Raw genomic sequence first — 71,186 nt, forward strand, 5'->3', positions numbered from 1 at the left:
TGAACATTCTGTCTCCAATTGAGGTCAGTTTCTTGTACAAGTAACAAAAGCCAAGGTAGACCTTTCTGACACTCTTTCTTGTTTTCCCAGAGCTCAGGGGCTTACATCACTGCCTGTAAGAACAGTCGACAAAGTTACTCTTTTAATCCAAAAGTATAATGCTGTTTATCCAATATAATGTCAATTTGTGGCAAAGCGTTTTAAATTTCACTGGGCAAAACACGCTGCATATATTTAGGTCAAGACAACTTACAAGATATTATGGTTTATATTTTTTATTTCTCTTCCTTCCAATCATTGCTATCTTTGTTCATGATACTTACTCACAATGAAATGATTAAAAGAAGGTATAAGAAGAACAGATTATGTCCTGTTACGAGTTACCACCCCTGAATCTACATCAGTGGTTCTTTACGCCGGCTACATATCAGAATCACAATTTGCAAAAATACTGATGTTCAGGCCACATATCAGACCAAATACCAAATATATAAGAACTTCTGGGGTGGAGTCTGGACATCAGCATTTTATAAGAGCTTCTCAGGTGATTTTAATAACCAGCCAGGATTATAAACACTGTTCTTATAACAGCAACCTAGATATTACTTATTATAATGTCATTTTATTTCCTTAATTAACCCAAAATTTCCATTTCAGCTATTTGGGCATATCTGGTATCCTCACTAAAAATGGTGTTTTAAATCATTCCCTCAATGAGTATTTACCGAGTGCCTGCGATGGCGCTACATCATTTGGAAGTAAACAGTAGTAGGCAAGAGCCATGGCTCCTTCCGCTAGAGAGATTCTGGTCTAAGACATTAAATAAGTAAGCAGAGACTATTTTAAAAAGTAAATCAAACTATCAGAAATCATAGTAAGTACCATGAAGGGAAAGCCTGCCCCACAGCACTCCATATAAGCCAAGCCTTAAGTCATAAACAGACATTAACCAGCCAATGCACTGTCTCCTAAGCCCCATGCATACTAGCGGTAAATCAGTTCAATATACTTATACAAGCAGGTCAATAGTCAGCTGTGCTGTTTATCTTAATACAGTGTTTGCCATTCTGCAAAACTGATAAATGGTGTTTGTAATCACTCTCTTTCATTGGCAAACCTAACTGCTGGTTTTGTTACTATAGAAGCTAAGTTCCCTCTGAAAAAAATGAAATACTTCATTCATTTGCCCTGAAAAGGCAGTATCATTTTCAGCAAAAGTGGCTAATTTGATTTTTATTGATGAACATTAGCCAGTTGATAAATCTTCCAAGGGAAACTTCTATTTACGACGAGTACAATTGGATTTCTGAAATGCTAATAGGATGGATTCTCTGAACATTCTCAGCAAGATAAATATACTCCGGGAGAAAATAACTTTTTTCTAGATGACACATCAATGATTTTAATGACTTCTTCCAAGCCTGGTATGAACTTAGTGCCCCAAAATAAGTTATTGGGTCTGTGTCTCAATTATCATGATATGAGTTAGGTGAATCTCCTATTTGTTCAAAATAAGTGTTATCTTTTGTATTTCCTAGGGCTGCAATAATAAATACCACAAACTTGGTGGCTTAAAACAACAGAAATTTATTCTGTCAGTGTTCTGGAGGCCAAAAGTCCAAAATCACCCACGTCCACAGGCTCTAGAGAATTCTTTCCCGCCTCTCCCAGCTTCTGGTGGCCGTCAGCATTCCTTGGCTTGTGGCAGCATCACTCCCATCTATCCTCACATGGCTTTTTCCCCTGTGTCTCTCTGCGTCTCAAGTCTTCCTCTCCTTCCTCTTACAGGTACATGTTACTGGATTTAGGGCCCATTCTATATCCAATATGAGCTTGCCTAGAGATCCTTAACTTAATTTTGTCTACAAAGATCTTATTTTCAAATAAGGTCACATTTACAGGTACTGGGCATTAGGACATGGTTTCATCTTTCTAGGGAACACAATTCAACTTGTCACATACTTGTAAGCTTTATAGCTAATGTTATGATTATCTGCAAATAAGAAAAATTTCAAAATAATAGTGGATGACACAAGACAAGTTAATGTTTCTCTCAAGGTAAAGCTCAGGTAGGGAGAGCAATGCTGGCATAGCTCCCCTGTTGTCAAGAATCCCGGCACTTCCGTCCTGTTGTTTGTGTGAGGGTGGCCTCTATGCCTAAGTTCATCTTACAGACCAAGATGACTGCTCTATTTCTAGCCACCATTTCTGTATCCCAGCAACATAGAAGGTAAAAAGATAAAGATAAGAAGATATCTTCTTCCTTTAAGAATACTTCCTGGAAACTTTTCACATTATTACCACATATATCCCATTGGCCAGAATCAGTCATATGTTAAATATAGCTGCAAGGGAAGGAGGGAAATATAGTTTTTATTCTAGGGCAGATATTTTCTCAACTAAAATTCAAGAATTCTATTACTAAGAAGTAGAAAACAATGTTAAAGAACACCTAAACATCTCTGCCTAACAGCAAAATAATCTCTCAGGATTGTATTGAGAATTGAACATCCTGAATCACTATGTTTGGTAAAGAAACAATGCCTGTATGAAATATGAACTTGTTCTAATTTCTGAAATAACCACACTTTTACAAGAGTTCCCCTTTATTTTTTATTCTTTCCTTAGAACTATCTATTTGTGTGTTTGGTCTCCCTGGAATTCTGTGATGTCTCTACCAAATGCACCAGTTTAAAAGTTATGACATTTATTGGCTATTACAACAGTCTGACCAATTCCCTTGATTGCTACTCTATTAATGAGGTAATATTCTAGTATATCTTATAGCAGTTACTATCAAAAATGACATGAATGAAGGGTACCACACAAGCAAAAGAGCAAGATTCAAACAATGGGAAATTTCATCCAGAAGAAGGCAAGAAGTAGGCTGCGGGGAAAACCAGATGGAAGCAGCAGCTTTCCATTTTACCTCCAACTGTGGTAAAAGAACGACTATTGAACATCAGCAACTTAAGGCCAGTGTAGGTAGTGATCAGGGGTCAGCCAATCTAAGCTGATAGAAAAAATATATAAGAATGTTTCATGAGTTCCTGCAATGGTAATATTCCAAGTCCATTACAGACCATGGCATTGACTAGGGAAGTGAGTTTAATGTAATATAAAGGAGTCAGGGGAGGGCCAGGCGCGGTGGCTCATGCCTGTAATCCTAGCACTCTGGGAGGACGAGGCAGGCGGATAACTCAAGGTCAGGAGTTCAAAAGCAGCCTGAGCAAGAGTGAGACCCTGTCTCTACTAAAAATAAAAAGAAATTAATTGGTCAACTAAAAATATATAGAAAAAAATTAGCTGGGCATGGTGGATCATGCCTGTAGTCCCAGCCACTCAGGAGGCTGAGGCAGAAGGATCGCTTGAGCCCAGGAGTTTGAGGTTGCTGTGAGCTAGGCTGACACCATCACACTCTAGCCTGAGCAACAGAGTGAGACTCTGTCTCAAAAAAAAATAAAAAGTAAAAAAAAATAAAGGAGTCGGGAGAAAACCCAGCTCTAGGAAATAGAACTCATAGGAATAAGGCCAAGAACAAGCTCGGCTAAGCCAGCTAGAGGACTGGGCTGCCCCCAGCTCCCCACTAGAGACCAGAAAGCTAAAACAAAGAAACCCAGAAACAAAAAAAGACCTGCACAGTGGGTAGACTGTCAGGTGACTTTACCAAGAGTAGATTCAGAAGCCCTTTTCAGATACAGCCAACCACAGCTGCAGAATCCAGTCCCCTCCAGAACTTCTCCCTAAGCAGCAAGGGACCAGACAATATGTTCCAAATAGTAAGAGAGGAAAACACAACTTAATGCCGCCATAGGTGAAGTTCCAGTACAACCCATTGGAGGTATCCATTCACAAGCAGTGAAAACAAGTTTCAATGAGGTAAGAACTACTTTCTAAAATACATGTATATTGGTACTTAAAATGCCATGTCAATTATTTTATCAACCCACAAATGAGGGCTCTAGTGTAAATCCTAAAAACAAGACTGTTTTTATGATAAAACTCACAGCTAACTCGTGTTAGGCCTTCAATTGTTCTGTTCCTAGTCATACATCTTCAACCCTTACCAATGAAACTGTCCTTTTGAGTTTATTCAGAAAGATAATCCTCATATTCAGAATTACTGTTAAAATGAGCAAATCCAAATCTCACATTACCAAACCTATAAAGAAAAATCCTCCAAGTTCAGGCAGTAGTATAAGAACATATGTTTCCAAGATAATACAGAATAATTTTTTTTTTAGTGCTATAATTTAGAAGTCAGACTCACAGAACCCAAGACACTAAAAAAGAGAACGTAGTTTAAGTATCACTTCCACCATTGCCAAAAGGTGGTGATAAAAGATAAAGAACTTTCAGCTGGGTATGGTGGCATATTCCAGCTACTCAGGAGGTTGGGGGATCACCTAAGCCCAGGAATTGAGGCCAGCCTGGGCAACATAGCAAGACTCTGTTTCTATGCAAGAAAAAGAAAAGATAGAGAACTTTCATCTGTTACTGGATCAGACACCAGTCGTGTGACCAGCTATAGCTGTCAGAAATGTATATTACCCCTCAGAGAGGGCATCCTATTCTCACATCTATAATAAGGGGATCCCCAACAAACTCCATAGGGTTAGTATAAAAACCATATAATGACAATACAAAGTAATACATGGATGCAAGATGTTGGTATTTGTACAAGCATGAACACTTTCAAACTCTTTCCTCTAGGAGTATTTTGCTCACTCTGACTCACCACAGGACCAGGGTAATTGCCTGGGCATTGGGAGGATTTTGCTTTATGTTCATTGTTATGTAGTTTGTGTTCCCATTTCATCTTTCAGGTCTTTATCTTGATTCTTCTATTTGTTTGCAGAATTTTCATTTTGCTTGCTCAGGAATAAAAATCTTCTGTTCATGATCCCTCCACTGCACCATTTTACTCACTCTGTAGCATGGAATTGTTGGTATCTGCTTAAAGGTTTCTTTCGGGGCAGTACCTGGGCCTGAAAAAGAGTGTCTGCAGATGTCTTTCACTGCTGATTGACTGGAACGGTGAGAGGAGGGAACAGCTGGTTAAACTGGTGCAGTGGAAGAGAGGGGAACGCGGGTCTTCCGCCCTGCACTCCGCCTTCAAACCCAGGAAGAGCTGATGCACCTACTTAGACACAGCTTTTTTGCCTCACACGAGACTCCATCCACTCTGGCTGAATCTCTCCCTGACAATAATAATGATGTGGGTATTTTTGAGGGACCCTAATGTGAGCATTGAGCCAATAGGTGGGACAAAAGAGTCAGCGAATGAACAAAAATACCAACTTTATGATGGATCCAGACTAGGTTGGAGGACTTAGCTTCTCGTAAGAACCAACATGGCCTTGTTCACTCCCAACTGTCAGCCTAGTAGACTCAGAGAAGCCCACCTGAGGGAAAGTTTGAGACCATGGAACAGACACGTGCCCCGGGCACTGACTCCACTGCTCTGATTGGAGAGAGAGAGAGAGACCAGACTCTTCATGCTCAGGACTTTTAAGAGAATAGACCCTCGCAATCAAAGGAGTTAGAGTAGTAGCTGTCACTAGCTGGCCAGGTCACCAGGAGAAGGAGGAGTCAAAGGTTGGAAGCCCGTAGGGATGATCCCTCCTCACAGAAACCAGGAACCAGGAGAGCTGTTCCTCCCTAACAAACAGCAATAGCCGGCATTTATTGCGTTGTCATTATGTGCCAAGCACTGCTATAAAATCTTTAGCTGGATTCACTCATTTCATACTCACAGCAAGCCTATGAGGTAGGTACTATTATTACCCCATCTTACAGATGAAGAAACTGAGGCACAGAAATGTTGAGTAATTAAATGAGAGAAAAGAAAATCACATCCAAGTATAAGACTCACCAAGAAACAGGCGACATCACGTCACTTGCAGAGACTCATGAGGAACTCCAGGCTAGATGGAAGAGTTTCTTTTCTTTTCTTCCACATTTGGTGTTTCTGTTCCCAATACACCTAGGGGTACAAGAAAATACCCACACATAGCTCTGCTTGTGAATGGGCTGGCCTCGATGGGGTGTGGCAGGAAGGACAGGAGGAACATTCCTCTCTTTCCAAAATGCCTCTCCTGTAGGCCGGTGTGAAACCCGCACAAAATCCCCACTGACTTCCCCCCTCCTCAGGCTAACGGTCCAAGGCCAGGTGTAAGAGGCCAGTGCTGTTAACATGGGGAGGATGGGTTACGAGCAGCCTTTGTCTCCTCGCGACACATTACTGTGGGGGTGGGGTAAACACAGGAGCGAAGCCCAGGGGAAATGAGACGGAGGTTGCAGGAAGCTAGAAGATGGGGAGGACTCCCAGGGTATGTGGCCCGGTGACAAGTGCGCCCAGACGCCCAGGAAGCAGCGAGAGGACGTCGAGGACAGAAGGGCGGGAGCACACAGCAAGGAGCGGTCTGTCCCTCCTTCACTCCTTCACTTTGTTTGGTGAGATGCCCCCAAGCCTTTCTCTGAGGGATGTTCTTATAGAATCCCTGTCATTTGCCAGAAGGCCCCCATTCCCTGTCTCTGTCACAACAGAAACACTCTTCTGTCCCCGAAGCTCTTCGACTGTCCGCCCCCATCAGCAGCCACCCCCGTCCCTTGGAGTCCCTGACTTCAGAAAGGACGGACAGAACATCAGTGCTAGTCTGTCTCTAGTCCCCCGCGCACTAGTTTTCTGTGGCTGTCGTAACAAACTACTGCAGATGAGGGGGCTTAAGACAACAGAAACTTATACTTTCACAGTTTTCAAGACGCGATGTTACAAAGGAAGGTGTTGGCAGGGCCACACGCCCCCAAATCTCTGGGGGACAATCCTGCCCTGCCTTTGAGAGCTCCTTGGTGTGGCCACATAGATGCTGCATCTTCACGTCGCCTCCCCTCTTTCCTTGGCTTTGAGTCTCCCTCTGCCTTTCTGTTATAAAGACATTTATCACTGGCCTCAGGGCCCACCCCGATAATCCCGAATAATCTCCCCATTTCGAAATCGGAACTGAATTTCATCTACAAAGATCCTTTTTCCAAATAAGTTAATACTCACAGGTTCCAGGGATTAAGATGGGGACATATTTTGGGGGGACCACCATTCCACCCACTACGCATCACCAGGAAAACAAGTGAGAAAAATGGGACATTGTAAAGGGCTGCTATGGGGCTGTAGAATTCCACCCCCCTCACCTCACCAACAAAAATACTCACGCGAGAGGGTGTACAGGGATACCCCGAAGAGAAGGCCAGAGCAGAACACTAGGCTCCAGTCTCAACCACAGTGCCAATGACGCGTGTGATCTTGGATGATTCATTTATCCTCTCCGGGCTCCAGTTTTCTTATCTGTAAATGAGGGATTGCTCAGATGTTCTCTGACTACCCTATCAACTTCAGCATCTTATGATTCTACAGAAAATTCCAAGCATATTTGAAAGCCCAGCATGCACACAGTTAGGAAGCAGACAGAAGGAGCGTTACCACAGCTAGTCTTTCCTTCAGCAAGCGCCGCTGAATGCCTTCTTTTTCCTGGAAAAGTAGGAGTCCTCAGTACATTGACAAATAAGCCACTGCATTAAATAAAACAATAATACCCAGAATCTTTCAGAGATGCTAAAATCAACAAGCCCCTAAAACTTTAAACTGTCTTTTTTTGATAAAGTCTATTTTATCAAAAAAAAAAAAAAAGAAGAAGAAGAAGAAGAAGAGAAAGACCTGGCATAACTAATCTGAAGCAGAGCTGCCCGGTGAGTGTTCACAGCTGCTCAACACACACCTAATTGTGCTCTGTGCTAGGGAGACACTGTGTAAATAAATAAATAAATAAATCTAACTGTATGGGTTCTGGATTCAGTTCAATCTGAAATCAACCCCAACTCTATGAGATCTTGAACAAGTCACTTAAGTTTCTGGAACCTGTGTGATCAGGTGGAAAAAGAAAAGAAAAACCTGTAAGAATGGATATTCCATGGAGAAATGGTGAGGACTCCACTCGAGAAGGTATGGAAAGCACTTAGTAGCAGCTGCCTGGCATGTGTTGCTTCCTTCTGTTTGCCCTGCCCAGGGGAAAGCAAATATGTCTGACCTTAAACAAAGTTGTAAAGTGTTTGAAGTTCACTTTTCACCCACTTTCCCCCGTACTTTTCTTTTCCCTCTAGATGGTGACCCTTCCAGGCAAAGAATTTGTCATTTACAGTTAGTTGTTCATTGATTAAAATGATTCATACTAAGATGTTACATGAAGCAGCCTTCCAATCATTTTGTCTCTAATTGCAGAAGGTACGTCAAAGTATATCTGGATATGAACAAGGAGAGATGAAAGGATATTAGAGGCTGGGAGTGGAGAAGCTGATTCTGAAATCTCTTGATAGGAAAGTAGCCCCTGGGCTAACTCAGATGAGGACTCCTGTTCAGACATTTTAGAACTACACCTGAGGACCCAGTGCAAGACTCATGGGCTCCCCGGTTTCTTACCAAAGCCACACTGAAAACTAGAATCTCACTCCAATTTGCTACTGCAGGTGATTTAACACATTAACAGCCAAGACAGCTGTATTTAACTCACTCTAGTTTTGACCTCAGGGCCACGTGAAGCATATTTAAAATCTTAGTTGTTGATGTTCTTATTGTTACAATTAATATTGACAATTTAATTCTAAAAACGTGGATTAAGTGACGACAAAAGTCAATAAATTTGGTTTTTCTAGTTATGTTTACCTTTAAATTACACTCAAAGTTTTTATTCTATTTTCATAATAAAATATGTGGCCCCAAGGAAAAGTTTCTGATTTTTTTTGCGTGGCCTTCAATATGTTAAGATATGTTAAGATATCGATGTTAAGATAACGATGGGGAAATACATATTCTTGAGATGAAGAAGCCTATTCTATTGTCACAGTCACTTTCCCCAAATTTACATATTGTGACCACTTCTACTGCCCCCAAGATATCAAGATGTAAAGTGAAGGTATTCTGAAATAGATGTGTGTTTCATTAATATTTGGTGATTTTTTTTTCATGTCCAAGTCTTCTCCATAGTTGTTATCCAAGAAAACACCCCTATGGCTCCTACCTATTATTATGAAGTTCCCCAAAAGTGCATTTGCAAGAATTAAACTCTTCATCAGTAGAGGCAGTTAAAAGTGAGTGTGGAAGTTTGGGCTTTAGAGTCTGACAGGCCTAAATTTGCATCCCAGATTGTGATTATTTGCTTATGCTCTGTTTTTGTGATACCTTGGGAAAGTTACTATCCCTCTTTCAGTTTGTTTTCTCATCTGCAAAATGGGGACATAATAGTACCTATATAATAAATTGCTCAGCATGACACACTCATTATAAATGAGCTATGATTATCATCCACAGAATATATATATGAAAATGAAACTTTATTGCTTCAGTCTTGGGAATAGGAGAAGCATTAGTGTGAATAAATGAAATATTTAATTGCAAAATAATTTTAAAGAAGAGAACATAAAAGAATCCCCTATTGCATGGTAAAGAGCTGCCTGCCCAATTACCCAATAGATAAGACGTATTTGTGGACCTATATAAGAGGTGAAGGAAGGAAAGAGGGAAAGAAGGAAGAGAGGGAGGGAGAGGGAAGGGGCTGCCCACAGGTAAGTCCAATTGTTTTTATCACATGTGCCAGATAGGCCATTTTTAGTTCTGATTATTTTGATCACAAGGACAGTTTGTCAGTTGGATTCATTTATTTTTCCATTTAACAAACAGCAATTCAGTGATATCAAGAGACTGTGCTAGGAACACAAAGAGGAATAATATTGAGTCCGTGTCCTATAAAGCTTACTTATATGTACTGCACACACGCAAGTGCATGTAAAGCTTACATATATTTAAGTATCTAAATAATCATTTAGAAATATAGCTAGTTCCACGTTTTCCATATTTATAATGGAAATAATTACATTCATTCCTTACTTCTCAAGGTTATTGGCTGAAGAAAGTTCCAGGAGAGCTGCCAGCGGTTTGTCCCACTACTGAGGCCCAGTGGGACAAAGCCACACTGACCGGTCCCTGAACAAGGGGTTTGGGTACCACCCCGGCGACCACGGGCGACCACGGGCGCACACCCAGCCCCGGTGTTTCCGGGGCAGGAACTGAGCGACAGTCCAGGTTCTCCACCTGGAGACGTGGCCAGTGGACGTGATCTTGACCCAGAGGGAGCCATAATTCCACAAATGGAGTGAATCGAGAAGATGAACTTGACCTTGAAGAGATCTTGAAGCCCCGCGCATGAGGCCCCCGTGCTGCCCGGCCTCCTGTCACCAAAGCCAGCGCCAGTCCTGCCGGAGCTTCAGGAGAACGTTCGTGCTTCCGCTACGGAAGCTGAAGAGGAGCAAGTATCCTCACACCTCCGCGTGCCTTTTTCCTGTGCCTTGACGGATACCGGTTTATTTTGATGCAAGCATGAGTTTGTAGAACTATTCTGATAAAGAAATAGATGTCCTTGCTTTGTGTGTGTCCAGTGGCATGAAGATCTTTGCTCACTTAAAACAAAGCAGCCTGGTCTCAATGCAATGGTGTTTACAACTATAATAATTGATCACAACCAGGGCCAGATTTCTTTGTTCCGTCTCCACTCCCACTGCTTGACTTGACTAGCCTTAAGAAAACAATTTTTTTAAAATAAATCAAATGTATTCTTTAAAAAAAAAAAAAGATTATTGGTCATATTAAAGAACTTGATTGAGGTCTTTAAAATTTTGACTAAACAGTGTATGGAAGTATGTGGCTTATTTGATGATTTTTATTTTGACATTGCATTAATACTAAAACTATTTTTAAAAAATTAAAAACATAGACACTTGATTCAAAATTTTGACTGATTCAAGGGAGCTCTCAGAGTTGTCAATCCGATTCATGTATTTGTCTCTGTCTGCTTAGCTATATATATTTTTTTCTTCCCTATTGCAAAAATTAACCTGGAGCAACACAAATAGTTGAAGTAGGTAGCACTTAGGAGCCTGACCCAGGTTACCATATGTATACAGTACTTGAAAGAAAATAAAATTGCCTTTCTTTTAAAATGTTCTTTTTTTTTTTTTAGCATATTATGGGGGTACAAGTGTTAAGGTTACTTATATTGCCCATGCCCTCCTCCCCCCTCGAGTAAGAGCTTCAAGCATGTCCATCCCCCAAACGTTGCACATCTTACTTGTTGTGGTTGTATATACCCCTTCCCTAAAATATTCTTTAATTTAGACTTTCTCTACTGTTCCACTTTATTCCTCTGCATTGTATTTGCTTTTGCTTTTGTTTCTTATAAGACAGACTACTTAACAAGCTGTAGCCATCTCTCATTTAGGAGTGTAACAGTCTAGATTTCCAGTTTTTTTTAATATAAATAAGTTATAAAAGTAAGTAGCAAAGAAACTGAACGTAATCTAGAATAATGTTCATATGGAGCATTATATTCATAAGGAGAAATAAAATTTTCCACAAATTCTAGATTTGTTGTATTTTCAATATAAAATAATTAACCAACTCTTTTGACACAGAGTATGAAGGTGAACAAAAAGGGATTTTTAAAGGGGGGGATTTTACCTGCCTAGGGTCAAAACAATCCAGTGATTGGAATTGGTACATGATACATCATCTAAAAATATTTCAACCTATCATTTTATACTACCAAGACCATGTAACTTATTTTTTTTAATTGGCCTGAGACAAGGAGGTTTTCATTAACTCTCACCAACATTATTCCAAAGAAGAGTCAGCTTCAGATAAAGCCATAAACTTTTTTAATTATGTGTAACTATGCCAAGGTGTTCTTGGGGAGGAAAAATAAAAAGCTCCCTCATAACCCTTACTAAGAATCTTACCATGGGGACTTTACTCTTATTTAAATTAAGAGTCAATCCTTTATTAAATATACTCTAACTATTACTATTACTGTTATAGGAAAATCACTTCTATGAATGAAGAGATGAGGGATAGGAGAGGCAGGCAAAGTCTGAACCAGATTGCTTCATTCTTCTACAATTCATCAATATTTCAGACATTGTTTTATAAAAATATGAAGTCTTATTTTCTCATTTTATGCATGATTCTATACTGAATGAAGTGTGCAGTTGAAGTTTGTGCTAGATCTTCAACAAGGACTACATGAACTCACTAGAAAATGAGACATTTTTGCAAAATAAATTGGGAGTGTTTAAGGAATTTATATGAATTCTCTACATGAGTCAGAGAGTTTTCCCATTTTGATTATTATTTATCCTATTCTTTGTTTTTGTTGTCAAAATTATAAGCAGATAGGACTTACAGGAAATGTTGATATACAGTGTATGTATATATGTGCATAAATATTTATGCAAACATTTATACAGGGTGGCCTATTTAAAATCATGATGCTTTACATGAACTTCCTATTGTGAATATTTAAACATATATTCATTTCTATGTATACAGAATATAGGGTATAGACAGAGAGAACATATTTATAATTATGTAACTATTTTAAACTGTCATTTTGCATGAAAATGGGCTGAAATTGAATAAAATAAAACACTATCATAAAGTTTAATCATTTTACTTCTAAGTAGGCTAGAAACATCTGATTTAGCTTTCTTAAATGTTTCATGACAGCTTATTTGTCTTTTGTCTTTTTTTTACAGGTATGAACTCAAATATAAAGAAAAAATTCTGATAAGAATAAAAAAAAATCCATTGTTACAATAATAGTGAAAAACACAGTCAAAAACCACCATCAAAAACAGTGAGATATTTTTCAGCTCACTAGTAATGTTTATTAACTGAAACCTAATATTAGCAAAGAATATGTATTATATCACAATCCCCTTGGTCATCAGTTACTTTGAAGGTCTATATCTATATTGATTTCACAATTTTTCAGGAATCTGCTTATAACCTGAAAATTATAAAATTGATATAAAACCAGAGGTAGAAAATCAGACATGATAATCAATTCAAATCAGTGAATTTTATCCAGATCAGTAATTCATTCTATTTTAGAGTCAATTAACGTTTTTTATTTCACAAAGAAATACTGATTTTTATTTTCTCCCCACTCTTCAACCTCACTCTTTGTCTTTCACTATCTGTACTGCATACATAGCCAGACAGGCACAGTCCAGTGACCCAGTAGTAAACAGAATACAGACATAGGTTCCTACGGGGCAACAAGGACTTCTGTACATGGTAACAGAGGGGAATCTTGGGGCCACCAGGCTTCTACCCCAGCCTTCAGAATCAAGCTCCTCTGTCCTGGCAGACTTCTCCTTCCCCGTAGCCCTTATGATCACCAAACTTGGCCCTTCTGTGACATACCCTATTTCGAGGAACTCTCATAAATACGCTCACCTGTGAGATATGTAGTTTGCTGGTTTGGCAGTAAAGCAAGAGTGAGTAGCCTTGAACCTGGTCCTCATCCTTGTCTTCTTCTAAACCCCGAGAGCCCTTTGAGGTCTGGATTAGCTCACTGGTTGGGTTATAGCTTTTCAGTGAAATAATCCTTGGAAGGGCCTAGAAAAAATGTGCTTCCATAGTTTCTTCAAATCTTGCAAAACACATATTTAAAAGGAAAAGCTTAACTACCAACATTTTTTTTTTTTTGAGACAGAGTGTCGCTTTGTTGCCCAGGCTAGAGTGAGTGCCATGGCGTCAGCCTAGCTCACAGCAACCTCAAACTCCTGGGCTCAAGCGATCCTTCTGCCTCAGCCTCCCAAGTAGCTGGGACTACAGACATGCACCACCACGCCCAGCTAATTTTTTCTATATATATTAGTTGGCCAATTAATTTCTTTCTATTTATAGTAGAGACGGGGTCTCGCTCTTGCTCAGGCTGGTTTCAAACTCCTGACCTCGAGCGATCCACCTGCCTCGGCCTCCCAGAGTGCTAGGATTACAGGCGTGAGCCACTGCGCCCGGCCATTAATTACCAACATTTAAACTAAGTCACTAAATTCTTTACAATATTATACAAAAGCTTGTAACAAAATGGTTGGAAAGGTAAGGAGTTAACTTCACCTATAATTAGAAGTAAATTTTCAATTTAAAATGTAATACTATTTACATTCAATCTGGGGAACAAAAGACTCAAAAAACAGTCTTCTAAATTCAATCTAGTTCAGGTGCAGTGGCTGACACCTGTAATCCTAGCACTTTAGGAGGCTCAGGCAGGAGGATTGCTTGAGATCAGGAGTTCGAAACCAGCCTGAGCAACATAGTGAGACCTCCTTTCTCTACAAAATATTTTTTAAAAATGAGCCGGGCATGGTGGCGCATGCCTGTAGTCCCAGCTACTCAGGAGGCTGAGGCAGAAGGATTACTTGAGCCCAAGAGTTTGAGGTTGCAGTGAGCTATGATGACACCATTGCACTCTAGCCCAGGCAACAGAGTGAGCCCCTGTCTCACAAAAATAAAATAAAAAATAAAATAAAGTCAATCTGCAAACCATCCCACTCCCTATTATCCTGTCTTCTTCCCTGAATCCTGAACCCTACTATGTCAGTTTAACCATCTCTTTTTTCTTTCCTTTTTCGATGATTATTATCATATAATTAAAAGATTCCATCTTTTTCCCTTTTAATTCAGTGTATTTCCCTTTTAACTCAGTGTAGGCCCATTACAGATCTAAAAATATTATTTCCATCATCCAGAACTCACCCTAAAAAATTATCACAAAATAAATCTGCCAGGTTAACTGAATCATCTCGCTGAGCCACACTCCTAGACCTTGCCTCTGCTTTTTTCTCATTTTAGGTCAGCCATTCCTTCACCTTTCTTGATTTTCTTTTCCTCTCTGTTCAATAGCACATTCTCGTGGGTTTAGAAAGGCTGGGGTATGAGAAAAGGGAATATGATATGTGTACCCTAAAAAAAAATAAATATTTCCAGATGGAAAGCATTGTTTTTGTTTTTATTGACATTTGTAGATCCTAGCTGTTGTTGGTATATCAGAAACCAGCAGAATGACATTAATGCTTTGGGAAAAGAGGGATGAGTTGTCAATTGTGGCAAAAGGAATAGAGAATTGTGAGACTGAAGCTGCAGCCATTCACAGCTACTCTCCTGTGGGGACAGGAAAATAATACAAAATGCTCTCTGTGAACATAACTCCAAGAGAAAAGACGAGACACTTCAGGAGAGGATAAGGAGAAGAAATATCAAAAAGGAAAATGAGTAAGAATCCTATTGCTTTTTTAATTGATATATTAAAATTGTATATATTTATCACAGACAACAGGATGTTTTAAGGAATCCCATTGCTTTTGAGTCACAAATCACATCCAGGAAAAGGAACTTCTCAAAAACTTTTATAGATATATGACTTTGAAAGAAGAAAGAACATTTATACTCAAATGAGGACAGTGCATCGAAAATTATACTTGTTCCAGGATTACTCCATCATTTTCTCTCAGGAAATGTAAGTATTTCTAGCGAAGCACCAGCTTCTTGAAGTCAGGCTTGGGAAACAATCTAAATTCACCTGTGAGGCGAAAAAACACATCTAAACAAAAACGCAGTTGTTGTAACCTCAAGAGCCACATGAACAAAGTGGCCAACACCCTGCAGAGAGAGACAGCACAAATATCAAAAGTCTTAATAAGTGGAGACGGTCCTCTTATGACAGAAGGTGTGATATGTGTACAATTTCCAGATAAGAACAAAATCATGACACTAAAACAGTAGCTGCACCGTTAGTTACATGTGAGATTTGAAAAATATGACAACCATCTCAATCCACTCAAGTAGCACTCATGGCGAGGGTAAAATTTTATCAACATTGGTTAACTTATGGTGTATTAGAAAACTAGCAAGGAGATAAATTGACGGATTAGAAGATAAACCACTCACAGGCAGACAAACAGAAGGACGGATAGAGTTACAATCAAACACGTACTTTACTCAGACAGAAAGATGATAACCAACCTTCAAGAAGCAATGTGTCTGCTAGGAGGGCCCTGAACTTAGAATTTTCCAACTTTTGTTTTTAATTTAGTTCTTCCAGCATCATGCTGCAAATCTCTCAAAATCTCTATGAAACCATTTTCCACCTGCTAAATGAAGCCAATGATATTTTCATAGGTTTTTTTTAGGGTAAAAGACATGAAATATTTGGAGAACTGCAGAAAATATACCCCTTATTAATTAGAGCTATTTGATGTGACATCATTTTCTTCAGTAATCGGGGATTGGTCCATAGATATGTGTGTGGGTGTGAAATTGTGAAGCATGAGAATGCATTACCAAGGGACCTCTGGAGAACAGAATCCGGCTATCTTTCTGGAAGTAACTTAAACATAGGCTGGGGGAGAGGGGCACACTCTAGACCCTTTCCAGACCTTACTCACTCGCTATGGATTCTAATTCTTCTATCCACTTAGAAGAGTACTAACTATGAGATCCACAAGATAGAAACAGAAAATAAGGCTCCATGTGCCCTCAAACCTTACTTTCTAAATTACCATCGCATTCAGAGGAGTTAGTCTTGGAGTCCTGTGACAGCACAAGTCGAGATCCCCCTTGAAAGGAATCCACCTCCCCCTTTTTTTTGTATGACCCCACTCTCCAAGTCACCTCATTCTACACAAAGCACGAAGGAATAACACAATTTTTGCCAGAAAGCAGGAAACTGGATTGATTCTTTCATTCTCCTCTTATGTTTCCTCAAACTGAGAGGCCAAACATACACTTATATGTATCTACCCCTCTGGAAAAGACCAAAAGGAAGCCAATTTTGGATCATTTTCTTTCTTTTTCTTTCTTTTTTTTTTTTTTTTTTTTGAGACAGAGTCTCACTTTGTTGCCCAGACTACTAGAGTGAGTGCTGTGGCATCAGCCTAGCTCACAGCAACCTCAAACTCCTGGGCTCAAGCGATCCTCCTGCCTCAGCCTCCCAAGTAGCTGGGACTACAGGCATGCGCCACCATGCCCTGCTAATTTTTTTTCTATATATATTAGTTGTCCAATTAATTTCTTTCTATTTATAGTAGAGACGGGGTCTCACTCTTGTTCAGGCTGGTTTTGAACTCCTGACCTCAAGCAATCCGCCCACCTCGGCCTCCCAGAGTGCTAGGATTACAGGCGGATCATTTTCAATAATGGGACAAATTTGAATTGGGAATAAACTTTGGGATCAGTCACTGTCCTGTTGTGATAAAATGGACCCTGTGGAAGGCTACTTGGCATTCTCCCCTGGCTAACGTTCTACCACCAACAAATAGCACATCGTCCAATATTGCTCGCCACAGACTATGTCCTTGAAATTATTCTCTTTCCCCTGCATTTGTCTCCCGACACCTCTCCACCCGAGATTTCTTCTTTGGCACAGAAATCATTTCACTTAAAACTTCAAATGAATTTACTACAGTAATAGAGTTAAAAACTAGACAGAGTTTGAAAGAGACTATCATAAAAAAAAAAAAAAAAACTAGACAGAGGTAGGTCATGATAGTAAAAATTTCATTTCTCTTTTGAGGTTGGCATGGTTTAACACAACAACCAGATTCCTAACAGGTTTTTCTAGATTTCACTCCCCATCCAACCTGCATGTTCCTGCAATATAGATGTCTCACTACTCAGTCCTTACTTCCACCTCTCTTTGGTTCTAGGAGGAAACTACTCAAACCTAATTCAGAGACTCGATTCTCCCTGGAATCTCTGGGAAAGAGTTCTAATAAACTGGATTCCTGAAATCTTATATTAAGTTAAGGCCAACCTGACAATCTGAGCAATAATTTTCCTGTGGCTCAGAATATCACTGAACTTATCTTTCTCCTTCTAGAAATGAAGTGTCCAGGATAAATATTAGAGATTGGCTTTTCTGCTCTATCCAATCATTTTTCCTTTCTTCCTCTTTAGCACTTAAAACATTTCTGACTTTCTCCATCCCCAGCTAATACCTGTCTATGTATGCATTTTCCTTTTGTTTTTTGAAATGTTCCACATGGAAGTTCTATGTGTCCTTCCCCCGGAGGACTCTGACCTTGCAGTTCTGGGCACTGTCAGTTCAGTATACTAATTAACATTCGGGACTTTGGAGTTAGACGAATCTAGATTCAAATGCCCACAGTGCCACGTACCAACGACATGACTTGAAGCAATTTCCTACACGCTCTGGACTCCAGTGGTCATAAGCATGTGCTCTTCCCACTGAGTGACTTGGCCCAGTGACACAATCACTCCAAACCTCACTGTCTTCATTTGTGAAGTGACAAGTACCCACTTTGTCATGTTGGTATATGGAGTAAATGTGATGCTCACTACAAAAGTGCTTAGTACAATGACTAAACAAAGCACCCTATAAATACTAGTTACCATTATTATCAATCAAATTACCAGGTCCATTTTGTATATACTAGGATTCCTGACTTCACTTTCTTCTCAACAAATACTATTATTTCTAACCCAGGCTATATCATGCCTCATTAGCCAGAGCATGTCTCAGGGCACACAGAAAATGTAAAGTAGGAAGCTGGGGGAGCAGAAAGCATTGCCACATTTTACACAGTTGAAGCCATTCAAACGTGTCTGAATTTGAGTTCTGCTGAGTCCTCACTTGCCCCATCTGTCCTACATACTCTGGCTCGCTAATAGAGCAGCTTTCACCTAAATGCATCAAAGCCCAAACGTTGAGATTATAATCATGAACATGAGAGCTGGGACCACAAAACATCATCGAAGCAGAACCCTTCTAGGAAACCATGTGCTGCAGACCTTGAGAAGAGAATGACATGCATACCCAGTGCTTTGGGGTTCCACGGTGGGAAAGTCAATGCCCTGTTAAAGAGAAACTCAGGGCGGTGAATCTGAATCTGACGACGGCAGCAGTCACCTCACTGAACCCAGGTCTCTTCCAGCTGAAGTAGCTGCCAACTTCCTCCTTCCTCCTCCTCCCTCATTGCTCTCAGTCCATCCCTCCAGAAACTGAAAGTTCATCAGGGAGGCTATCTCCCCAGAGAGAAGTTGCTCCAGTTGCTACCAACTCTTGCTAGAAATTACAAGCAAGTTTACAAGGCACATTTGTCAGATGACATTGAGTGAGTCAGAAGAATTCCAAGTGCCAATTGGCATACAGGAGAGAGCATAGTTTTAGATTTTGTTGTTGTTGGTGGTGGTAATGGTGCTGTTCTCTCTAGAATCCAACCCACTCTCCAAAAAAGTAAAAGGAATACAAATAGTAATACAAATTATTATCACTTGCGTCAAATAAAATGGAAGTTTTGAAGCAGGTTAATATTGGGGACTTTGTATATTAAACTAAAGATTTTTGTTATTTGAAAACTAAGATTATACTGGCAGGATGGGCTATTTTAAAATTAGCATAGTAATCAAAATTGCCTGTAATGAATGTGGACCCAAAAAATGATATCAGGCCTGGAAAGGACTGGCAAACCCTAGAGCTGTGGTCCCCAACCCCAGGCTGCAGACCAGCACAGCACCATGGCGTGTTAGGAACCCGGCCCTACAACAGGCCATGAGCAGAGAGCAAGAGAACCTTCATCTGTATTTACAGCCGCTCCTCCTCCCTTGCTTCACTGCATAAGCTCCGCCTCCCATCAGATGAGCGGCAGCATTAGATTCTCATAGGAGCGCAAACCCTACTGTAAATTGTGCACGCCAGGGATCTAGGTTGCCCCCTCCACTGAGGGGGTCAGCACCCGGGAGCGGCTGCAAATACAGATTATCATTAGCAGAGAGGTTTGACTGCACAATAAATGTCATGTGCTTGAATCATCCCAAAGCTGTCCCCCACCGTGGAAAAATTGTCTTCCATGAAACTGGTCCCTGATGCCAAAAAGGTTGGGGACCACTGCCCTAGAGGATAAGCCAAAAAGGCCATAGAAGAACAATATTATATTCCTGAGTTTACAGGAATAGTGACCTCGAGGGATTTGCCCAGTTCAGGGTGTCAGACACTATGGCTTCATTTTCTGAGATTGCTACCAGAAGTTAGCAGAAATTTTATATAACTGCTTTTGATGGAAACTCAAATGGGTTGATGTAAATTAAATATGCAAGCAGTTGGTGTCTTATTCATTCCCACAATTATAAATGAAGTCAAAACACTGAAAGTTATAGATTTGGGGAGGGGGTCTTCTTTTCACTGGTGAGTCCAAGGAATTTGTCTTTTCTGATGCTAATAACCATGTGTACATATTTTTTCTGTCTAATTCTGCATATACTATAACTAGGTGGTTACAAACAAAACCCAGAATACAATTTGCATTCTAATGAAATGATCCTAAAATTATTCTGCTTTTTACTGTGGCTTTACTTGTTGCCCCACAATGTAGGTTCCTGTGGGCCTCTGGCTTGGAATGCCTCTCGCTATGGAGATGATAGCCAGGGTTGATTGAGGAATCCAGAAATTGTGGACTCGGGTGCTCGAAGCTATCTATACACCAATCCACTGCATTAGGTCCTCTGTATTTACTTTATTAAAGAATGTGGGTGGAGATGTTTTGGGGGCACTTGCACACATGTTCAAACTGCTTTGAAAAAGGCAAGGCAAGAGAAAGTGGCATCCTAGTTGAAACCAGGCAGACATTTCAGATTTCCAGAGATGAACTGAAAAGGGAACATCTGTTAGAGTCCCAGGGTGTGAGGGCAATCTTCATATCTCTGAGTGTGTGCACAGAGAGGAGAGGGTGGCGCTTTCCATCCGCAAATCTGAAAAGATTGAGAGATTTGGAAAAGCCCAGATGTGCCAAGGGTCAGGGTGATCAATATACAGGCCCTACTACGAAAGGGGGGAAGGTTTGAATAGAAAACCGCTGCAGAAGAGAAGCCACTGCGAGGTAAGGGAGTTTCTGAATAATTAAAAAGTTAAGAATAAGCAAACTCAGTTGCCATGGGGGAAGGAGGTGGGGTGGGGGATAAAAAAGCAGTTGATGTGGTAATTAAGAATTTGGTGGGAGCCTGGGCAGGTCACCTCCTTTCTCAGATCAGAGCCCCATCAGAAATTCTTTCAAGTGTCCTTCTGCGTCGCCAAAGATGACAACAGCAAATCAATAAGTGCTTGAAATGAAAGGGGATGTTGGCTAGCCCCCAGGCTACAGATTTCCCGCCGCCAGCCTTTTCTGAACTCCTATAGCGTGCCTCTGCACCGCCTCTCTTAAGAAGAGCTACCTTTTATTCCTATTCTCAGGACGAAGGTAAGTGCTCAGTTAGCATATCCACTAAACGTCGGCTCCCGTTCCAGCTCTCAGATCGCGGGGAAAGCTCCAGCCACCGCTCGCCGGCCAGCCGGCCGGGTCAGGCGCAGAGTGGCGGCTCGGCCTGGCGGCTGCCGGCCGGCACCTCCGGGACTGGCCCGAGTCGCCCAGAGTTTAATGCTCAAAGGTTAGAAACGTAAGGTCCCTGCCAGAGCGAAGGGCCTGAGCCTCTGCGGCCACCACCGGCGCGCTCCTTCAACTTCAATTTATTCACAGACAAGGACAAAATTATTAACAACACAGGAGAAAGATCCGTGCCCCAAAATAAAAGCTTGGAATTACCGCAAACCCCGTTCTGAGTTCCAGATATTGGGCTGATACCTTTCCAATATTCATCCCTTCTCTAATGTGTCTTGATTTAACCATCTTCCCAGTGCCCCGCATCCTTCGGACGTTTTAATTAGGTAATTCATTAGTGAGTCAATACAGACATTTATATATTCTTTTAGCTCAAGTGGTTAAGTACTAATTTTGAAATGATTATAAAACACTGGAATAAGCAACGAATAGTAATTTTAATTTATATGCAAATCAATTGGTTCATCTTAAATGCCTTTAAAAAAAAAACAATTATTGTATTGTAGCATCGGAGGCACAGAACAGACCCCCAGAATAGACAACTCGGAAACAAGACCTGGACTGGGAAGACAATTTAGAACAGCCAACAAATCAATAATGTTTGAGGCAGTCAAACATTGCTAGCCATTGGAATTTACATACTAGCTTGTTGTCAGATAAGGAGCTGGGGAAATTGCTTGCCAGGGTTGAGATCATAATCCACAGTGCAGAAAGTAAATGGTAGCAGCAGCCTGTCACAGCCCGCTCTAAAATAACACTGTACCTTTCCCAAATCTTGACTCTTGGGGGAGAGGGAGTTGGTGGAGATCACCCCATATTTGTCCTCGGTTTTGCCCCATTTTTGATCGCAACATTTTTGTCCTGCCTGAGCTTCCCAATTTGATTCTTGTTCTAACAGTTCTGTCACTTGCTGCAAAATATTAGAGAGGAGTCTCATTGAGAATCTCACTAAAAATTTTCTGAACCCACCCAGCCAGTACTGCTTCTCCTTGTGCTTAGTTTTTGCAGCTATGTTTAATTCTGTGCTCCCCCCCCCATAAAATTAGATCATCGAGAAGTCAGTGGGAAAGGCTGAAGGAAATGATCGAATTCTTTGGTTTACTGAAAGGCTATTATCTTCAGACATAGTTCAAATTTTGAGTAAGTAAAAAGGATATAGGCTTTGGAATTTTTTTTAATATTCTAGAACAGTGGGTTTTGCCAGAGATTAGCAGGGGACCCCCACTGGAGTTGTTTATGTAAAAGTGTAACATCCTTGAAATTCACAGATACATAAGGTCAGTGCCTCCCCAGCCCAGGCGATCTAGCCCTTCAGGAGCTTGTACCTTTGATGCTACAATCTTGTTTACATCTGCAGGGCGGGAATTGCTTGCTTTGCTTGGACTCCCTCCACCCCCTTCTAATTTGAAGTAATCGGAATCTAAATACAATCGCCACGGCCCACTCTGCCATTACTGCTTTGCCGAGGGAAAAACCTGCAATCCACGTCTTCAATCAGCTCGGTGGTTTGCAGCCCTCCAGCACCCTGCCTCTCCACCGCATGCCTAATGTATTCCCTGGTGATTCCGGGCATTAATTAGTTGTTTAATAGGAGTATGACTAAAAATGTAAAAGAAGGATTAGGAGCGTGAAACGTATGTCCAGCTCCTTCCACACACTCGAGGAGGGAATGAGAATCATTCTGTATCTTCTATTTCTCCAGGAGCCATTTGCATTTCCCACCAGCTGCTCACTTCAGCTGCGCTGGCGCTGGGCGACGCGAGGACAGCTCCGCGCGGCGTCTGCGGCGGCGGACGGGTGGCCAGCCCGCGGGCGAGACTCCAGACGGAAGGGGCGAGGGCAACTGCAGCCTCCCGGGCCTGCAGCGCAGCCCTAGTGTGCAAACCTCTGACTCCCGAAAGGGGGCCATGCCGGGCGGCTCTGCGCGCTCTCCCGGCCGCCGCGGTCCCTGTCCCCGGCTCTCCGCGCGTCGCAGTCTCCTGCCCTCCGTTTGCCCACTCTCTTCCCACTTCTCACTGAGGTCCCCCATCCTCGCCACCGGCTGAAGGCGAGGCCGTTCTGCTCTGAGCGTCTCTTAATCTCTATTAAATGAAAAGGAAGAAAAAAAAAAAAAAAGACGGAGGACGTTAACCCATTACTCAGAGGAGTGGGAGGCAGCAGCAATCTTCGATGGGCAGAGATGAAAATGTCTTGCTGTCACTAGAGTTCAATGGTGAGACTTGGTGAAGAAATTTGATTTTCTTGCCTCGGCAAGATCTCAAAAACCATAAATAAAAAATTCTCAGAGACAAGAGAGGAAATAAAATTAAAAACAGCACGTGGGCATTTTCTCCCCTCATTTCTCTCCCCTTAAATAGCACTGCTTTGAGTTTCCATTGGGTAAAAAGAGAAAGTTTGCGTTTTCACGGATGTTACATGGAGGTTAGAAATGGCTTAAAATGTAGATCTCTCATCAGTTTTCTTCGTGGCTGAAGAGGCCAACCCTTTCCATAAAATGAGTCCATCTGTCGACTGTTAGCTATTTCAAAGTGAAGGGATTTAGCACTCAAAACAAATTGAGCAAGTTTGTTTGCCTGTTTTTACTGCTAACTCAGATGAATTCAAAACACGGAGTAATTCAAGAAAACACATAACATGTTCCAGACAGCCCCCAAATGCAGGCACAGCGCAGCACCTATGTGGTGACGGGGTTAGTTTCAGACACAGGCTTTTAAAATATATATGTATATATTTCCTGCACGTTATCCCAACGAGTTATTATATATGCTTAAAATTGCGTGTATTGGTGTATCGATTTAGGAAGGACAATGTAACTTTCAGAGGGAACTTTATTGTCTACTGGAAACCAAAGCAAAGGACTTTTAATGGCGGGCCTGAGCTTGATCCCACACGGGAATTAGTATTGGGGGGAAACGCGACCCCCCAGCTCTGGCTGTGATCCGTCACTTGCAAAAACAGCAACAGGACGCCTTGAGGTTGAAAGAACTCGGTTCCGCACGCCTGGCCGAAGCCCTCACACCTGGTCCTCCAGGCCAATCATACTTACAGCCCTTCCACCCAAAGGCAGGACAGAGCCACAGCCTCCTGCTCCTTCCCAAAACGCACCTCCTTGCTCGAGTCAAGAAATGGGGAAATCAGGGTTCAGAAATCGGGCACCATTTTCGGGAGAGAATGGCCCTTCGAACCTCACATACTTTTCGCGATTTGGGAGCAAATGTGGATGTGACGGAAGCTTGCTGCCCCACCCCCACTTCCATTCCCTGCAACTCAATACCATCCTCGCCAGGAACCTTAACCTCGTCATTTTAAAAAATGAGATATCCGTGACCCGGGCTGAACTTGTTGAGTGTAGGTACAGCAGAGGAAATTCTAGACTCATGCGCGTCCGAGCCTTGCCGGCGGGCGCCTTCGCGAACACTGCCCAGCGCGTGGCCGCGGCCCACCTGCGCGGGGACAGCGCCTTGACCTCGGGCGCCGCGCCCGGTCGCGCTGGGCCAAGCGTCCTGGCCTTGCCCTGCTGACTCGCCTAGCTCCCTGGCTTGGGGCTGTGGCCTTCCCACCCACTCCCCCTCGCTCTCGCCATTCTTCCAGATCTCCCTTCAGCCGTCCCTCAGCCCACCCCGCCCACCTCCACTCCCGCCCACAGTCGGTCCCTCACTTCCCTTCCCTTCCCCCGAAATCCCTTCGCTGTGACCTCTTGCCTCCAGCCCTGCAGGCCTGAAGGAAGGTCACACACGCACATGCACATTCACACCCCCACGCCACACGCCTCGGCCCGCGGAAACCCAGGCACACGGCCCTTTGTTCCATTTCCCGGGCCACTTTCCCTGTCCCTTCCTCCCAACCCGCCCCATTTGCTCCCCGGGAGCACATTTCGTCTCCCTAAGGCCCTGGCCCTCCCTTCTGATTTATCGGGGCTCCTGGTTTGGCGCAGATTCCCTTTCCTTCTCCCCCACCCCATCCTCCCTTCGTGTCCTCCCTCGCGCCGTGGGGGTGCGTGCTCCCGCCGCTCGCCCGGGCCTGTCGAAGGGCCTGCCCGGCCCCCTCTGCTGCGCTCCCCCGCGCGGTTCTCCGGCCGCCCGCCGCCTCCCGGGCTGCGGCCCCGCGCCCTCCCGGCCCCGCTGCCCGGCGCCCTGCGCTCCCCCCGCCGCCCGCCCGCCGCGCTCGCTCCCGGGCCGCCCGCCGCGCAGCCCGGCCCGCCGCCCGCCCGCCGCGCCTCCGCGCAGAGTTTGGTGGAATCTCTGCTGACGTCACGGCGCTCCCCACTCGGAGCAGGAGCCGGGGCAGAGAGCGGCGAGGGAGGGAGGGGAGAGTGCGAGAGCCAGCGAGCGAGCTGCAGAGCAGCAGAGAAACTGCCAGTGCCCGCTAGATTTTGGAGGCCCCGCGCGCCCTCGGACTCCCTCGGAACCTGGCACCCTCAGGAGCCCTGCGGTCCTCTCAGGCCCGGTTTGCGGGCGTCTGCGGCGCAGCCCGAGCTTCGGCTCGCTGGGAATCGCCCCGGGAAGCAGTGGGACGCGAGACAGCAGCTCTCTCCCGGTAGCCGGTAAGTGCAGGCCATCGCTCCCGCGGGGATGTGAGATAATGCGAGTCGGGGAATTGGTTCCACTTTGGAGAATCTTCACCGTAGGTGATTTGTAGCTCTCCGGGCTGCGTTTGCCCGGAGGTAGCAGCGCAGTTGGCTAACAGACCTTGCAGAGCCGGGTCCCTTTCGTCCCCCGGCGCAGACACCACCAATCTACAGGGTGCTGAAGTCTAGTGGGAAGCCAGACCCTGGCTGGCATTTACAACGAGGTATCTCGCCTTAAATCTTGGTGCCAACACTGCAGGGACAAATCCTTAGGCCGAGGATTAGCATTCTCAAGATAAAGGGCTGGGTACAAAGTTTCAGCTCCCGGAAGATAAGCCCCCTACCCATTGTTACCCACTGAAAAAAAAAAAAAAAAGCTTCCATTTTAACTGGCAGTTAGCGACCTCTCAGGCCCAAGCGAATTACCTGGGACCCGGGCCTGGATGCCAAGGTCCCTCCATTGCTTTGGATTATAACTCCTTTAAACTGATCCCGGTCAACTCCAGTCCTGCAGTTCAGGAGAGACACATTTTACATGGATATAGAGGATAGGACTATTTTCCAGCTGGCAACTAAGAAAAACAAAATTCGATCCTAAACCTGAGAATTGTGTTCCTCTTTTTATTCCAATCCAATCAGCTTACTTTCCTAAGCAATTTAGAAATCGAACCATAATAGGGTGATGTGATTTTTTTCACTCTCTCTTTTATTCAAGTATTATCCTACTAAAGTAAACCAAATGGAGAAAAACTTTTAATATTATGCATTCAAATAACAGGACTTCATACATTCTAAAATATTTTATGAAAAATTAATCCGTTTAGAGAGATTTCCTTGCATTCCTTTTAAGCCATTAATCAGAACGAAAGATGCTTTTTTTTTTATCACACAAAATATCATTTGGGGGAAATCCATCTAAAATCAAATACCAATAATGTCAATGAAACAAAGCACATAAGCAAAATAAATTGAGAATTTTTGTTGCTGTAACATAAAATTAGCATACATAAGATTGCAATAATCAAACTTTCCTTAAAAATTTAATAGCCACTTTATTTATGGAATGTTTTGCTTCATCTCAGCAAAACTACACTTAAATTATTCAGGTGCTTTATTCCTTAATTTGAGTGTGTTTGTCTTCAAATGTTCCTAAAGCATTGGTATTAATTGGTTTAAAATAAGGCTTACACACGGTAAAATAAAGAACTGTATTAAGTAGTATTTTAATTTCCTTAAATGACTACCCACTGCAAATTAATTTACTGGCTAATCACACCAATTTAGTTCATTTGAAACACATGTTCTTGTGCTGTTTATTTTTAAACTTTCCATTAAAGGTTTTGTTATAGGGTAACAAAGTGAATGGGAAGGGGGGAAATGTGAAATATTTGGAATTATTAGAATTATATTTTTTCCTGTAATTTTATTCTTGTGGCAGTCATAGAAATTATTTTTAAGCAGATTATTTTATTTCTTAAGGCTTGCCTACCTGCCTTAACTATGTGGTCCCTTGTGCTCCATTGGCTACATAGTGCTTTTTAGCATGTACACAATATAAAACTCAAGTTGGCCAAAACAATATTGCCTGGCATATACATTCCAACCAGGACATGAACTTTTGCGGTGAGAACTACCTGCCATCAAGAAAAGTCTCACATCTCAATTTGTGAGATTAGCCATCGAAGCCAGTCCCTAAGTCTGGCCGCCAAATTTGTCACAGAAGACTTGTCTTGACAGGCCAAGCAAGTTTAAGGATCAGCAAGCAGGAATTGGAGGTGTCTTTTAAAAAATTATCTTTCCCAGTTTTTAGACTCAATCCTTCTAGTAGGCCTGATCGTTAAATGAAGCATAAAATGCAGGTCTCAAGGCTCATTTTGACTGCAAAATAAACCCCAAGTCACAAGGACATGTAGGAGAGAGCTAAGAAACATGCCTTGACCTTCTTTTCAGTCCTTAGAGTGGAGCTCTGTGAGTTCCTGAAGATTTGTTTTGTATTGCTTTGTTTGGTCTTGGCACTGAAGCACAGGGGTGGGGGGAGAATGTGTAATAATTGACCGACTTTACACTGAGATGCCCAATCTTTCTTTTGTATATTTCATTCTTTAAAAAAAAAATAAAAACTATTTGCAGTTACCATCTGCAGTGCTCCGGCTACCGGCTAATAATGCAGCCAGTTCAGACATATAAAAAAAAAGATTATCGAAATGATGATGACATGCAAATTTCCCCTGAAATTATCATAAGTAAACATTTGAAGTCTGGACTAATAAAATCCCATCTGTGTTACTTCATATCGAGTTAGTAGAAAGCTGTGATAATGAATTTTGTAATATCTCACGAACAGACATCTCAATCAGGGACTAATCCTGTGATTTTACTGCAGAATCACTAAATCTGGAGCCGCCAAACTGCTACTTCTGGGCCCACGGGCCCACAAGGATCGGATCGGCAGAGTCCCCGCCCGGGTCCTCGCCAGCGGGTGGGGAACCGCCTGGCGGTCCCAACCCTCGGGTCCCCACGCCACAGCGCCAAGGCGGCTCCTCCTCTAGGCAGCGACCTTGGCCACAGGCCCCGCCCGGCTCTCTCCAGGAGAGGCCGAGAAGTGCGGCTCAGGCCAGCGTCGGCCTGAAGCTCCCTGCCCCGCCGCCGCCCCGCCGCCGCCCGGCCCTGCCCGCGGCCACCCCCGCCCGCGCCCGCGCCCAGTGAGCCCTCGGGTCGCCGGCGTACCCTGGTTGGCGTGGAGAGAGGCAGGCGCCGGGATCCGAGGGGCCTGGGGAGCCGGGACCGTCTTTCTTTTCTTCCGTCTCTAAAGCAGCCGCGGCTCCTCTGTCCCCGCGGAGGAGCCCCGGAGAGCCGCCTCTCCCGCCTGCCGGGGCAGACCAGGGCGCGTCCCGTGTCTGGCTCGCCGCGTCGCGGGTAGAAATTTGAAAAAGATTTGGCTTGCCCGGGAGGGACAGGGAAGCACCGCTGGAGGGAAACGCGGAGAACTCGGTTCTCAGAGCGCTTTCTCCGTCCTGGGCGGGCGGGAACCCTCCGGGGACGTGCGCTCCGCTCTCCGCAGCCTCGCCCAGTCCCCCGGCGCTCTCTGCCGCGATCTTAAATCATACCTTAGGGTAAATAAATGGCCGGGTGAGTATCTCCAGGGAACAGTGTGGCTAAATAAGGAAAAGTGGCTCCTGATGGATGAGAGGCCCGAAGGCAGCCCGCTCCTGGTGCACCCCAGGCCAAGGGCCCGTTCGTTTCAGAATTACAGAAAACCGAGGGAAACGGCCAGTCTAGGACGAGCTGGCTCTGGCGTCCTGCAAATGGTTACTGAGCTCCAGGTGACAGGCACGGTGCTGCCTGGTGGCCTTCGCACGCAACTAACTGCCCTGAAAAGTCCTCTCCACCCACCCCCCACCCCGCCCTCGTGTTCAGACGGGCTCTTACCCGGCGCAGACACCCCTGAAAGCAGGTCCACTACCTCCCCAGGACACTGGCTTTGTGCGCTTCTGGCCCTTCCGCTGCCACTCTGAAGGCAGACCACTCTTGGCAAACATTTCAGATGTCCTGGACCCGGGCCGGGATGGAGGTGCTGCTGGGCCACCAGAGGCTGTCAGGTGTGAGAAACGCACCGGAAGCCGAGCACACAGCAGGCGCCAGCAGCGCGTGCGGCCGCCCGCCCGCACGGAGTCTCCTCTGAGCCCTGCGTCCTCGACGGCCGCCGCTTCTCACAGCCTTCCTCCTTCTCTCCTGTTTTGCAGATATCGGGGAATGGAGACCAACTGCCGCAAACTAGTGTCCGCATGTGTGCAATTAGGTAAGAGCCCACCTCTCTTGCCCGGGACGGGAGGCCGCGCCACGTGAGGGCGAGGAGGGGCACAGGCCGCATGGCGAGGCCCCGGCGGGGGCGCCTCCCCGAGAGGCCAGCCTGGGCAGAAGAAAATCAGACCGAGGACGCGGGCGCTCCGGGGCGGGACAGGGCGGAATGGGGGCGGGCGGGGAAGGAGCGTGCACCAGGGGGAGCGTCGCGCCCGTCCCGAAGCCCTGGTCTACTCTCTCCGGCTGGACCCGAGGGCAGCCAGGGAAGTGCAGAGAACTGCGCCCTGCTCTGGATTGTCTGAGGGTCCGGAATACAGTTGTGCCATTCGCTTTTTTCCTCTAACTGGGTCTTTGCTCTTTGTCCCTCTTTCTCCCCGTCCTGCCTCGTCCCCTCTGCCGCCCCCCGCCCCCGCTCCTTTGGCCGCGGCCCGGGGCGTCTTGCACCGCGGTGGGGTGGGCGCGCGCGCCGCCCAGGCGTGCAGCCGGCGGCCGTTGAATGCCTCTTCTCCAAAGACTCCGAAATCAAAAAGGTCGAGTTCACAGACTCTCCCGAGAGCCGGAAAGAGGCAGCCAGCAGCAAGCTCTTCCCGCGGCAGCATCCTGGCGCCAATGGTAAGGCCGGGAAGCGAGCGCAGGCCGCGCGCGGGGCACCCGCCCCCGGGACTCGGGGCCCCGGGCGGAGCGAGAGCGGGCGACGCCGCCAGCCCCGGCGCGCCTGCTGCTTGAACTTAGGCACTCGGCCTCTGGGTGGGACGGGAAGCAGCCGTCCCAGGATCGTTAATTCCCTTCCCCAATTGTACTGCACTCCGGAGACCCAACACCTCTCCCTCTCGCTCTCTGCCTGTGGTCTGATCCCTCGCGCACGCCCCGGCCTACCTCGGTGCGTCCCGCTGGCCTAGAAAAGTGGTCCAACAGCGACCTCTGTCGCTCGCCGCGTCCCACTGCGCGCACACCGCCAGGGCCCACCCCGTCCCTGAGGCTCTCAGCCATGCCCCACCCAGGCTGTGTGTGGGTGCAGGGTTTATCGCGGGAGGCGAGCACGGGAAACTCGTGCTGGCCTAGGTTTGCTTCGGCGGGTTGGGGGCGGGGCGGGGGACGCCACCAGCCCTGCAGAGCCGGGGGCGGCGATTGCGCTTTGCAGCCCTGGGTAGAATGAGTGTGCGCCCCTGTCCACGCGAACCTGCCTGCTGCGCTTGTGGACAGCCCTCGGGTTTGGGAGATGTTGCTTGGTTGGCTGGTTTCACTCTGGATGAGCCAGGGGACCTTGCTAGGCGAAGTCTGCAGGCTTGTGGAAAAGTTAAGACGCCTCCAACCCGCGGCACAGGCCTTCGCTGAACTGAACCGGTCCTTTAGTGGTGTGTGTATATGGATGGATATCTAAGAGGGGGAGAAAACTTTTCTTTGGGAATACGTGAAAAACTCGAATTTACTGTTCCTCCCTTCTCGGGTTCTCCAGGCTTCATAATAAGCGCCTAGCTTTAGGAGGTCGTTGACCTTTGATAGTGTGAGCAGATAAACCCCGCACAGCCCTCGGCCCTAGCCTCGCTCCTTCCGGATTAAGGTGCAAGGGTACAAAGTAATATGGGCCGGCGGGGCGGGGGATGGGGGCGACTGGGGACCACCGCCGAGTAAACAAACCGTGTCACTAAGAAGAAAACAAAGGCCCTGCCCATCGCCTTCCCTGCGAATCCGAGCGGACAGCATCATTTGTTGAAATAAAATGTCTAAAGCGACCTGGAGCTCCAGGGCCCTGACGCCGCGCAGAACCGCGAATCGTCCTGCTGGGCCAGTTAAACGCTCACTTGTCCGGGATTAACCCCCCGGGGTTAAATGGGGCAATGCGAGATAACATCGGGTGATTTCTGTCATTAAGATTGTGTTAAATTCTTCTTCTGTTTGATAATCGGTCGTAAAAATAAATTATTAGACCGGAGTATGTTTGGGATATGGTTAAAAATCTAGAGTAGCGATGCCTCCGGGGAGAAGGCTTGGTGCGGGCTCAGGCCTGGCTCCGGCCGCACGACGGGACGGGCGCTCCCCGGCTGCTCCGCGCGGGCGGCGGCCCAGGCTGGCGTCGTGGCCGCGCTGGGAGCCGGGGACGCGCGCGACGTCTGCTCCTGCTACTCCCCACCCGGGTTTCGCTGACCCGGGGAAGGTTTCCGAGGACAGGTGGCCTCCTCGCGAGCTGAGGGGAAGCCTAGGGCGGGATGGGGTCCTCGTGGGCGGGCAGGAGGCGGCCAAGAGCCCGAGGAGCCCAGTTCGCGGGCTGGGCAGGGGTCTCTGGGCGTTCGCTTTTGATAATTAGCAAATAAAGAACAAGAAATAATGAACGATTGCTGTCTTAACCATTACTTTCAGGCCTGGATTACTTTAGTGCATGTGAAAGGCTCTTCGCCTACACTGTCAATACATCTATTTTCTACTTCTGGACCAAAGAGAAAAATTGCTGCCCCAACATGTTTAATGCCACTAATTTAGAAGAGGCATGTAATGGGAAGAAATGAAAATCTTGATTTTATTAGCTTTTAGGGAACTGGTAGACAAAAAAGAATGTCACACATGAGTGTGCAAAGCTACAGCATTGCTAAAGTTGCCGGAGTGCCCTTTCCTGATTATGAGTTAATTTATGGAATATGCAAACTTCTGGCCACAGCCTGCTCTTAAAACAATAGAATGTATTTCTTGGTTTGGGGAAATTTTTTTTTTTACAGTTTTCCTTTGCTTTTAAAATGAGAAAAGTTTACAGTGACATGCAATTTTTTTTAAAGGGCCATGATATTCTATCATTGGCACGTCCCTGACCCCCAAAAGAATATGTGGGGTCCAGTTTAAAACTGTTTGAAAACGCTCTGAACAGGCAGAGGCCACCTCTGAGAGACCCGGGCTCTGCGTCCCTTCCCAAGCGAGGCCTCGTCCCCTTGGTGCCCATTGGGCGGCCCCCAGCCTGGCTGGCACCGAGAGGGCATGCACCCTGAGGGTGACTGGAGGTCCCAAAGCCGGAGATAAGAGAGAGGGTTGAGAGGAGAATGGCGAGCACAGCCGGCGGCCAGGGGAAAGGAGGGTGGCAAGTTAAGTAGCCGGCGGAAAGGAGGCGCAGGGGCACTCTGGGAACGTCCCTGTCCCCCGAGGAGAGGCCCTTGGCTTTTCTTTCCTTGGGGGCCCCAAAAGGAGCCTCTGTTTTGCGGAACTAATAAGATGGTCTTAACGTTAAGGAAGAGGACGGACTGAACCTCCGCGTCAGTGACAAAAAAAAGTCTTGGGGCGGCGACTCTGGGTTCTGGACTAAAGTGGCACAGCATGCTGCCCCTTTGACCCCGACTCCTGGCTTTGCGTCGGGACATGGGGCGGGTACCTCGGGTGGCCTACCCAGCAAAGCCATTAACTTTTAAATCGCTTTGGCCGAGTGGATAGGCAGAAAGCCAGCCAAAGTCTCTGGTGTGCAGACTTCCTTCCCCTGGGAGGGAAGCTCGGTGGCCCCTCGAGGCACCCCGGGCCGCCACACGCGCCTGCTCGTGGGGCAGAGCTCAGCCCCAGTCGTCTTTAGAGGACTCGGGTTAACCCTGGCCGCCAGCGGTCGCAGGCCCTTTCCTGCCCCCAATTCATTCAATCAGCAAATGTTTGCCAAGCACATACTATGCGGGCTCCTAATGTACCCCCTGAACGCAAATAATCCGGTTTTCCTCGCCGTTATGAAGCGATCTGAATGCTAACACGGATACCGGCGAGATCAGGGCACCCGCTCTAGCAAAATGCAAAGCGGTGGTGCGTGGGGTGGTGATCCCAGCCCTGAGGCATACAGGGATGTGCGGAAGAGGAGACCTCTGACTGTGGCCAGGGGACAAGGGACAGGGCATGAGGCTGGAGGAGAAAGCAAGGGGAGAAGGGAGCTGGGTAAGGAGAGGAGTTTTCCATTTTCTTTTCTCCACCTCGACCTTGCCCCACCCCGCCCGCCTCCCATCTGCAGTTTACTGGCAGAAGCTGCCTCGCCGCTCTGTGGCTTTTCCCCACCAGGGGAAATTGTACCATTGTCCAGAGGTAGTCAGTCCCTGCGATCCCTGCCCGAAAGGTGGTCCTTACAGGTCGCGTTCCTTGCCGCGGGCACAGTGCCCACTCAAAGTTTCTCAAGGCTAGTTGGGCTGTTATTCCTCCCCCTCCCCGCTGTTTAATATATGCAGCAGTTGTTAGGGCGACTCCGGGGAAAAGGAAATGTATAACGAAAGCTTATTCGTGAGCAGGAATATACTAATGGAACTATCTGATGTCTTCTTAATCCTATGTAAAAAGCTTTGTCGTCTTCCTAATATTGACTGAATGGGTAATTAATGGCTCTTCATCTAGGCGAATACCCTGTAATCCAAGATAGGCAAAAGACAACAAGCCCAAGGTAGAAGACAAAAGGCCCGACTGCAGCCACATTCTCCCCGCTGCCCCCCCCCACAATTGGGAAAGTTTTCTCTCAGAGGAGGAAAAGGCAGGGAAACGGGGACTCTGCCTACCACTTCCAGCCTAGACTTAGCTACAGCACCTGGCCATGCAGCTCAGTTCTTGTCTCTGCATTTTCTTCTTAACTTCTCTAGGATGTCTCCCACATTATGGCCCTGACCAGCACCTTTTCCCCAAAAACCTCCTGCTTTCTTTCGAACATGCAACTGATAACTGTTGACCAACACACGAGGTCCCCAAAAGGCTCAGCAATGGGTCAGGCTCCTTCTGATCTGGAAGGAAACCCCTTATATGACCCAACACAGCGTCTTTCAGAACTAAGGTAGTTGGGACTCGAGGGAAGAAATTAATAGAAAGGAAGGGTCACACGGAATTGTGTGCGTGTATTAAGGGTGGTCAGGAATGATAGAGTCACTTTCTTTGTGACGATCTGACAGGAAGAGTGCCCAAGATTCTACCAGCATGTTTCTAACTGGCTGACATTTTAATTTAAACCTTTAGAAGAAATATATTACTTGGGTTACTACAAGGAGGTGGGTTCCTTTTTGTGTGTGTGTGTGTTTTTGTCAGCTGACAGCTTTTAAAATATTATTTCGCTAGGGAAATAAAAGCTTCATCTCAGATTATAGGTGGGTATTTTTGGATTTATGTGATTTATGGTCACCATGACAACTAATGCTGAATGTTAGCTACCAACATGTCTGGGAGAGAGAAAACCGAAAGAAGGGAGAGCAAGAGAAACAGAAAAAGGAGGGAGACACGAGCTGGAAAGGGAGGAAAAGAGAAAAGAGAATGAGAGAGGAGAGTTTTAATTCAACTGTTGTTTTTGTTTTTGTTTTTTAAAAAAAGTGGCTTCAGTCAGTGCCTTGCCACTTTTTTCTTTCCAGGCCTGGATATCTATGTTTAATTTCTTATTTTCTCCCTCCCTCCTTCTCTCTCTCTCTCTCCTACTTCCAAAACACATTTACGCCATACCATTCTCTGCTTTACTTAGTTCCACGAAAAGTTGCTTTCCAGAGGTTAAATGAGCGCCTAGTGAAACTGCAGCACAGCATGCAAATGTGAGGAAGCAGTAAATGCTTGCTGGTTTAGTGGTTTTAGCAAACCCTCTCTCCTCTAATCCCTCTCTCTTCCAGCACCAGTGGGGGGAGGAGACCAACTCCCACCACCACCCAAACACCCTTCCTTCAGCCAGCTACCCCAAACCTCAAGACGCTGAGCAACTTGAGCTTGTGGGACAGAAACTTGGGTGCCATTTGCAGGGACCCAGAAAGAGTGGGTGTTGCTCAGTACATCCACAGACTTCTGATTCAGAAAAAAGTCTTCCCCCTTTGCCAAACCAGCGCTTTTTTATTCCGTTTAGAGAATGGGGGAAAGCCAGCCACAGAGAAGCTTTTAATTTCTGAGTCCTTCGGTTTCATGGCTGTGGGCGGAGTAGAGCCTTCCCAGCTTGGTTTGTGTGCGTGGAAAAGCCAGGCAGAGGAAAGAGGGGAGGGAGGCAACTTCTTGGGCAGGGTGCAAGGTCTCCAGCTGCCCTCTGTGCCTTGCACCCCGCACGCACACACTCACGCCCATCACGTGTCCCCGAGCTGAGTCCGGGCGGGCCTCGTCCTTGAGCTGGCCTGGGCTGGCCGGGCTGCGCCCCCGCCCCTCTACGGCCTGACAGCTCAAGGAGACACCTAACTGAGCCATCTTCCGCGTGAGCTCTGGAGACAGATTCTTTCCAAAAGCCGGGGCTCGCTCGGAAGGGTCCAAGCCCGTGCGGGGCGGTCGCCCGAGTCCGGCCGCGGAGCCTCCCCGCGCGCTGCCATGGCCGGAGGGACTTTGCGCAACTAACACTAACGACTGTGAAATTAAATAAGACTTTAACACTAGTAACCGGTAGCAAATACCAGCTCCAAACACGCCTGAACCCGTGTCGCCCATTTCCCTCCTCGAGGGTCTTTCTCTGAAAGAATAGAGCAGTAAAGCCCAGTTGAGACGACTTCCGATGGCTTCCGCGGACTCAAACCCTCAAACCCGCGCTAGGCTTCCTTCCCCGGCCCCGCTGTCGCCGTGCGGCACCTCCAGTTTCTCTGCACCGATCACAATGATTTTTTAAAAACTGTAATGGAAGTGGAAGTCTAGTAATTTGTATAACAAATCGAGAAGAATTCAGGTGGAGGTCACTACAGTGGCTGAACTCACAAAATATGTACGATTTCTTGACTCTCCAGAAATCTTTTTCATGTATATGCTATGCCGGCGCACTTACAAGTCTTAGGTAGGTCAACTCTCCAAAATTTCCCGCCTCCTCCACCAACCACCGCGTCTATGGAGTTTTCATTGAAAAGCATTTCTTGGTTCCCACACACACACATACACACACACATGCCTCCTTTTCCTCATTTTACACTTTTCTGTAGAAGTCCGCCTGCCACCCGTGGGGTGAACCTTCTTGGCCTGGAAAGAATGTCACCCAATCAGGGCTGCTCAGAGTGTGTAAAGTGATTAGGAGATTAGGAGAGTGTTGAAACTCCTGTTGGAAAAATGCAAAGAAAATCCTCACTTCGAATCAGTTGTTTAGAGAGCTACTGTGTGTGAGTGTGTGTGTGTCTGTGTGTGTGTGTAATATTAAATATATGTGAACACATATACATAATATATGGCTTGGGTTTTACTTTAATCCAAATTCTCTAGATAATTGCTTTATTCTCCACTTGACTTTAGTGGATCCATACAAGTTAAGATTCCTTATCCTTTTAGGCGTATAGGCTGCCTGGAGATTCCCAATGTCTCCCATACTTTGGCACCATGAGGAGCTGTCATGTGCCCTTTGGTTTTTCAACCACTTTGGAGGCTTGTTGAGGTCATTCATACATGTATAGTTGCCATGATGAAAGTTCCATCAGGAGAGCCCAGCCACCAGAGCTTAAATTAAAAGTCCGTGGGCTTGTGAGAGATGGGTTTAGAAATCTATAAGGTTCTCTGCAGCTTCTTAGCTGTCCGGAGTAAAGCATTTTGAAAAACACCTCAAGCTTCCAAAAAATTTTTACAGCTGCAGGGTTGGACTCTTGAAAAAGAAGGAAGGGAATATGCTCGTTACAGTGGAGAATTTTTCATTTCTTTAATATGATGGAGTCTCTTCACGAAATGAAACTTTAAGGGGCATGGTATTGTGGGAACTGAAAGTATACTGAGGCTTAAAAGAAGAAACTGGAATATGATTAGTAAACACATTGGGCAGAAAAGAGCTGGATTCATATTGACTTAGTTATAGGTCATCGGCTGGCAGTGCAATGGTAGGAAATATTTACTTTACACATATACTTTATGATCTTGGGGGAATTAGAGGAAATTCAACAAGAAAATGGCTAGAAACATTTAAAACCCTTATTTAAAAGACTTAAGCAAATTAGAGTCTTATCAGATTAAAAACCACTACAAATGTAAGAGCATTGTCTTCAATCAAATGCTTTAGGGTCTGAGAAGAAGATTCTCCGCCAAATCTCAGGGATAAAATACGTCATTTAAGCACCAGATAATGAGCAGAATGTAAATTAATTTAACCTTCTTTACCAACAGGCTGCTGGTGTAATATGTATAATTTAGTGATACGATTGCAGGACCTAATGTAGTCGGATGTATGAGCCTCAGCTAATGCAGACCTGCCACACGGGATGTGTTCCCTCTGAGCAGGTGTGTGTATGCGCAGAATAGGGTGAACGGGAGTAAAAGGTTAAAACCAGAAATGCTGATTTAAAGCTTACTATGACGAAAGTTCCCTCTTCTAGCTATATCCTTCTTAAAGCAGGATGATACTGGTAAGGAAAGACTGGAAAACAATTCTCATCTGGTTCCTCCGACTGCTCTCAAGCTGTTTAAAATGGGGGAGGAGTTGCAGATAGGGTTTGGGGGGCACAGGGCAAAGGAGAGAAACGTAGGCTGCAAATATATTTGTAGTCTGCTTCATCCACTTTGTTCCAGACTGAATATGTTTCCCAATCTTGTGAACAAGGACAAGCAGGGAGTTTCCTGAAGATGCCTCATACTGATGTTGCAAATCATTGACTGTAACGTCAAACAAATGCACATTCAGGGATGATAACACTAACTCCACAATAAAACAATTGCCAATGCAGAAACCCAGGGGAGATTAGTTTGTGCTCTCTGGCTGACCTAAGCTGGAGGACAAAAGGACTTTCAAAAATTACTTTGAATTTGTTTGCATTTCTTTCTTTACTTTCTTTGGAAATTAAATTTACTTGGAAATAGTGCTATAAAGAATTGATGTCCCCAAAGGTGATTTCTTTTTGTTTTATATAAATGAATAAGGCTTTGCTTTTCTTCATTAAGATATCTTCTAGGCTTTTCCGCCTTAGCCCACACCCTGCTACTTCTGCCTGCTTGGGTTTCAATGATTCAAGACAGCCTTGAGCTGGCTAGGAAAAGAAAATGACTGTTAAAAATTATCCTTGAAATTGGCTATTTGGCAACATTCTTAATTGTATAAAAATTCATTAAGGCATATTTCATATATAATTAGCACAAGGTTGTTGATTCTACAGGCTTTATGGATTTGAATCTGATTGATAATAAAGTAAACAAGAGCATCGAATTTAAAGCGTGGCTCTCTCGGGTTAGGACAAGCTTAATACGGTGTACAAGGAATTTGAAAGATCTAGGATATGTGTCTTAATCAACGTTAAATAGAATGGATAAGCTTTCAGCATTTTGAAAACGCTGGGTTAGGGTTTCTATTCTATTGTGTGTTTTCTGTCTGGGGACTAATAAGCATCACAGAGAACGTGATCTGAGGCGACTTTTATTCTTGCATAAATCCAGAGTGAACCACCAAGCAGTTGTTCGTTTAAAGTCAAGGTAATTTTCTTTTGACGGGTCCATTTGCTTCTCGGTTTCTAATTTATTAGCCTGCCTTTTCAGGGCTCTGTCTTCTTCGCAATTAAAGTAAAGCTTCTTCAGATTAGTGTGGCATTCACTTGACAGGCTGTTTGGAAAATTTAAGATCGGAGAGGTGATTTGTTGGTGTTTTTCAAGTTTTTTAGTTTTAAGTAGCATGTCTCCTTTTTATTCGGGGTTGGGGGGCTTTGATTGGAAATGGATGCAGTGAGACAAAAGGAGGGCGGGCTGCCTTGCTGATCCTTGCACCTTTCAGGCCTTGAAACCTGATCCTTGCACCTTCTCAAGCCTTGCACTCCCACTAGCCTCATCTCTCCTCGTCCCAACCAAAAGCCGGATCGCCTGTGGCGGGCAGGAGCCGAATGCCCGGGAGCGAGCCCGTGTAGACCCGGTGGGCGCTGCGAGGAGTTGGCCCGGCCCCACACCGTTGATAGGCGCAGACGGGACCGTCCCTCCGCGCGGCTCGGGGCGTCCTGATTGGTGCAGGGCCACGTCACTCCCGCCCGGCAGGGGCTGGGCGGAGGCAGGGCCGGGGAGGGCCGCGGCGGAGTGACGTGCGGGCCCGGGAAGCCCGCCTCTGGTTTTAAGATGTTAGGCCAACAGGGAAGCGCGGAGCCGCAGAGCCGGTCGGCCGCCCGCCCGAGCGCCCGGAGCTGAGCTGCGGCGAGGCCCGGCTGCGCCCGACGGCCCGGGCTGTGCGGGGGCGCGCTGCGGGCGCGCTCGGGGCCGCGCCGCCGCCGCCGCGAGGATCTGATATCAGCGACCTGTCCCTGTCACTCTTGACACTTCGCTGTCAGGCTGCGCGCGGGGGCGGGCGGAGCGCCGCCGGCGTTAGCTTTGCTCATTGGAGGGGCTCGGGGAGGGAGGGAGGAAAGAAGGGGTCTTTGCCCACTCTTGTTTCGCTTCGGAGCTGGGAGCCTGCTCCCCAAAGACGCGCCGAGCGGTGCCGCCTGCCCGCGTGCCATGTCTCCGTCCGCCCGCTGACTTTCGGCCTCGGGACTCTTCCGCTTGAGACTTGCCGAGGAGACGGGGGCGGCTTGGTTCGAGGACTCGGCAGGGGCTGCGTCCCCGGCTGCGCGCAGCGGCCGCCGCGGAGAAGCTCCGCGCCCGGAGCGGGGCCGGCACGGCAGCGGCGGCCGCGGGGCTCGGCCGGGCTTAGCCCGGGACCGGCGGGCGGCGCGCTCCCGCGTCCATGAACTGCATGAAAGGCCCGCTGCACTTGGAGCACCGAGCAGCGGGGACCAAGCTGTCGGCCGTCTCCTCGTCGTCCTCCTGTCACCATCCCCAGCCGCTAGCCATGGCTTCGGTCCTGGCTCCGGGTCAGCCCCGCTCCCTGGACTCCTCCAAGCACAGGCTGGAGGTGCACACCATCTCCGACACCTCCAGCCCGGAGGCCGCAGGTAAGGCGCCGCGCCGCCCCGCGGACGCTCGGGCCCTGCAGCCTCGCGCCCCTTCCCTCTGCCCCCGAGGAAGTCGCCCTCCTGGGGAGCTGGTGGGAGTGGTCGCTCTGCTGGCTCTTCCGGGAGCCGGAGTGCCGGTGACCTGCGTCCCTTTAGTTCTACCTCGACAGGCCGGGCCCGTGCGGGCCGACCGGGCGAGCCTTCTGCCGGCTTCTCCGTTTCCACCCTGGCCTCCTTCTGTTTCCTGGGTCACAAACATCCCAGCATCTCCACCCGGAACGTCCAGAGGCCGCCTCACTCCGTCCCGTTCTCTCGGCTTTTAGCCCCAGGAGCTGCGCTCATTCGTTAGAAAAGTGTGTCGGAAACTACCTAGACTTGCTCTTCGCCCGGAGGCTTTGTTTTTAAAGGGCCGGCGAACTTGGGTGTCTAACCGGGTCCCCACATCTGCTTTTCCTCCCCTCCTGAGAGTGCATGGAAATCTGAGCGTTGTCTTGGGAGGGGATCCGCGGAGCGCGCGCCTGCGTGTCGCGGGAGCTTTGGCGCGCCCGCGCGGAGGTGTATAAATATACTTGAAAGCGCGGCTGCCGAGGCGAGCGTGCCGCCGCGGGGAGATAAACATGTAAATAAAACGTGCGGCGCTGGGGGCGGGAGGCGACGGGGCGCGCACACCCACGTCCCGCGGGCCAGCGCCCCCGCGCCGCCCAGCCCTGCCGCCGCCTCCCGCCCGCTCGGGTCGGAACTCGCGGGTTGCAGGTGGGCCGGCTCGCAGGAACCTTTGTGTGGTTCGTTTTCAGAAAAAGACAAGAGCCAGCAGGGGAAGAATGAGGACGTGGGCGCCGAGGACCCGTCCAAGAAGAAGCGGCAGCGGCGGCAGCGGACGCATTTTACCAGCCAGCAGCTGCAGGAGCTGGAGGCCACTTTCCAGAGGAACCGCTACCCGGACATGTCCACGCGCGAGGAAATCGCCGTGTGGACCAACCTCACGGAAGCTCGAGTCCGGGTAGGAGCCAGCACGGAGCCTGGGAGGGCTGGGGGGACGCTGTGGAGGTGCAGGCCGTGTGGACCGGGAGGGCGTGTGGAAGGCAGCGCGGCCCGGGAGGGAGCAGCTTGGCAAAGGCGCGAGGCCTCTCCTCCGCCGGCTGGGAGCTTACCGCTCCCCCTGCGAGGCCCGCGGCGCCCCGCAGCGCCGCTCTCCGCCCCGACAGCCCGCGCCCCCCAGGCCGGCCGCGTGGGCACAGCCTGCACTGGGCATCGTGCTCAGACCTTGCAGGCCCCAGACAAGAGCTAGTCAAATCCCTCCCGGGCCAGGAGCAGCTAACAGGCTCCAACCTGTGCGCTTTTAACGAGGAAACCGCCGGAGACGCGCAGGGGTCGGCCCTCCCAGGGAAACTTCCGCCCAGGCCTAGCCCGCTTCTCCTCTCCGCTCGAGCCCCATACACGGGTTTTGCGGTTTTTTCGGCTATTCAGGTCTCTCCCACACACTATTCCCTGGTTTTGTGATCTCCGGAAGCAAAGTTTTGATACACAACTATTATTCTGCCAGTCCTCTTAGAAGAAAAAAGAAGAAAGACTTTTCCGTGTGGTTTATTTATCTTCCTTCAGGAGTCGAACTCTTTGAAGATTGATACTTACACCCCTCCTATCATCATAGTTTTTATAAAAAGGGCTTACCTTAACTTTGTAGCAAATCTGCACTTTATGGATTGGCAAAAATGAGCTTAAATAAATTACCCAATAGCAACGTCTTGGTTTGTGCTGGTCGGTGGGAAATTCCAAATTTGTTAGGAGTCTAGAAGCAGAAAACAGAATCCAGCAGCACCCGGAGGCTTTGCTCTTAAAAAATAAAAGTGCTCTGGATAGAAAAATAAAGCCCCCAGTTCGAGCAGAGAAAGCAAAAAGAAGAAAAGAGATAATGATGATAAAAATAATAAAGATCAAATTGTGCTCCCACGGCAGAGGGAACAAAGACTCTGGCTGGCGTCTGTGCGGGTGTGCGGCTATGCCGGCGGATAAAAGAGCCTGGCCGGAGTTGGAAAAGGTTTTAGTTTAACTGCCCAGAGCCAGCGCTCAGGCCGGCGGCCTCGTGGTTGTGCGCAAGGTCAGGCCTTCCTTGGCCCTCCTGCGCATCCCAGGAACGGGCCTCGCACGTACTCTTCTCTCCTGGGCAAAGTTTAGATGGCCTAGGGTGGAAATGACAAGCAGTTAAAATGAAAACACAACCTGTGGGTTTTCTGGAATCCTGTGGAAAAGCCCTCCCTCCCCGGCCCCCTGCAGCCGCGGTGCTGGGCTCTCCTGCGCCTGCCGCCTCGGGGAGGCGGCTCGTCCAGCCCGGTGGGAGTGAGGCGTGCTTTTTATAGCAGTCAGGAGCGCAGAGGAAGGGGGGTGAAAAAGAAATCGAGAATGAAAGGAAAAAGGAAAAAAGCGGATTAGGAGGCAGGGCCCGGCGGAGACGTGTAATGTGAAACATCTCCAGTGTCAGCTCGGAGACCTCAGGCCAGGCCTCGCTCCAATACACAACAGCCGCCGTCTGCAGCGACGCGGCCGATGTGGATTGGGAGCGGGGTTGCGGCGGGGCCGCTGGATGTGGGTGGGGGCAGCCCAGCCGCGGCACCCGCAATACCACGCGGGCGGAGGGCGAGAGGGGCGGAAGGGAGGGCGAATCTGCAGGCCTGCCCGGTTGGGGTTCCCATAGTTTCTACGCCAAGCTCATTGCGTTAACGAGCTGACGGGAGGGGGCTTCTGCCTTTTATTTGGCTGTTTCGCTAGGCGAGGAAGGGTGTCCCCGCGGCCCTTGTGGAGGGAGTGCGTTCCACAGAGTGGGGGCGACGGGGAGGTCCGCGGGGTGGGGGAAGGGAGGAGCTGTCCTCTGGTGCCCTCCCAGCCCCGGGTCCTCATCACTGGGCCTGTGGCTTTGGAATGGAAGCCAGTCTGCAAGGTGGCCGGGAAGGGTTGGGCGGGAGGCCTGCTGCCCAGCGTTTATTTGGCAGTAAGTGTTTTTGGACCCAGAGAAAAGCCTGGGTTAGTGATCGAGCGGCCCGCAGGCCCCTAGGCGTCCGGCTGGGGTTTGTGGCGCCGCTCAGAGCACAGCCCGCAGGTCGGCGGAGCGACCGGCTGGGCCAGGCTCGGGCTGGGGCTGGGGACCGGGAGCTGGCCCGGGCAGCCGCCGGCGGGGCCGCGGGGGAGCGGGGCGGCCGGGTGTGTGCGTGCGCGCGCTTGCGTGCGTCGTGCGGTGCTGGCCTCCGCCGCTCTCCGGGATGGAGGTTTTATTAATTCGCGCTGTGGAATCTGTTTGCTCCCTTGCCCCAACCGTCCCCAGGTTTGGTTCAAGAATCGCCGGGCCAAATGGAGAAAGCGGGAGCGCAACCAGCAGGCCGAGCTGTGCAAGAACGGCTTCGGGCCGCAGTTCAACGGGCTCATGCAGCCCTACGACGACATGTACCCAGGCTATTCCTACAACAACTGGGCCGCCAAGGGCCTCACGTCGGCCTCCCTGTCCACCAAGAGCTTCCCCTTCTTCAACTCTATGAACGTCAACCCCCTGTCGTCGCAGAGCATGTTCTCCCCGCCCAACTCCATCTCGTCCATGAGCATGTCGTCCAGCATGGTGCCCTCCGCCGTGACGGGCGTCCCGGGCTCCAGCCTCAACAGCCTGAATAACTTGAACAACCTGAGCAGCCCGTCGCTGAATTCCGCGGTGCCAACGCCCGCCTGTCCTTACGCGCCGCCGACTCCTCCGTATGTTTATAGGGACACGTGTAACTCGAGCCTGGCCAGCCTGAGACTGAAAGCAAAGCAGCACTCCAGCTTCGGCTACGCCAGCGTGCAGAACCCCGCGTCCAACCTGAGCGCCTGCCAGTACGCCGTGGACCGGCCCGTGTGAGCGCGCCGCGCGCGGATCCAGGACGTGCCGGAGGGGCGACTCCGCCCGGGGAGACTGGGAATTACGCTAGTAGGTCGTGGGCACTAAAGAAAGGGAGAGGAAGAGAAGCTATATAGAGAAAAGGAAACCACTGAATGGAAGAGAGATCGCCTTTGATTGCAAAGAGATGTCCTCAGTGTCTGACATCTTTCACTCGAGTATTTCCGACAGTTGCAAGGACACGCACACAAGCAAGTGTTTGACTGGACATGACATTTTAACATTACTATAAGCTTGTTATTTTTTAAGTTTAGCATTGTTAACATTAAAATGACAAAGGATGTATATATATCGAAATGTCAAATTAATTTTATAAAAGCAGTTGTTAGTACTATCACAACAGTGTTTTTAAAGGTTAGGCTTTAAAATAAAGCATGTTCTACAGAAGCGATTAGGATTTTCGCTTTCAAGCAAGGGAATGTATATACTAAATGCCACACTGTATGTTTCTAACATATTATTATTATAAAAAATGTGTGAATATCCAGTTTTAGAATAGTTTCTCTGGTGGATGCAATGATGTTTCTGAAACTGCTATGTACAACCTACCCTGTGTATAACATTTCGTACAATATTATTGTTTTACTTTTCAGCAAATATGAAAAAAATGTGTTTTATTTCATGGGAGTAAAATATACTGCATACAAATTGGTCTGGATTCTTTCTGCCCTTCTCTGTCTCCTGGCCAGGGCACCCCAGTCACTGCCTCCTAAACAAACCAGTTCCCTCTGCCTGCCTAGTTAAACATACAAGGCAGCAGTACCTATTTAAATTTGGTAGAAACAAATTATAGCCGTTCATCAGAACCTAAAAAGAAAAAAAAAAAGACACTTCCAGGGGAAAAGGCTGCAAAGTCTGGTCTTGTCTCTCAGATTTTTTTCTTTGGCTTAAACCCAAAGGATTCCATTATTGCTAGCAAATAATATAAGAGAAAAGGAAGAAAGGAGAGAGAAATTTAGAAAGTATGCCAGCCTGGAATGACTCTCATGTTAACTCCTTTAGGGGAAACCTGCACCTCCAGTGAATTGTTCTGAAGAAATATTTGTGCATGTGTACATGTACAGTCTATATACATTCCTCTCAGGAGGAATACATCTATAATAAATTTACAAGGAAACACCTCCAGATCAAAATATTTAGGCCTCCACGTTTATCTTTCAGGCTTAAGTAGAGAGATCCTTCATGTTATATTGCATTACTATTTCCAAATCCTTTGGAGACATTAAAAGAAACAAAGACCATTTCTAATAACTACAGCCCTTCAGTTTCTCAAAGAGCCCAGGGGTTGAGAGGTTAGAGTGGAGTTTCCTGAGTCTTGTCGAGCAATATGTAGTTGAGGCAAAGGTCATGCTCCCTGTGTTTTGTTTTAAATAATATTGACCCATTAATTCTAAACCTGCTTGTTCCTGAAATTATACAGGATTATAGTTTGCAAACTGCAGGACAATGAAGCAAATCAAGATGAATTACATCCCCAGCCCTCCCTCCCATCCACTGACATCTAAACGGGGATTTGAGGCCGGTGTGAGTGTTTAAAAGAACTTTAAGCACCGCTCCTCCTTGATCGGTGGTTTTGGGCTCTTTTTTAAAAAATGTGAAATTTGATTTCATAACAAATAGACGCAAATACAGCTTAGTCCCAAAGAATTCATCACCAAGGCCCTAGGAGGATGGGGGGGGGGAGTGCTAAGGCCTTTTGTTATTCTTGTCACCCATCCCCCTCCGCGCGCTCATGCACACACACACACACACACTCACACACACACTCACAAACACAGCAGGCGAGGACAAACACCACACCAGGGAACTTAGAGCGAAAAGTAGCCGCCGGTTTTCTGGAGCCGAGAAAACCTGTGTTTTTGCGCCTCGATTGCTTTTATCTGCTTGAAACTTTACCTAAAAGCTTCTGGAGCTCAAACACTGAGGCTTTGTTCTGTAAGGAACTGCTGCTGCCACTTAAAGAGATTGCAGATAATGTCCCGATTTAAGATCTGTGCTCAACGCACATTAACTTTCTTTTTCTTTTTAAGCTCTGCCTCCAACCTGCGGCGGGATCACGCGGCGGGGGCGGGGGGGGGCGCAGATAAAAGCCCTTTGGACGCGGGTCACCTCCGTCCTTGTTGTTCACTTGAGAGCAGTGGAGAGGAAAACGGTCCCCACGGGCGGACTTTGGCTCCTGGGGCCGCGGGGCCCACCGTGCGGGCCTCTCCGCGCCTCCGCGGGCAGGGCAGGGGCGGGCAGGGCCGAGGGGGAGACAGGGGCCGGGAGAGGGGATTCGAGGGCGGGGGCTGGAACGGCTCAGGAGACCCGCGGGGAGAGCTCGCGAGCGCCGGGGGTGCTGGTGAAGGAGGTGGAGCTCGGCCTAGTTTGGTCGCTGGAAAGTATCTACCCGGGAAATCAATCAACCTGCAGGAAACAGAAAAATGGAAGTCGAGGTTTAGGAAGAATTGTCACTTCCCGACTTGAGTGGTGCACACTGGGGGCGGAGACTTGAGACCGAATGGAGAGGCCTTTCCTAGCACCTAAGTTCTTTGCCCTGAACTTCCAGAAGGGAGATTGTACCCTCTCCCCCGTCTTCCTCCATTCCCTCCCCGATAGCCCTTCAGGCCCGGCCCCTGCTGCACCTCCGTGTCCCTTGGAGCTAGAAGCCCGCGGAGTCGCTCCCCTCGCCCCTGTCGCTCCCGCGCGGGGTCCCCCGCAGCCCCGCCACAGCCACCACCGCGGCTCCACTCAATCGATTTTTGCTGCATGTCAACACTTATTACCGGTGAGTGTGAGGGCATTTTTCTCCTTCTTAGGTCTCTTAATGATTTCTGAGCTAGTTGTGTATTAAAGTGCTTAAAGGAACCTTTAACGTAATCTATAGCATGAACACCGACTTCCCGCCCGGGTTCACAGATGGCGAGCTCGAGGCCGGGGCGGGCGGCGGGGACCGGGCCTCAGGGCCTCAGCCCGCCGCCCAGAGCCACCCGGAGGTGGCCCGGCCGGGCAGGGCCCCGGGGGCTTGCTCGTCCTCAGCCCCCAACCACCTGTTACTCGCTTGCGCTGTTTCTTCTCTGGGCGCCCTTGGTCTATCTTGGGGTTTTTATTCTATTTTTAAAAAATATTTAAAAATATTTCCAAGGCCCCAAACTCCTCATGCCCCAAATACTGATTTCATATTGGTGGAGACCTGGGGAGAGATGTCTACAGCCCGCGTTTGTCTCAACTTCCTCCCGGTTCCTAAATCTGAGTTTGAATGGCTACACAACTTGGTTAGAAATTTAATTTTTAGAAATCTGTTGGGAAGCCTGGGCCCTATAGGCGGATTAGGAGGCAAATCCTCTTCGTCCCCTCATTGCCCTGCTCTTTTTCTCACCCCCTCCTCTTTCTACGAGGTGCTGAAACCCGGGAGTCCTTTTAGGACTGCAACAAAAAAATTAATGGGAAAAAATAAACAGCGTCTTAAAAGTCCCGATATTCCTCGAAAGCCCCATAAATTAACCCTATGAAGGGCGGCGAGCCCTTTTAAGGAGGGTCTATAAAAATCCCGTGCATTCTCGGTGGAGGACTACCCTGCCCCCAACCGCTGCAGCGCATGTGACCAAACAAAGGTCTGCCCTGCAATCCACATCCTAATCCACGGGCGCCCCCGCCGCCGTCGCGGCTCCCCAGCCCCCGCCGCGCAGAACCCGCGGGCTGGGCCTGGCGTCCCGGGCTCGCCGAGCTGACTTTTTTAGAGAGGATGAAAAAAGCAGGGGTGTAATCAGATCAGAGGCCTTTATGAATATAGACTCCCTATTGATTGATTTATAAACCCCCCGGCGAGCTGCAGTTAATCTAAGCACCCCGGGAAGCAAGCAACGTGGCTGCCTGAGGAAGTACACTGGAGGAATTTCTAGGAGCAAATTTTCAGAAGGAATTTTTTTAAATACCTTTCCTTCCCCAGCCTCCCAAACAATTGCATTTTGACTGAGGTTTAGAAAATGGTAATTAACAATGAATATTTTTTAAAATATGGGTTAAATAGAAATACATAAACCGATTTACCTTGGCAGGTTTCAGCAGACAACACCCGGGAAATTTTAATCTTAAAAAGTTATCACTCTTGCCCCGTCCCCGCCGGCCCCACCCCGTCCCCAAGGGAGGACTCCTCATTGTTGACTCTATCTGAAAAGATAGAAACCAGAATATTGTGTTTGGGATGCATAACTTCATTCACGTCCATGCTGAGTATTTTATGCATTTTATGTAAATGTTGATTTTAGATTTTGTTTAAAGTCCCACAAGAAATAAAATACCACCGAAGACGTATTTCATTCTACTTAATTACTTTTTTAAAAAAACCATTTCTACTTTTGTGACAACGCATTGTTAGCTGTCCAGTGGCAGTTGTGGAAACCAGGAGTTACTTGAAGCTCAAGTTATTCAGCAGAAGAATGGCTAAAAGCCATCTGAATTCCTTATAAATTTAAACAACATTTTTAAAACATTGAATGAATATATGGTAAATGTGTTTACTTTGGGGTGGTATGAGGGAGGGATTGCATGCTTTTTCTTCCCTCTGGAGGACTGAGAGAAGTTCAGACTCCCGGACCCGCCCTCAGCAGGGTGTGCGTCTGTGCCCAGTGACTTTGATGGATCTTTCCAGACCTAGGCCTTCTAGTCTTCTGGCAAAAATGTTTAAAATGCTTTCCATCCCTCCTGCTCTCTCTTTTTCTTCCCCATCTTCTCTTTCTCCTGTTTTGTTTGTCCATAGCCAAGATTTTGTCTCCTGTTTTGTTTTTCCCCTATTCAAGCAACTTAGAAGATGGCCCCGCTAACGCAGCGCCCCATGTGCCAAGGCAGGGCGTGTGGCGGTCCCCCTGCAGCCCGCTCGCTCACCAAAGCTTCCTCCCCCAGGAGCAGCAAAGCGCTCTGCCTCGCAGACAGGAACCTTTATCCTGGTCTCTCTGGGAAGATGAGACCTGGAACCGCCCCTGCTGTCCCTGAGAAAGCGACGCGGCAGCATATCCAATGTGACTTGGAACTCAGACTAGTGGCAGCTCAATTCTTGGGCGCACTTCCCCACTCTGCCTGTGTCAACAGTCCCCCAAACTCTTCTTCTTTGGGCAGGTATCAATCGCTGTGGGGTTGCCGCACCCAGTAGAAGCTTGATGGCATCTTACTCTGTCCTCCAGGATGGACTGGCAGGGCCTTCTGGGTTGTCACTTACTGAGGCGCCTGCATTTGGTTGACCACTGGCCACCCTGGTAGCTTCAGCCCGCTGTGTGCGGGCGAAGGGGAGGAGGGGAGAGGGCGACAGGGAATACCGACAGGGACAGAGGCGGGGACCCTGCAGGCCATGCCCAGCGCTGAGGAAGGGCTTTGCCTGCCGGAGCCTAGGGCTACAACAGACTACGCATCGCTTTTTTAGAAAATAAAATAATATCCAACAAAAAAAAGTAAAATAAAGTCCCCTACTCCTGGCGCTGGGCCTCAGGCGATGGTCCTCCAAGGGACTACTGACCTCAACATCTCCAGCCCCTGCTAGAAATCCGGGAAATTGAGGGAGCCGTTCTTATCTGCTGAGGTGGTGTCTTGTCTGTTTCTCTAACCAAAAAAAAAAAAAAATCCTGCAAACGCGGGGCTGCAGCTCCGGGCTCCGGCTTCCCGGCGGAAGCTCCCCAGCCCCGAGCCCGCCCGGCCTGCCAACCGCCGCGCGGAGCCGACGCAGTTTGGAGGGCCGACCTAGATCTTTTGGAGCCCCGAATCCCGGCGGGCCCACGCGGCCCAGCTCCCAGAACGACCTGAGCCACCCCATGGTGGCTTTTCCTAGGTCCTCATTGGCCGCCTGAACCGTGGTTTGGGGACAACTGCATCCCACTGCTTTCCATTGACCAGAACAGCTGCTGTATCTGAACCTTCATTTTCCTGGCGGGTGGCTTGAGAGAAGGCCGGGGACATGGGAAGATGTGCTTCCTCCTTTTACCTGACAGTATTTTCGGAGGCGCTGGGAGAAGAGGGAACACGAAGGCCACCTACGCACCTCCGGGTCGCCCTCTGGGTCCCGGCGCTCAGTGTTTGCAAGTCCCTCCAGACTTCAAAACCGGAATCTAATCTGCAGCTGCTGCCGCCCCCCGCTTCCCGCCCGCGTCCCCGCCCTGAAGCCCCTGGCCAGGCACAGAAGCCCGAGCTGGGGCCCACCGAGCGGCCTCGTGGGCAGCGCCCCGCCCCGCCCCGCGCCCGGACGCGGCGCTCAGGGCCGGCGGCCGCCTCGCCTCGCGGGCGGTCGGAGCCTCCGGGCCGCGCCCGGCCGGGGCGCGCATGTGCCCGTGTCCCTGCTCCTGGAGTCCCGCAAAGGAGCCGCGGAGCCCCCGCCACATCCCCTCTCACCCCTGCGGGCCTCCGCGCCTCCTCTCCCGAGCGCCCTTACACCTTGAAGGGGTCATCCCTGCCGGCCTCCTCCGCCCGCCTCTCGGAGCCGGGGTTGAACATTAACCGGCCCGAGCTGTAGACTGGGGTAAAACGTTACACATAAACGTGAACCGTCTATCCGGTCCCGGCCGCGAGGACCCTCCCGCAGCCACTTCCCGGGACGGTCAGCGCAGGCGGCCCCCGACAGGTGAGCGCCGGAGGACCGGGTCGCCGAGCCGCCTTTCCCTGGCCGGCCCGAGGTGAAGAGAACGTCCTTTCTGCTCACTCCTGAGAAAGGGCGGAACCCGGTTTCCGTCTCCCATAAAGTTTCGTGGGGGCGGCCGGAGTCTAGGGGGAGCTGCTCCCCACAGGCCCGAGAAAGGTCGCCCCGCTGCCAGCCGGGGAGCCGGGGATGGCACCCGGGCGGCTCGGGCGTGGCAGCAAGAGCCTGGAACCCCGGCCCGCAGCCCGAGGGAGGCGCGAGGTGGGCGGCGCAGGCGGCTGGGGGCTGAGACCGGCCTGAGCTGGCCCCGGCTGCGGCCACGCGCAAGCCCTGACCCGGGGTCGCGCCCAGATCCTAGGCTTCTGTCCCGATCCCGCCCCCAACTCGCCTGGGCCCTGCCTCTTTCCGACTGGGACCAATTTTTTTCTGTAAACACAAGTAATCAAAAGTAACAGTGATACTTCTGCACTGGCTTACGGGCCAGGCCCACGTGCCCGGCAAATACTCGGAATTCATGAAAAGGTGACAGAGCTGAAGGGAGAATCCAAGGCAGTGCACCTCCTGCGCTCTTGTGCCTTCGCCTGGAAACAGCAGTGACTCAGGGCCCAGCAAATTCCTGGATGGGAAAGTGATTCTGTTTCTGCATCTCTTTTTCCCCCTGCCTAATCCTCTTTCCCTCCTCCCCCATTCAAGAAAAGAGAGAAAGTAGGCGCAAGCTGGAGAAAGATGTGATGTGACATAGACTTTCAGGAATTGCCAACCAACATGGAGAATAATTTTTATGCCACTTGAGAAGGTTGGTTTATTTCTTATGCAAAGTAGTTGTTTATTTAAAATGTAGTGCCTGGTCCATGATAACCTCTCAGTAAACCTTTTTTTTGAACAGGTGGCACGCTCCCCCTCCCAACCTGGACCCTACCTCTGGCCTGTTTATTAAACCAGCAGAATTTTTGCTGGGAGCATTCACCGAGGTCTTTGTGCTTAGGGGTGTTACGAAGTAGCTGGGGTGCTGTGCACAGCCGGCATGAACTCGGCGTCATCCCATCACCTTCACGGTCACATCTTTGCTTCCTCAGAGGCCACTGCTGCTTCTTCGGTGTGTTCAGAGCCTGTATAGGGAGCCTGAGAATTTCTGGCAGGGGACGGAGGGTGGTAACAGAGACATGCAGTGAACAGGTTTTTCAGAGACTCAGCAGGCATCCGGCGTGTGGTGAGCACTGTGTATATGTATTCATTGGATGTCACCAGTCGGTTCCCAGGGAAAATGGCTTTGCATTTAAAATGTGGTTACAGAGTGTTCATCACTTCATGTAGTGTTGCTGCTCTAACTTCAGTCTGCGCAATGTTCTATGTCATTTCCGTAGAGCAATGCAGCCCAAATTTGTCATCACCCAACTTTGGGTTACTGCACTCTCCCAAGAAAAATAGAATTGACTCAAATGTTCCACCAATTAGCTCTAGAGAGACAATGAACACATCAAAGCAAATAAATAGAAAGAGGTATGAATCTCACACTCAGTTGCCCTTCAGTGACTTAGAGATACAGGGAAGCATAGGTGAGGGAAGGGCATTTACATTTAAAGGGGAGTAGCTGGGGAAAGAAGTATTATAAGGGGTATTGCAGCATTCATGCCAACTGTCTTCTCCCCCAACCAAATTACCATGTTATCTGACACCCTCGATCTATTTGTGTCCTGGGTAACAGACAGTTTGACCAAGAGGTCACAGACTAGAGGGCTGGGGTGATTGGAAACAAGTTTGACAAGAAAGGAATCTGGGTGGGGTGCCACCATGGAGGAGGAGAGAGGCAGAAGCCTAGCAACTCGGAGTCTCTGCTGGACCCTGTATTTGCATAAAGCGCCTTGTCGAGGATGGGGACTGGGGGTAGCTGTCAACACAGCTTCATGGCTGCAAGAAATGTAAGTCTTTTTCTAAATCCCTTTCCTTTAACTTCCTTTTATTTCCTACCTTCTTCGTTTCCTCCATTTGCCCTTCCCTAGAATTCTGGTTGCTCCTGAATTATCCTCTGCTCGTCCTCTCTTTTGAATGATGGCTTCAGATCTTTTTTTAGTGTCCACTTTTAAGTTATGCAAGTTGTTTTATTCAATCAAGAGTAAGTTGTTTGTATTTGTGAGTACAACAGTAAAGGCTTCAGGACCAATAAGCACACAGTATTGAAAGCTGTCTTTTCAGAGCATAAGGGGACTGTGCACACTCTTTAACAAAGCCCACTGCAGGCAAGGTAGACTGGGGGGCGGAGGAGCACGCTCCCTTCACCCCAGGCAACACACCCCTGGCCTTCTCACCACCCCAAAGTGGGAGGTCTCAGTCCAGCTTACCATTGTCATCTTGGAAGCTTCTCCTCCCTTGAAACTACCACCCATGGACTTGCACCCGTGGTCAAAATTATGTGTTCCAAGAAAACACAGAAATAGTCTTTCATAGATTTTATGTGCTAACATGAGTTCCTCTCTGCATCTCTCCGTATAAATGCACATGTTTTTCTTGTGCTGTCTCCTCTTATTATTGGATCAACTGTATTTTATGGTGATTTTTTTCCCTTTCGGGATTGGGAAACTCCATTGTCATCTTGCAACTCTTTTGGATTAGAACTTGGTCGAAAGATATCTTCTCTTCCACAGAAGGGCTGTTTTACCCTTCATTAGCTCCTTCTTTTCCTTTCTAGCATCCTTCAAAATTTCCCTTAAAGGTAATTCTAAATTTCACAACTCCCCCCTCTTTTACTTTTAAAATTTCATATCTGGACACTTATTATTCCCATACCTCAAAACTACCTTTCATCCATATTACTTCTTTGGCAATTGTCATATGGGGTGTTTTATTATGAGTTAAGATTTTGGGCATCGTTTTTCTTTTTTCTTTTTTCTTTTTTTTTTCTAGCGTCTTGTGGGAGCCAGGTGAATGCCTGGTAAAATAGTAGATGTTCAATAAATGTCTGTTTATCAAATGCTATAATTAAAAGCTTTGTTCACAAAAATAAAAGTTCAAAGACATTAAAATCTATTGAATTGGCATGAATTAAATCTCAGATTTATTCTAATTAATTTCTTAATCCTTTTCCTAACAAATTAGACATGTAGAAGAATTCTATAGCAGAAATTCCATCTTAGTCTTTTTCATCAACACTACCAACATCTCTACATCAGTGCATTTTTAGGATGATGAACCATGATCCGGGTTCATAAGATATTGGACAAATTTTAATATCTCTTAAAATACCTACAATAAAATAAAGAAGTTTTTGTTTTTTTTTTATAAATCTAGTTTGGGGACTATGTGTGGTAAGGGAAGTAGAGAAAGGTGTGTGTGTGTGTGTGTGTGTGTGTGTGTGTAGAAGTGTGGGAGACATGTGGATGACATAGAAATTTCCAGCCCGAAATTATCCAGGATCATTTTAGTAGTTAAGGGATTATGATGTCCTATCCTCACAATCATTTTACACTTTTAAAAGTTTACTCTTCCCATTCATAGTAAAATATAGTGTATCAAAATATACTGGACCAAGTTGTTTTTCCATTCTTATAGTTAGAAATAAGGAAACCTAAGAAATTAAAAATATTGGCCCCAAAACAACAACAACAAAAAGATTTAATTCAATCAGACTTTGATTAAAGGCATAGACCAAACAAAGTTTTGTGCACTAGGTCTTACATATTTTTGATGAATTTATTGGTGGCAAAATATTTCTTAGAACGCTTACCTACCATAGCCACTCCCACTTTCCAGCTATTCCCATAAACAACAAACTAAACACACTGCACCAGAAACAATGGGAACAGTGGTGTTACCTTTGATGAAACATCTATGAAGCATTTAGTAACTCAATATATTGCAGAAAAAAATGTTTTACCTTATTGTGCTAAATAAATTAACCTAAAAAATACATACATGAACAAACAAGTCAAATGGCAGAGCCCAGAACTATAGAGAATGACAATGAGGTGGTTTTGCGGAGCTTTCTAAGGGCCAGTCTGTGGGCACACGCACTGGTCCTGCTCACGCTGTTGCTGAGGGGCAATACAGGGACAGGTAGATGACTGGGGATTTGAAAATCCAAGGGGGAGGATGTGACAGACTGGGCAAATTTTCTTTGATTGGCTTACTCACTACAATCATCATTTAAAAAAATTATCTACACACTCATAAAGCAATGGGTCAATATGATTTTCACAGCACTCACTACATTTTTACCTTTATTTTATGCATAACCTTTCTAAATACGACAACATCGAGTGATGCAGAAGACAATTTCTGTGAGCCAGGAACTGTGCTGGTGCTTTTCAATCAGTTTTCACAACAATTCTATAAAGTAGATGCTATCGTTTCCCTATTTGACAAATGAGAAAACTGATGCTCAGAGGTACTTAGTTCAGGCTGGCCAGTTAATGAGTGGCAGAGTCAGACCTCAAGTGGGACTCAAATCAGTTAGAATCTGACAAGGCCACCAAACAATATGGCCACCATGAAAGAATTGCTAATCTTCTATATCCTTTTCTGTTGATGTGATTAGAAAATGCCATTCTTAAAATAAAGGGAAAAATTCATTAAAAGTGCTATGAAAATAATATTTCCTAGTTAGCTTATAGGATGAATAGTGTTGGGGGAAAAATGATTACAGTGACTGAGTCAATCGAAGATAAAATTGTTTTACTCTTTCCCCTGTGTTTCAGGCCACATTTCTCACACTGAAGTAAGAGACTCAACTTGTCCTCATAGTTTGACATATGACATTTTAGGTATGAAAGAAAAGCAGCAAACTCTTGCTGATATTAAAGAAAGAATAATATGTACACCTCCTTTGTATATAGAGAAACACATATGTACAAATGTATGTGTACATGTACCGAGAGCTTTTTCCTTGGTCTTGTGCATTACAATCAGCTCCTTCTCTTCTTGCCTCCCCTCACCAGAATTGTCCCTTTTTGAGGTTAATTCCAGGTCTCAGCTTAGACATCTCTGCTCTGGGAAAGGCCTCCCTCACACTGGGTTAGTTCCGTGTGCCCTTCTGTGTACTTCCATAGCCACATCAAAGCACAAAACAATAACATCAAGAAACTTGACACTTTTGAAGAGTATAAGCCAGTAATTTTATAGAATTCCAGAATGTCTCTCATTTGTTTGGGTGCTATTCTGACATGATTAGATTCGGGTTGCATATCTTCTGTGATATTCAGGCTATCATAGTGCATAGTACACAGACATGCTGTGTCCTAGTGTATCATGTCATGAGGCACCCAATGTCATTGTTTTTGTTTTGTTTGTTTTTTGTTTTTTGTTTGTTTTTTTTTTTGAGACAAAGAGTCTCGCTTTGTTGCCCCGTCTAGAGTGAGTGCCGTGGCATCAGCCTCGCTCACAGCAACCTCAAACTCCTGGGCTCAAGCGATCCTCCTGCCTCAGCCTCCCGAGTAGCTGGGACTACAGGCATGTGCCACCATGCCCGGCTCATTTTTTGTATATATATATTTTAGTTGGTCAATTAATTTCTTTCTATTTTGAGTAGAGACAGGGTCTTGATCAGGCTGGTTTCGAACTCCTAACCTCAAGCAATCCGCCGGCCTCAGCCTCCCAGAGTGCTAGGATTACAGGCGTGAGCCACCACACCCGGCCTGTTTTGGTTTTTTTTTTTTCTTTTTTTTTGAGACAGAGTCTTACTCTGTCGCCCGGGCTAGAGTGCCGTGGCGTCAGCCTAGCTCACAGCAACCTCAAACTCCTGGGCTCAAACGATCCTTCTGCCTCAGCCTCCCAAGTAGCTGAGACTAAAGGCATGCGCCACCATGCCCGGCTAATTTTTTCTATATATTTTTAGTTGGCCAATTAATTTCTTTGTATTTTTAGTAGAGACCGAGTCTTGCTCTTGCTCAGGCTGGTTTCGAACTCCTGACCTTGAGCGATCCTCCTGCCTCAGCCTCCCAGAGTGCTAGGATTACAGCCGTGAGCCACCGTGCCCGGCCCAATGTCATTGTTAATTGATGACTTGATTAAGGCGATATCTACTTCACTAGTTTCATGTTTAAAAGTTATTTTAGCAGCTTCTCTGTTAACATTATGCTTTTCCCCATTGTAACTGGTATTTCGTGAGCAGCATTATGGTAACAGACCGAGGCCTCCTACCAACAGCCATGTGCATGAGCGTGGAGGAGGGGGGCTCTCCGGCTCTTCAGACGGCGGCAGCCAAGGCGCACAACCCGACTGCCACCTCCTGAGTCTCTGAGCGAGAACTACTTAGCTAAGCTGCTCCTGCATCTCTGACCCTCAGAACTGGATGAGTTAAATATTTTTTGTTTAAAGAGGCTAAGTTTTGGGATAATTTGTTACATTGCAACACAGAGCTAATAATATACTATCTATGTTCTATATTCCGAAAGTTTCTGTCACTTTTTATCTATTATAGTCTCTCTCCTTCTTTGCACTTGGGGATTTATTCTTTTTCTTTTCTTTCTTTCTTTCTTTCTTTCTTTCTTTCTTTCTTTCTTTCTTTCTTTCTTTCTTTCTTTCTTTTTTGCTGCCATTTTTGAGGAGAATAGAGATAAGCAAAAGCATTCAATTCTCTGCATTTTATCAGAAGTCCAAGGAAGTGGATCTTAAGTACACTTTTGAAGTAGAGAAGGGAAGGGACTAGGAGCTACATACTAGGAACAGTTGAGATAGAAGAAATATGAGACAAACACTAAGAGACAGAGAAAGACACTTTATAGAAAATAAAAAGCAATTGAAAAATATACCTTTATTCACATTTAATAATTCTGATTTTTTTAAAAATATAGCTTTAGGAATATTTATTTTGTCTGCCCAGCACCAACCCCCATTTTTGGGAAACAGATCTATCCTCCTTTCAGGGGAACTGGTCTTCTCTTTACTCATATACTATATTGTTCTAATCCAGGCTACCAATTATAGAACCCATCTCTGTGTTCATGAGAGCAGGCATGTGACCTGGGCTGGCCTTGCGTCCTTCCCCAGGAGGTTTCAGGCGGGAATTTAGAGAAGAGAAGCAGTCTTTTCATGATGAAAAGAGATGAGAACTTATCAAAAGCCAAGTTCTCCAGAGCAGAAGGTTGCAGTCTCTGGGGAAGACACAGAGCTGGCTCAGAGAAGCACAGATGGCGGTTGGAGGGAAAGGGTCGTGGTGCTGTCCCTACTACTGTGATCCTTGAGGTCCAGTTAGACGCATGCTCTTCCTGAGACTTTGCTGCTCAGGTCAGTCTATTTTCCGTTTTGCCTAAGGTAGTTCAAATCGAGTTTCTGTCACTTGCAAAAGAGTTCCTACTTCAATAAATAGCATTCTCTTCCCAGCCCCCCAAAACAGTTTTCTCCCCAGAGAGCAGAAGACAGTGCCTTTAGAGCCAAGATTTGAGACAGCTTTTGGGGATACTCAGAGGCTCAACTGTGAGTAGAAAGGTCTCTTGTTCTTGTAGTTTTCTGCTAACACTGCCCGGGAAGTGCCGAGGGGGTGAGGGAGGGGAGTCGTGCACACGCACCCCTGTTACGCTTTTTGCCACCGCACTATATTCAGGCACTTTGATAAACGTCAGTTCTGCTTTAGTCCAAGTCAGTAGATTTTCAAACTTTTCCTAAAAGATGTTAAATATTAGTCTTTACCAAAACGAGGAAGCTCTGAGAAAAGATTCTGTGCTCCTTTCCATCCTTTTCCAGGTTTAGCCTATACCGAAATTTGGGTGTGCCTTTTGCTTTTACGATAGAAGTTTATCCCAAAAAACTTAAAACGGGATTTCAAATGCAAATGCTATTTTATTATTAATACTTGAATAACTTGTTTCTAAAGACGTTTTAGAGAAAGATTATTTTTAAAAATGAGCCCCATGGCCGGGCGCGGTGGCTCACGCCTGTAATCCTAGCACTCTGGGAGGCCGAGGCGGGCGGATTGCTCAAGGTTAGGAGTTCAAAACCAGCCTGAGCAAGAGCGAGACCCCGTCTCTACCATAAAAATAGAAAGAAATTAATTGGCCAACTAATATATATAATATAAAAATCAGCCGGGCATGGTGGCACATGCCTGTAGTCCCAGCTACTCGGGAGGCTGAGGCAGGAGGATTGCTTGAGCCCAGGAATTTGAGGTTGCTGTGAGCTAGGCTGACGCCACGGCACTCACTCTAGCCTAGGCAAGAAAGCGAGACTCTGTCTCAAAAAAAAAAAAAAAAAAAAAAAAAAAAAAAACTTAAAAAAATAAATAAATAAAAAAAAATAAAAATGAGCCCCAGATGCAAATCAAACTACAACTAAATAGCGTGACTTGCCTTGGAATTTTAGCTTTTACTCATATAAGTTTGTGTCCTCCAAAGAAGCAGACAGAAAATAAGTCAGCCCAAATCTATGTAAACAGACTTAAATCGGGGAGAGTTGTGGCATTAAAGGCATTAATTCCAGCTTTGATTATTACTTTGAAATTTGGGCACATGGTGCTTGTCCAGTCATTTCTCATGTGTGTTTTCTCGCTCGGTCTTCCTGGGGGAAATGGTCACAACAGCTTAGGGCACTCCTCTGCAGAAACATCCACACTGGCAGAAGCACCAACTTTTTGTTTTTCCAGTGGGTGGTCCAGCACAAAAACTCCCCAGTGCCTGGGAATCTGCAGGCTGCCTACACCTCCCATAAGCCACAGTATCTAAACATTCTTATATGTAACTTAAGTTGTGAACTACTAGAATTAACACTAGGTAATTGGATTTTTCCCCTTAGAAATTTTTAAGGAATTTCAAGCATATTTTGTAGAGTTAAGATATGCTATAAGTCTGTGTCAAAAATTAAATTTCTTCTTTCTCGCTTTTAAAAAATGTACTGTCTTCACTCTTTGCTTTGTCATTTTTATCCTCTCTTCTATATCCTTGCAAGCTTTTTCTTAATTATTAAATATGCATGTGTATTTAAAACATAATTCAAAATTCATAATATGTTTTTGTTTTCTAAATGAATCATTTATTTAATAAAAAGTTATTGAACACTATTGCAAGGCTCTCTGCTAGGCACAACAGAGGAAGGGAAGATAATTATTGTTTAATAAAATAAGTACCATTACTCATTTAATTATGACAACAAATCAAGGAGATTGGTACTGCTATTTCCATTTTACTGATGGGGAACCTGAGGCGCCAAGAGATTAATTAATTTTCCCAAGATCATTCAGCTAGGAACTGGTAAAACTGAATTTAAGTCTGGAATGGTTTGACCTCCAAAAGTTTTTCTCTTAACCACACTATACTGCATTCCTACCCACCACCCAAACCAATGTATACTACTTATCCAACTCATTTCGTGATTCTAACTCATGAAGAACCACTTCTAAGTAAAGCAGACGTACTAACTACTACACATGGAATGATACAACCTATGCTCTCAGGAAGCTTAAAATACACAAGAAGAGGTAAATTGTGTAGGTAAATAACTGACACCTAAGTTAGAACTCAATGAATACATTGGGACTGGTACAAACTACCACAGACTCTCAGAAAAGGAGGAGAAGACCTCTGGCTGGGAGGGTCAGGACATCATGCTTGATACTCTGTTTGATTTTGGTTTTGAAAGGTGGGCAAGGTTTTAATAAAAGTGGAGGAAGATCATTTCAGGCAGAGAAAAAGGTATAATAAAGACTTGAGGAGGAATCAAGATGGCAGACAAGAAACACCGCCAGACAGAGTATCTCCACAGAGAAGACAGATTCTAGCAGAAATTAGAAGAAAGACGCAAGCAGATGAGCATACAGCGGACGAGGGCCGGAAGGAGGGGTACCTGAGACCACGGGAGACTCCATGGGAGGAGGCTGCGGAGAAGAACTGGAAGCTGAGACCGCAGGAGCAGCCCGGAGACCAGCGGGAAGGGCAGGTGGATCAGTCACCTTTCCCCTCCCCTGCATCTGGGACTGCTGGTGGGCTCCCCAGCAGGTGGAGAGACCTGCAGACACCAGCCCAGAGATGGCCACCACCAGCGAGCGGTGAGCCTGTAGCAGACGCGGCACCAGGCTCCCAATTCCCACAGGGCACCTCCGTGTGCACAGACGCGAGCCGTGCCGCAGGCGCCATATTGCCTTGTTCTCCCCTCCCCTGACCCTATCCGCAACGGCGGAGAGAGACAATATAGCCATCAGCCAGAGGCACCTCCAAGGCATGGGATCTTCCCTTTTGGGGCCCTACAGCTGCCTGAGGGGAACTCAGACGGTTAACTCCCCACTGGCCAGCCCTCCCAGGTGCTGCTGGCACAGTGATCCCAGGAGAATGGGGCAGACCCTGAGGCTGAGAGACATAGACCCAGCTTAGGCTCCCTGTGGGTGAATTGGGACTGGCACTCCTCTCCCTGGTGGGGATACAGTTTGAACTCTGGGTCCCAGAGATCAGATCTGCGGACCAGATCCCATGCACCAAGGTCTCGCATTGCCCGGGCCACAGAAGGGATATTTGTGAACAGCCTACTGAGGTGTGTGTGCCTTCAGGGGCAGATCAGTGTCCTAGAGGGCAACCCTCCCCCCAAAGGGAGGCCATGCACCCAGCCCAGGTGGCATTCCTGCGCAGGGAACCTCCCCGCCAGCATCACAGCCAGGGGAGGCCTGGTGGCATGAGGTCTAGCCTGCTGGCAGAGGCCCAGGAATAGCCGTGGAGGTGGGGAGGGTGGAAAGAAGCGAGGCCCGCTCCAGACTGCGGGTCTCAGACAGCCCCACCCCCACACCCAGAATTTCTGGCTGAGCGGGACCATTCCAGCCCCGCCTTGACAGCTTTTCCTGGAAGCAGAGAACAGAACTTTGACCCCTGAGGGCAGGCTTACCCAACCCAGCTCCACCCAGACTCTCTCCTAGACCAGCCCTCACTGAGGGGGAGAAAAGGACACACCTGGAAGTCCCAGGGCCCCACCAACCACCTGAGGCACTAGAGTGCCTCTCTACAGGGATAAGAGCTGATAACAAGACACAAAAACAACAGCATAGCCTGTTCCTCCAAGCAAGCGCCACCTACTGACAGGGAGGACATCCTGCACACCCTTTTCACGGCACCTACTGACTCATCATACAGGGAGTGGTCGAATCTCACCCACAGAAACCACCTACCGGCTGGCTCAGAAACGAAACAAGGCGTGTGAATACCCAAACAAAAACCTAAAGGAAAGAAGCAACAACTGAACGACATGAGAAGAAATCAGCTAAGGAGCTCTGGAAATATGAAGAACCAAATGGAAATCACACCCCCAAAGAGGAGCACCAGCCCCTTAGAAACAAACACCAACCAAAATCAGACAACCAAAATGACAGAAGAGGAATTTCAAATGTGGATCATAAGAAAATTCAATGACCTGCAAGAACAACTGGATAACCAACACAAAGAAAACACAAAAAGACTCCAGGACCTGGAACAAAAATTCACTAAAGAAATCAATACAATGAAAAGTTTAACTGAACTCCTGGAAATGAAGAATCAATTCAGGGAACTACAAAATACAGTGGAAAGCCTGAAGAACAGGGTAGATCAAACAGAAGAAAGAATCTCAGAGATTGAAGATAACATTTTCCAATTAAATAAAGCAGTCACAGAGATATAGCTGAGAAACAAGAGAAAAGAGCAAAGCCTACAAGAGATGTGGGATTATGTGAAGGAACCTAATGTGAGGGTCACAGGGTTACCAGAAGGGGAAGAAGACAACACTCAAGGGTTGGACAAGCTATTTGAAGATATAATAGAGGAAAATTTCCCAGGCCTTGCTCAAAATCTTGATATACAAGTTCAAGATGCTCAGAGGACCCCTGGAAGATTCAATGCAAACAGGAAGACATCACGACATGCAGTCATCAGACTGACCAAAATATCAATTAAAGAGGCCCTTCTAAGAGCTGTAAGATGAAACAAGCAAGTAACATACAAAGGAAAGCCAATTTGAATAACACCAGACTTCTCTACTGAGACTTTACAAGCAAAGAGAGACTGGGGCCCCGTTCTCACTCTTCTGAAACAAAACAATGCCCAGCCTAGAATCTTATTCCCTGCAAAACTAAGTTTTGTATATGAAGGAGAAATCAAGACGTTCTCAGATAAGCAAAGACTGAGGGAATTCACCAAGACAAGACCAGCCCTTCAAGAAGTACTCAAAACAGTGTTACTCATGGATCAGCACAATAAACACTAACGTAAATCTACTCAAAGCTAAAGATCAAAGCCCAGATACCACAATGACTCAAGAGAGAAAACAAAGCAACAAAGTTCAACCCAACATAATGAACAGAAATCTGCCCCACCTATCAGTTATCTCAATAAATGTGAATGGCTTGAACTCCCCACTCAAGAGACATAGGCTGGCTGAATGGATAAAAAAACACAAGCCAAGTATCTGCTGCCTTCAGGAAACACATCTAACCTGCAAGGACACATATAGACTAATGGTAAAGGGATGGAGAATGATATTTCAAGCAAACAGAAGCCAAAAGAAAGCTGGCATGTTGGTGCTGATTACAGATAACTTAGTTTTTAAATCAACAAAAGTAATAAAAGACAAAGAAGGTCACCATATAATGGTGAAGGGTACAGTTCAACAAGAAGACATAAAAATTCTAAATATATATGCACCCAACCTTGGTGCACCCAGATTCATAAATCAAACTCTACTTGATCTAAACAAATGGATAAACGACAACACCATAATAGTTGGAGACTTTAACAACCCACTGACAGCACAGGACAGATCCTCCAAACATAAAATCAACAAAGAAATAATGGACTTAAACAGAACTCTAGAACAAATGGGCCTGACTGACATTTACAGGACATTCTACCCCAAAACCACTGAATATATGTCCTTCTCATCAGCTAATGGGTAATTCTCTAAGACTGACCATATCCTAGGACACAAAGCACATCTCAAACAATTTAAAAAAATAGAAATTATACCATGTATCTTTTCAGACCACAATGGAATAAATGTAGAAATCAATCCTAACAGGAGTTCTCATATCTATACAACATCATGGAAACTAAACAACCTTCTGCTGAATGATCACTTCATAGATGAGGAAATCAAGATGGAAATCAAAAGATTCTTTGAACTAAATGACAAAGGTGACACAAGTTACCAAAACCTGTGGGACACAGCTAAATCAGTCCTGAGAGGAAAGTTTATTTCCATAAATGCCTATATCCAAAAGTTGAAAAGATCACAAATAGATAACCTAATGAATTATCTCAAAGAGCTGGAAAAAGAAGAACAGACCAACCCTAAACCCAGCAGAAGAAGTGAAATCATTAAGATCAAATCAGAACTAAACAAAATAGACAACAGGGAAACTATACAGATGATTAATAAAATGAAAAGTTGGTTCTTTGAAAAAATAAACAAAATTGACACACCATTGGCTAGACTAATGAAAAGCAGAAAAGAAAAATCTCTAATAAGCTCCATCAGGAACAATAAAGGAAAAATTACAACTGATACCACGGAGATACAAGATATAATTTATGAATACTACAAAAACCTCTATGCACACAAACTGGAAAATGTGGAGGAAATAGACAATTTCTTAGAATCACACAGCCTCCCTAGGCTCAACCAGGAAGAAATAGAAGTCCTGAACAGACCAATATCAAGCACTGAAATTGAAACAGCAATAAAAAACCTTCCTAAAAAGAAAAGTCCTGGACCAGATGGTTTCACACCCAAATTTTACCACACCTACAAAGAACTGGTGCCTATCCTGCAGAAATTATTCCACAACATTGAGAAGGATGGAATCCTCCCCAACACATTTCATGAAGCAAAAATAACTCTGATACCAAAACCAGGAAAGGATGCAACAACAACAAAAAACTATAAACCAATATCCTTTATGAATATAGATGCAAAAATTCTCAACAAAATCCTAGCCAGTCGAATCCAGGTGCTTGTCAAGAAAATAATCTATCACAACCAAGTGGGCTTCATCCCAGGGATGCAGGGATGGTTCAATATATGCAAATCTATAAATGTAAGTCACCATATAAACAGAAGCAAAAATAAAGACCATATGATCCTCTCAATAGACGCAGAAAAAGCATTCGACAAAATTCAACACCCTTTTATGATAAGAATGCTCAACAAAATAGGCATAGATGAGGCTTACCTAAAAACGATACAAGCCATATGTGACAAACCTACAGCCAATATCACACTTAATGGGGAAAGATTGAAAGCATTCCCACTTAGAACTGGAACAAGACAAGGTTGGCCACTATCTCCACTTCTATTCAACACAGTGCTGGAAGTCCTCGCTACAGCAATCAGACAAGAGAGCGGAATTAAGGGCTTCCAAATGGGAGCAGAAGAGATCAAACTCTCACTCTTTGCTGATGACATGATATTATACCTAGAAAACCCCAAAGATTCAACCAAGAGACTCCTTGAATTGATAAATGAATTTAGTAAACTCTCAGGATACAAAATCAATACACAGAAATCAGAGGCATTCATATACACCAACAACAGTAAAAGTGAGAACAAAATCAAAGACTCAATTCCCTTCAAAATAGCAGCAAAGAAATAGCAGCAAAGAAAATAAAGTGCCTTGGAATATATTTAACTAAGGAGGTAAAAGACCTCTACAGGGAGAACTATGAAACTGATGAACTGATGAACTAAGAACACTGAAGAAGGAAATAGCAGAGGACATAAACAGATGGAAGAATATACCATGCTCATGGGTCGGCAGAATCAACATTGTTAAAATGTCTATACTACCCAAAGTGACCTACAGAGTCAATGCAATCCCTATCAAAATACCATCATCAGTTTTTACAGATATAGAAAAAATAATTTTACGCTTCGTATGGAACCAGAGAACACCCCGTATAGCAAAATCAATCCTAGGCAATAAAAACAAAATAGGAGGTATCAATTTACCAGACTTCAAACTATACTACAAGGCTATAGTCATTAAAATGGCTTTTTACTGGCACAAGAACAGGGACATCGACCAGTGGAACACAACAGAGAACCCAGATATAAAACCATCCTCATATAGCCAACTAACCTTCAACAAAGCAGACAAAAACATACACAGGGGGAAAGAATCCTTATTCAATAAATGATGCTGGGAAAACTGGATAGCCACATGTAAAGACTAAAATAAGACCCACATCTTTCACCTCTCACAAAAATCAAGTCACGCTGGGTAACAGACTTGAACCTTAGGTGTGAAACTATTAGAATTCTAGAGGAAAATGTTGGAAATACCCTTCTAGACATTGACCTAGGCAAAGAATTTATGAAGAAGACCCCAAAGGCAATCACAACAGCAACAAAAATACATAAATGGGATCTAATCAAATTAAAAAGCTTCTGCACAGCCAAAGAAACTGTCAAGAGAGAAAACAGACAACCCACAGAATGGGAGAAAAGTTTTGCAAGCTACACGTCTGATAAAGGGCTGATAACTAGAATCTATTTAGAACTCAGGAAAATCAGCAAGAAAAAAAATCAAACAACCCTATCAAAAAATGGGCAAAGGACATGAACAGAACTTCTCAAAAGAAGACAGAATAATGGCCAACAAACATGAAAAAATGTTCAACATCTCTAATCATCAGGGAAATGCAAATCAAAACCACAATGAGATATCACTTAACTCCAGTGAGAATGGCCTTTATCAAAAAGTTCCCAAACAACAAATGCTGGTGTGGATGCGGAGAGAGAGGAACACTCCTACACTGCTGGTGGGACTGCAAATTAGTGCAACCTCTGTGGAAAGCAATATGGAGATACCTCAAAGTGATACAAGTAGATCTACCATTTGATCCAGCAATTCCACTACTGGGCATCTACCCAAGAGATCAAAAGTCACTTTATGAAAAAGACACCTGCACTCGAATGTTTATAGCAGCACAATTCACAATTGCAAAGCTGTGGAAACAACCCAAGTGCCCATCAATTCATGAGTGGATTAATAAAATGTGGTATATGTATACCATGTATACTACTCAGCTTTAAGAAACAATGGTGATCTAGCACCTCTTGTATATTCCTGGATAGAGCCGGAACCCATTCTACTAAGTGAAGTATCTCAAGAATGGAAAAACCAGCACCACATGTACTCACCAGCAAATTGGTATTAACGGATCAACACCTAAGTGGACATAGAGGAGTAACATTTATCAGGTGTCGGGAGGGTAGGAGGGGGGAGGAGGGGAGGGGTATATACAACCAAACGAGTAAGATGTGCAACGTTTGGGGAATGGACACGCTTGAAGCTCTTACTTGAGGGGGGAGGGAGCATGGGCAATATACATAACCTTAACACTTGTACCCCCATAATAAGCTAAAATAAAAAAATCAATTAATTAATTAATTAATTTAAAAAAACAGTTAAGGGTTGTCAGTACTGAAGTTGTGTTTAAAACCTCAGTATCTGAAGTTGGTTTTACAAAAAACACACCCCACACACTTTTTTTTTTTTTTTTGAAAGATGGCAGCAAGGTTAAAAAGTGCACGTTCCACTTGGAGGCAGTGGCAGTTATACATGCTTTTTCAGGGATGCATTATATATGCCAGAGTGACTTTAAAGTATCAGGAGGCTGTTAGCACTGCTCCAGTGGCCAAATATTTTTGCTTTTTCCTCTCCAAACTGATTTGCCAGATTACTTTTGGAGACTAGATTCAGGCCCAGTTGGAGCACAGGGTGAGTTATTCCTCCATGACATTCTCTTGTCACCAGAGATGCTTGTTAGAGAGGTAGTGAATGCCACCTGACACCTATATTATTCAAAGGTAGGGCTCAAGGTGTGGCCTGAAGTCTTTTAAGGTTAACATCATCAGCAAGTTCCCAGAGAAGGGGCAGGGAGAGGAAGATGGAAAGGGAAAGGATTCCTCCTCTGCTTCATTCTCCACCTGCTGCTGCAAGGAAGAGGCGACACTTTCACCACCAAGTGCCCAGGCTTTGACCAGAATGGGGTGGACCCTGCTGCCTTCCAAGCAGTGTTTGACAGAAAGCCCTTCCATCCAGTCACCTACAGTGTCCCCACTCACGTCAACATCTCCTTCACCCTGTCTGCCATCCTAAAAGTGGATGCACATCTTCAACTGATGACGTCGTTCCTGAGGCTCAGTGTGATCTGTGGCTTCCAGATATGTTCATCCAGGAGTTCATGAATGTGGATCCGACACCTGCTGGTCTCAGGGCTTATGTCAACAGTGAAGGTCACACCAAATATAATAAGCCAATGCAGGTGGACACCAACTGTAATCTGGACATCTTCTATTTCCCCTTTGATGAACAGAACTGCACGCTTTCCTTTAGCTCATTTGCCTACACAGTGGAGAACATGCTCCTGAGCACGGAGACGGAAGTGCAAGAGCTCTCGAACACATCGCGGAACCTCATTCAGTGCAAGGTGGAGTGGTACTTCTGGGTATCACCCAAAGAGCAATAAGGATACCCGTGTCCCCCAGCCAGTATGACCAAATCATTTTTTTTTTTTTTTTACATATGTATACATTATGGGACCAAATCATTTTCTACATGGCCATCAGGCGCAGGCCCAGACTCTACATCGTAAACCTCCTGGTGCCCAGTGGCTTTCTGGTTGCCATCGACGCCCTCAGCTTCTACCTGCCAGCAGAGAGCCAGAATCGCACCCCATCCAAGATGACCCTTCAGCTGGGCTACAACGTCTTCCTGCTTATGGTGAATGACTTACTCCCCACCAGTGGCACCCCCTTCATCAGTGTCTACTTTGCCCTGTGCCTGTCGCTGATGGTGCTCAGCCTGTTGGAGACCGTCTTCATCACCTACCTGCTGCTCCTGGCCACCGCCCAGCCCCACCCATGCCGAGGTGGCTCCACTCCCTGCTGCTGCACTGCACCTGCCCAAGGAAACGCTGCCCCACTGCGCCCCACAAGGGGCACGAGGGCCTGGGTGTCACCCTGCCCAGCTGCCTGGTGTGAAGGACCCAGAAGTGTCAGCAGGGCAGACGCCAGGTCCCAGAGAGGCAGAGGCTGGGGGCTCAGGATGGACACGGGCCCAGCGGGAGAAGGAGGCCCAGAAGCAGCACAGGGTGGAGCTGTGGGTGCAGTTCAGCCACATGGCGGACACCCTGCTCTTCCGCCTCCACCTGCTCTTCCTGGCCTCCTCCATCCTCACCGCCATCAGCCTCTGGAACACCTAGGCAGGTGCCCACCTGGAAACTTCTGTCTGGAGCTTCTCTTGCCAGGCTCTCACGCCCTGGCAACCACCTCATTTCTAACCCAGTCCTCTTCGTAGTTTCCAACCAGACCTGGATAGCTTCCTCTGCCCTCCAAAAGTGAGGCCCTTGCTCCTGCATGCCATCAGCCCCTCGGCCCTCCCATGGGTCCTGCGCCCCAGGTGCCTCATGATTCAGGTTCCTGGAGTAAGTCCTGAATCGGATCATCCCAATAAACCCCTTTGTAGAAGGAAAAAAAAAAAGACTTGAGGCCAGGCATGGTGGCTCACGCCTGTAACCCTAGCACTCTGGGAGGCTGAGGTGGGCGGATTGCTCAAGGTCGGGAGTTGAAAACCAGCCTGAGCAAGAGCGAGACCCCATCTCTACTAAAAAATAGAAAGAAATTAATTGGACAACTAAAAATATATAGAAAAAAATTAGCCAGGCATGGTGGCGCGTGCCTGTAGTCCCAGCTACTCGGGAGGCTGAGGCAGGAGGATCGCTTGAGCCCAGGAGTTGGAGGTTGCTGTGAGCTAGGTTGACGCCAGGGCACTCTAGTCCAGGCAACCGAGTAAGACGCTATCAAAAAAAAAAAAAAAAAAAAAAAAAAAGACTTGATGTGGGATGAGTTTGGTGAACCAAGAATAATTCAGTGTGAAGAAGTCATGAAAGTTAAGTCTGGAAGATAAAGCTAAACTGTGGCTAAAATGTAGCAGACATTGAGCACAACTAAGAAGTTCGGAGATCACTGTTCCTGCGGAAGGAGGTGAGACTGAGTCCTGAGCAGTGTGATGAACACACAGATGCTGCGCTTTATTTAGTAAGCTCATGTGCCAAGGATGTGTGGCCAGATGAACTAAAACAAGAAGTAAACTAAAGGGTTTAAACTGGAATTATGATAGAGAGAAAACAGAGCTAAGCAAGACAGCCAAAAGACTATGGGATGAGAGGGTTTAGAGAAAGGACGAATTGAGGTAAATGTCAAGTTTTTGAGTTTATATGACTGATTGTATGAGGTCATTCCCAGATATAGGACAATGCTATTCACTTGAAAGAGAGTTTCTTAAATTAGGTAAACAAGAAAAGGAATCATGCACGGCAAGGCAAATAGAAATAGAGTTTTGGAATCCCAGCACAGGGAACCTCGATTCCCCATAAAGAATTCACCAATTGGCATGTCCATCTAAAACTGACTTTAATAAGAGAGTAAGTAGATGGCGACTTACTATGGTTTGTAAAGCCACCAAAAGCTTGCCCAAATCTTTTTATTTGTCAACTGTATCAGAAAATCCACATAACATTAAGGCACTGACAACAAATGCTCCCTAAATTTTGTTAGACTGTCCAACTTCTTCCTTCTCAGAAATGGTCAAATGAAGACTCAAAAGGATTCTCAGTTTGAAACACTGAAGGTATGCTTAGGGTGCCAGGGGAGACCCCCTAGTGGCAGGAGGAATTGGGTACCAAGAGACTTGGAGGGAGGGGAATTCACAATCTGTTGATAATTCATTAATCAGATCACCAATTAAGAAACCTTTGTTAAGAATCTATCAGGCATAAGGCATCCTGCTAAGTTCAAGGCAAGAAAACAACAACAAAAAAACACAGTCTCTAATCTTAAGGAGTTTAGTAGACAAAGCATAATGAATATATCCTACCTCACAATTTTGTCAGAAGCTGGTATTCTATGTACAACTTTATCAATTACATGTTTCAGTTTCCCAGATTAGAAAATTTAGAGTTGTAGTCTGTACTACTCACTTCTTGAGAGTTTTGTCAGTCTAATTAATCCCGTCTTTCAGAAATACATTAGAATTCCTGATGAGGTTGCATTTTCCCACTGCTTTGTATATAATATTTACATAGTGCATGGGAGAATTGGACCCCTATTTATATCTGACAGAAAAACAAATGTAAGGTTTCATTTCTATAATAGCACAGGTGAAGATATATGTACTTGTTTTATTAACTTTAAAAGTGTACATAGGCCTAGAAACACAAATGTTTAGCAACATTTTTATCAATAAATTGGTATTATTGCATAACAGCATACTCATCAATAACTCAAAGCTCACTTGTTGTTGATATCACAGAACTAAAATGCAAAAAAATCTGAATAGATTGAAAT

At 46.4% G+C, this 71,186-nt stretch overlaps 1 protein-coding gene, 2 long non-coding RNA genes and 1 pseudogene across 5 annotated transcripts; 3 read left to right on the top strand and 1 right to left on the bottom strand.

Annotated features, from left to right (window-relative positions):
• Window positions 1–4,633: 4,633 nt before the first annotated feature.
• On the bottom strand, window positions 4,634–7,338 carry LOC142864867 (uncharacterized). Its single transcript, XR_012915181.1, has 3 exons — window positions 7,210–7,338; window positions 5,876–5,986; window positions 4,634–4,988 (listed from the first exon to the last, which is right to left on the bottom strand). It is a non-coding gene; the product is annotated as an uncharacterized LOC142864867 (long non-coding RNA).
• Window positions 7,339–25,546: 18,208 nt separating this feature from the next.
• PITX2 (paired like homeodomain 2) lies at window positions 25,547–45,093 on the top strand. 3 transcript variants are annotated; one of them, XM_075998082.1, is made up of 5 exons: window positions 25,547–25,819; window positions 29,587–29,642; window positions 30,119–30,256; window positions 41,181–41,386; window positions 43,703–45,093. In XM_075998082.1, the coding sequence occupies exons 2-5, from the start codon at window positions 29,597–29,599 to the stop codon at window positions 44,264–44,266; spliced, it is 954 nt and encodes a 317-aa protein (XP_075854197.1). In that variant the 5' UTR covers window positions 25,547–25,819; window positions 29,587–29,596; the 3' UTR covers window positions 44,267–45,093. The 3 variants fall into 3 exon arrangements, with proteins under 3 accessions (XP_075854197.1, XP_075854198.1, XP_012621643.1); XM_075998083.1 differs by lacking the exon at window positions 30,119–30,256; XM_012766189.2 differs by lacking the exons at window positions 25,547–25,819; window positions 29,587–29,642; window positions 30,119–30,256 and adding an exon at window positions 39,563–40,386.
• A 1,765-nt stretch (window positions 45,094–46,858) lies between these two features.
• LOC142864827 (uncharacterized) lies at window positions 46,859–53,905 on the top strand. The gene is made up of 3 exons (XR_012915126.1): window positions 46,859–47,072; window positions 51,597–51,699; window positions 51,790–53,905. It is a non-coding gene; the product is annotated as an uncharacterized LOC142864827 (long non-coding RNA).
• Window positions 53,906–58,024: 4,119 nt separating this feature from the next.
• Window positions 58,025–69,043, top strand: LOC105872338 (5-hydroxytryptamine receptor 3C pseudogene; annotated as a pseudogene).
• Window positions 69,044–71,186: the final 2,143 nt, after the last annotated feature.

This window comes from Microcebus murinus, chromosome 27 (assembly GCF_040939455.1).
Source record: "Microcebus murinus isolate Inina chromosome 27, M.murinus_Inina_mat1.0, whole genome shotgun sequence".
NCBI classification, from domain to species: Eukaryota; Metazoa; Chordata; class Mammalia; order Primates; family Cheirogaleidae; genus Microcebus; species Microcebus murinus.

Coding starts and splice junctions, on each gene's coding strand:
- PITX2 (XM_012766189.2), top strand. CDS start 40,179: ATGAACTGCATGAAAGGCCCGCTGCACTTGGAGCACCGAGCAGCGGGG. Junction 40,387..41,180: donor CTCCAGCCCGGAGGCCGCAG/GTAAGGCGCCGC, acceptor GTTCGTTTTCAG/AAAAAGACAAGAGCCAGCAG. Junction 41,387..43,702: donor TCACGGAAGCTCGAGTCCGG/GTAGGAGCCAGC, acceptor AACCGTCCCCAG/GTTTGGTTCAAGAATCGCCG.